At 39.5% G+C, this 72,089-nt stretch overlaps 2 protein-coding genes and 1 pseudogene across 2 annotated transcripts in view; all 3 read right to left on the reverse strand.

Moving 5' to 3' along the window:
- LOC119738475 (plexin-A4-like) overlaps positions 1-1,543 on the reverse strand; it is a 17,499-nt gene extending 15,956 nt beyond the window's left edge. Inside the window, exon 1 of the mRNA XM_038213380.1 lies at positions 398-1,543. Coding sequence (XP_038069308.1) covers positions 398-1,543 — 1,146 coding nt within the window. The remainder of the gene's footprint in view (positions 1-397) is intronic.
- Positions 1,544-8,110: 6,567 nt separating this feature from the next.
- On the reverse strand, positions 8,111-31,683 carry LOC119738477 (plexin-B-like). The gene is made up of 27 exons (XM_038213382.1): positions 30,541-31,683; positions 28,735-28,941; positions 28,237-28,362; positions 27,766-27,881; positions 26,186-26,318; positions 25,437-25,590; positions 25,007-25,106; positions 24,749-24,866; positions 24,292-24,426; positions 23,571-23,666; positions 23,304-23,412; positions 22,741-22,931; positions 17,405-17,559; positions 16,884-16,998; positions 16,252-16,388; positions 15,285-15,452; positions 14,650-14,746; positions 13,794-14,021; positions 13,084-13,260; positions 12,172-12,379; positions 11,395-11,562; positions 11,031-11,111; positions 10,207-10,388; positions 9,846-9,955; positions 9,440-9,602; positions 8,837-8,973; positions 8,111-8,426 (listed from the first exon to the last, which is right to left on the reverse strand). The coding sequence occupies exons 1-27, from the start codon at positions 31,681-31,683 to the stop codon at positions 8,111-8,113; spliced, it is 5,070 nt and encodes a 1,689-aa protein (XP_038069310.1).
- A 5,120-nt stretch (positions 31,684-36,803) lies between these two features.
- LOC119738481 lies at positions 36,804-60,139 on the reverse strand (annotated as a pseudogene).
- Between the last annotated feature and the right edge of the window lie 11,950 nt (positions 60,140-72,089).

Genomic DNA, 72,089 nt, shown 5'->3' on the forward strand with positions numbered 1-72,089 from the left:
GCGTTGGGTTGAGTTGAGTTGGGTTGGATTTACGTCACAAAAGTACAGGTAATCCACCTTTTGATTCGTAGACGTGCAATTTACACTGCATACCTTATGCTCTTCAAAAAGTGGATTTTATTTACTTTGTATATTTTTTTTTCGGATTTTATCATTTTTGACACAAATAACCCGCTCCGTGAGAGTCGACTTTTTGTCTACTAGCAGCCAATAATTCAAAATTTAGAAAGAAATACTTCAATGTCTCATTTTATTGCTAAAAATTCTCATTTTATTAAAAAAAAGAAATTGAAAACAAAACCTGTTAGAGGTGTAACTCGAAAACAGCACAGGAAATTCATTTTTGAATCTTATTAGAGAAATGGCAGCATCTTTCTTAATATGCTTCTGTACTCACCCCGAACGTACTGCAAAAAAAATTATTCAAATAGTCAACAGAGTACGTATTTCCATTCTGAATACATCCCCGCACTGCCTCTCTGAAGGCAGCCAAGATATCCGTTATCCTGTACACACACAATGCTGAGTGATCGATGGGTACATGACTGGTACCCGCAGCTCCTTGGTTCTTTGCAAACACAGCATACAGCACCTGCTCGTCTGCATGGAGACCCAATGATGCCGCTAGATCAGGTCCTGCTGGTCCAAAGTGAGCTGCTTGCACCAAGCTGTACACACTGCCATCTGATCCACTGCATTGTAGGGTAATTTCTGTGTATGCATCTAGGTTAGAATGGTCTTGGCAGACTCTGCTTATCTTAGAAACAAATCGGGCAGAATTCAAATCCTCCTTCTGAGAGGCAACAAAGTATGTGAATCCACTCTTGTCAAATGCCGCAACATACTTTACGTGAAACTGTACCTGTTGGGCATAGCTTCTTAAAAGTACGTCATCCGTACGTTCCACGTTCGATAAAAATCCATCGTGTTCCATCAGGGTTCTTCTTGCAATTACTGGAAAGCTTCCGCGTTGGTTAATATTTTCACCAGTATAAGTGACGGCAACAAAAAGCTCTGATCCATGGTTTTGCCCCGGAGCAATAAGACTTACGGTTGATGCATCCTCAAATCCTGCAACGTAAGAAACAGACTCCATTATCACGTTACTAATATCCTGTAACTGTCGTAACTGACAAATACCATCATACACACCACCACAGGTTATCAAACTGTTTGGCCGGGTACTGTAAACTACCAGTATCTTGTTGTAGTTATTTGTAAGGTGACAGGGCATCACACTATCTGGCCTGCTGGCATCACAGGTTGAAACATTTTGTATCTCTTTCAAACTACTGTCCAACCTGTACAACCAATTGACAGCTCCCACATACACATCGCCATGGTCACTCAAGGCAAAATGATTGAACTTTGATGCACGTCTTCTGGGTTCATCCAAAATGTCAGGATTGTCAAAGCTGGCCAACTCATAGTCTGACACGTCTCCGAGCCACTCAGCTGATGTGGATAACACATTTACGCAGATGACTCTCCAAGACAGAACAATTGCCCACAAGATGGCGGAGTGTCTCCTACAAGACTCCATGATCTTCAGTCCACGGGGGATGTTTGAGACGGCAATGCACCCTTTTATATCATGCAGTGGGTCATAGAGAAACGTCTATAGCCACAGGCTGTTAAAAGAAGGAAAAAATTACCAAAGTTTACAGTACAAAAAGGGACACCATACAATGACAAGATGTACAGATAAAGGATTATTCTTCTTATTCTTAAAGGAATTGTTTTTAACAAACTTTCTAACTATTGGTTTTGCGAAAAGTCAATTTCTGGTTATGAAACGAATGTTCAAATCGGTTCTTCGATTCTTTCTGACCCTTGTCCAAAGCCTAGAAATTTCATGAAAAAAATCTTGTTCGATAGCTGAAAAATATACAAAAAGGGTGCAAATAAAATACTTTTATGATTGAAGAGACAAAAAAGATGCAAAAATAGGACTGGACTGTCGATTACAATGTTTGTATCTTTCTGAGAAAAAAACACAACTTTTTCCCTTTCGTGGAAAAGAGAATGAGAAATGTTTTTGGTGTGATACCCAAAGGTAGCTGGCTGTTACTCGTCTTTAAGAAATATTGGTTCGGAATTTACAATGACTTCTGGTTAACACCGATGAAATGGAAGTGTCATTCTCGGTTCTCCGAGTGTTCAGAAACCCGGATCTACTACTGCATGGGCCTTACCAAAAGCTATCAAGCTGCAACAATATTTAATGGTGGAGAACCATTAACAAGGGTAGCAACACCTTTGAGACTTGGATTTTGTTCGAATGGGGCTTTTTAAGAATAATTGGCCTGTGAAAAACCAAGGAATATCTTTATCAAAATTTAATGTTAAACATAAAAAAGTTTAGTGTCACGTTACTTTCATGAACATTTTTACAATGCTGGCAAGCAAAAAATTAAACGTGAAAATTGAGAATTATTCTGAAGAATTTGGAAATTCCAGTCTAAAAAAATGTCTTGAAGGCTTGAGATGATGAATGTCTTTAAAGCTGGATATTAAACCGAAATGTTGTCGTCCTTTTTGTAAATTAAGCGTGACCTCTTTTCGTTGATGTTCTATACAGTTTAAATCTTAAATGTAACCCTTAGGGCCGATCGATATCTTTTGACTGAAAGCAGGTTCGTACAGTCCATCTATTTACCGCTGGTAATTTATATTCTACTAGACTGTCGAATAACCAATGACTGTATGACAAAGCTGTGGGGAAAAGTTATTAATTCAAGATATCAAACGTACCTGATAGTGTGGGTTGAATCGCTAGCACTCAGGAAATCGTCTGTGACAGTTAGAAATATTGGATTGTACGAGAGCAGTCACATCTATAACAGAGCTTGACGTGTGACAATTGCGTTAACCAGCACTAGTATCTGTGCTAAATTGGCTAGACGCAGAACAGCTAGTTGTAGAGAGTTTAGGCGGTCTCAGGAGTGCGACATGATTCTCCTCAACATATAAATCCCTCAGCTTAGTCTAAAGAGCAAAAGTTGAGTGACTGATGCTGTTGTCGGCACTCCAATGAAGGTTCTTCGTGTTTGTTAAAGCAGTACCGCCCAGCCCATATATAGCCACAGCAACATGAACACACCACGAGTGGCAACAATCTAATGTCGATAGGGTGCGCAGTGCAGTACTGTATACACATATTGATAGAAAAACATGTTAAATAGAAAGGTTTCTTCATGGGCCAACGATCATCATTTGTTAAGTTGCCGTAGCTGAGTTTCTACATAGGCCTGGTTCAAATTTTGGGCTTCGTTTCCGGGTGTTGAAACTCAAGGTCTTTTTAACAGTTCCCTGAACGGTTGGTGAACTCGCTCATTTGACGGTACACTCAGTGTAAGTTGTTACAGTGATGAACAAAATTTTTTTTTTTTTTTAATTACTGACTGGTTTCTATAGTTCTTGAGACTGACAAGAAATCTAGTTGTGACGAAATCAAATCCAATTCACAGTGAATTTTCCCTTTTATTGTTGACTATTATTTCAAAGAACTTTCTGTTTTCCTTTGATAAATTTAAATGTCTGGTAGACTTGTACTGTTTTCCATTTATATCTGAATACAATTCCTTTATAAAGGGAGTGTAGTCCTAGTCTTTCTCACCTTTAAATTTCCGTAAAACAACTTATGAAACCATAGAAATTCAGTATTTCGTCATGACACGCAATAACCTCTCTGTTTAGTTTTCAGTTATGCTCCGGTTCTGTTGTTTTTATAATGCCAGCATTACGAGATAGCAAAAACGTTTTCTGGCAATAAACCCAGCATGTCTGGATAAATCACGAAGCTAAGGATCGAGTTGTCTACTCGACTGACAAGATGTGTGTAGGAATAACTGGAGACAACCAACAGAAGCGTGGACGTTGATGAACGGTTGAGCCTACACTCGCAAAACCCAAAATGTTCAACTCCACATGCAGTAGAAAGAGAAGTGTATCTGAGTGTACAATTCTTCAAAACATGACTTATTATGTACAGGTGAAGCCACGGTTGTTTAGCTCGAAGCATATAAAATTGCTAAGGTATGTCATCATTACGGGAGCGACTCCACCTACGAGTTTCCACAAGTGGTTTCCGTGAGTAAACTGACGCTATTAACATTACGTATATTCAACTGCTGGACAAATACTAACCTACATTGGTTTCGATGAAGTAAACCCTGACTGTATTATAGAAGCACTACAAATACGGTGTAAAGTTTTACAAAGGTTTGGTTGAATTACTTCCTTGAGAGGTACTTTGACACGATGGGAACCGACTTTAGTTTCCTGGTGCATACGTTAGAGTTTATCCCATCCACAGGTGATACTGGTCAAATTGGCAATGATAGATTGTTTTGTTTCACATGTCATTTGCATGGATTTTACTCACTTTTGTGTCCTGATAAATTTCCGTCTCACACTTATTCAAACGTATAGTTAGTCTAGTTAGGCCTGACTGCAAAATACTCCAGCTTGTATTTAGCAGACGGTGCGACACGGTGTATGGCTTTATTATTGTGCGCATGACTAGCAGAGAGCGCAGGCTGAAAAGGCATCCTCCTTTTTCAGATATAGCTTTGGATTTTGGTCAAGTCTTTTTACAATATTGTGTTCTAGAACTGATAAGGAATCGGGATACGTCACTTAATCAAAAGCACAAAAAAACGAGTGTCCACAAACTCGCCATTTTGTGTAACTAAAGCGTAGTTAACAAACGGCGAATGTATTTGTCTTGATTTTTAGCAGATCTTCATGAAGACAATCATAAATATGTTAGAATATTTAACAATACTAAATTGTTTGTAAGATTGGTTCTGGACAGATTCGTCAGTTTGTCAAACTCTGACGATTTATCTGAAATATTGTTCGATAAAGAATCGAATCGAATTTGAACGAACATTGTATATGCAACAGGAGAGAAGACGAGAAACATTGGATCCTCATCAAATCAATTATTTTTTAAACTGATGAACAATTCTAGACGTCAACGTGCATACAAACGAATATATTTGTCATCCTCCGTTTTCAAATTTATCCCACAGGGAATCTGAGGCGTCTTTTCTGAGTGCCCCGCCCACTTTGTTAAAAACTCCAATCCACCGCTGCTAGGAGGAACGCTTTCATTGCCATGCAGTCTCAACACTGATGAGAAGGAAGGCGAGCATGAGGTACATCTTGCAAACCTTGAACTACCTTAGCTACAGTTCCCCTGCATCGTTAGAAGTATCATACAAGCGACACTTCTAATGTAATACTTGAAATACATTGGGAAGTATTCGTGTATAATCCTGAGCCAACCGGCGGTGTTTACAGGTCAATATCCACTGGACGGTTTTATCTGGTTGTTGCATTGTTTAGATTCGTTTTCACCTTCATTTACTGTCTTTGGAATCAGTGTTGTGACTACAACCTATTTTATTTGAGTCTCCCATACTTTCCCCAAATCTCATTATACAAAAGTCAATAATAGTGTAGTTTGCTATTACTCGATGCATTTTCAGGTGTTTAAGGTGGGATGAACTTAGTCATACAAACCAATTAACACTGCATGAAAATCAGACTGGCGCTGGCCTTTTCCAAAGATGTGAGTTGTATTCTATGCTTTACTCACAGTTCTGTAATACTGAGTCAAAACACTGCAGTGTATTTCATTTCTCTTTATCCGGTGTGTAAGTGTGACGTCATTTCAACTTAACCATGCTTCTGCACATGGTGTGGCATTGGAACCAATGGAACCGGAAGTAAGGGCATCTGGAGTGCTTTAGCCAATGGGCGCTATTGATCAGTGGTGCACGCGCGTGTATATGACGCAGTCACTTACGAACCGGATAGTATCACTCCTGCCCAAATATGGTGAGGACATGCTTTCAAATCACTTTCATTTCTTCTAATACAGTACAAAAAAATCATGTAAGGCCTACCAATACAACTCCGATTCGAATGCCTTGAATATGCAAAATTGCGCAGTATGATATTATATTCAGATATACGTAGTCAACTAAGCGTACAGAATTATATCGAATATATTGTTTATAAAAGTTGCAATTAAGTCATGTTGTGTTTCTGCATTATCGAGGCACCAAGTGAGCGGCTATTCTCACCTTACATTAAGAAGTACTTTTACAAAGGTGTGTTTATTTCTCGCAACAGCTTTGATAGATGACTCTCCTTTCACACATAAAAGAACACGACGCAAATTATGTAAATACAGCAATTTTACATAAGGAAGAACGCATATTAATTTGGCAAAATAATGCATAATATGCAGGTGGCATCTGTCTTCACAGACTTGTTTGTAGGAATAGATGAATCTCCACTGAATATCAATTCAAAGGGATTCAATTTTTTCATGAGAGTCTAACGGTACAGTTGTGTTGACAATGGAATATCCCTCAATCAATGTCTGTACTAAGGCGAAAACCTGTGCACACGCGATTACGTTAGAACAGATATTTAGTCAGCTAGCAGGCCTGCGTGTACATGTATTGAAAATATAACAGTAATGTCAATTATGTAATAGAATATATGCAGGTGGAGCATTCAAATTAAAAATGCCGATTTTAGTCGTTTTTGTATTGATTTAAACCAGGATTTAGATTAATGATTAAAATAAAATAATTCAAATCAAACAACCCTGCTCCCCCAAAATACTCTACAAAATGCATATCAAGTATAAGAAGAAAGTCATCGGATAAATCGATCTGTCTGTGAAATGTATGTGATTCAACACATCTGAACTAAAATTTGTCTTAAAATTTTAAACAGAAATTCAATGTTGGCTATAAGTTAGCAATATACCATTGCAGTGCTAATAATCTGAATAAAAAGAAGTGATTAAATATGTATCTGTGTATCCAAAAGCAAGATTAAATCAAATCAAATGAATAGCGAATACATGTATGAGCATTTATACAGCACTCGGTGCTAACTACAATCATTGTTAGATCTCCAACTCTGCAACTTTTAAAAATAAATCTTTCGAAGGCATTTACCAACTTATTCTGGTATTTTGTTAACCTGTTAAGTCAGTTTGTTTTTCTACATTAACTGGCAACCATTGAGCAGCTTCCGTTACCTTGCTTAAAGAACTTCTGTACAAAATTCCTAATTGTTCGCACCTTCGACAGAACACTCTCCTTTCAGCATTTTTTAAACACTTTTAAAGGTAAACAAGATATCATCTCAATGAAATAAGCTACATTTAATATTTATTTCGCAGAAGAATGCATATGCACGTGTCATCTGTCTTTAAGTATATAGGCCTTTACTGGTGTTCCAAATGTACAAATTATGTCAATTATGTAATACACTATTTATCTTAGTAATTAAATGCTGAAAAACAACTGTGTACAATACGTTAAATAAAATAACATTGCTATTAGTGTTTGCTCCAAATTTTAGTTTTATAGCGATACCGACAGTCGATAATTTATTGATAACTTCACCCATTTTTATATAAATGTTTTGTGCAACTTGCAGGAATCTGTAAGGAAATTTCCCAGTCGGCAAGTTATTAATTGCAAATAAACATTGTATGGCTTATTATTGTTTCACTGTTTGTACAGGAATGTACTGTACGAAGCTAATAGTTATATAATACAATACTGGAAAATCACTGTGTATTTTAGAATAAACGGTTCAAGTATTATTATAAAATGTGAAAAATGTTTATATTTAAAAACAATCATGCACTCATTTGTGGGAAATCCGAATATTATGAAGTTCAACAAAATATTTATCTGTGAACGTTTCATTCAATGATGGTGAACAACAGTAATACCTAAGATTAATATACCACTGTCAATAAACAAAAATGTCAATCGCTGAAAAAAATGGCATTGGGCACTGGTTTAAGACGCTTAAAAAGCCATGTTTTAGCTATTAGTTTAGCCTGCCACCTTCTATATATTGTAAACGATTTCATTCCAATACACGGAGAGAAAAACCTAGAAAGGTCAAATCTTTTTTCTTAGGAATGAAAGTGAGCAAGGAGTGTGTCCTATAGATCCATCTTGATCAATAATGATTTTAATATATTGGCCACTTGAAACAGACTTTTTTCTTTAAACCATTTTCTTTTCGGATACTTCTTATCTGGGAATTTGCACGTCACTTATCTAATGACAATTTTATTGACATAATCCAAGGGATCATGGGCGGCGGTCGCATGGCTCCCGCTGGTTTCTCCGTCACTACACGGGCCGTCAGCACCAAAGGCGGTCTCCTGCTGCATCGGGACCAGAAAGCTGTCGTCTGTGACACCAGGTTCTTCGCGATGTTTGATGGGTCGCTTACCAAACAAACCCGCACTAGGAGCTGCTACGTAGTCATTGTCTCCCTCCAACAGTTCTTCCAACTCGTTGGCAACTTGGACGAAGGTGCAACGTGACTTGGGGTTGTCCTGCCAGCAACGTACCATTATGCCGTAGCTGTATCAGTCAGCAAATGTAACAAGAATCATTAGATGCTGCATGCTTGATCGTATATCAAATTGTGTTTGCACTTTTACTTGAAACCCCTGACAATACACTTTCCATTATTACTGATTACTCAAGCACATTGACCCTACATTTTTGAGAAAAATGTTTGAGAATTGAGTTTCCCTTTTTTCATTTGAAACCCCAAACAAAATACTCTACACTGTTTCTCACAACTAGAGAGTGTTATACCTACTTTCAATTATGTAAAACCTTTGGGGTAAAAAAAATGCATTAAGATCCCTTCACCTTCAGAAAAATTTGACTAAAATATAATAGAATCGTGCATACCTTTACAGAAGTTAAAACGGCATTATATGTGTTATTATTTAAAGGTAATGGTGACCGCTGTTTGAACATACATTTCTGGCGGGCAGTTCTTGGGAGCATCCATGCGTTGACCACTCTTCAAGAAAATATACACATCTTGGAGGGGTATTCCTGGATACGGTCTTGCACCCTTACTGAAAATCTCCCACAGGAGCACACCGTATGACCACTGTAGAAAACCAAAGAAGACAAATATTTTTCAATGTAAGAGACCATTCTTATGATGCCTGTTCAATTGAGCTACCGAACACTTTACATGAGCTAGCTGGAAAGGGTAGCCAAGATTAACGAAGATTGACCGAACTATACATTTGTATTTGAGTCTTTATTGAACTGTTTAATGAGATCTTGTGTCAAATGGAAAAGACAACGTTCATAAGTAATTTAACTCAGAAATCAGTTCGAGATGGGCGTCTTAAGACCAAATACTCCAGATGAGGGTCAGGCGCCTTGAAAACATATCCGATGTAAATGATCAATAAATTGAAGTGTCATGACCGGACATCGAAGTTCATGTAGTTTCTCTGATGGATAGTTCCACACAACGCAAAGAGATGTGCGCCACTTTCTTTCCCTTCAGATCTTTATCTAAACATCACCTAACATTCCAATCAAAGATGGACCTAATTGCATACCACGTCAGTCCTGGCGTTGTACACTCGACGTTCCATGGACTCGGGAGCCAGCCATCTGATAGGCAGCTTAGCCTGGGCATCGCCGCTTGTGTAGTAATCCGATTCGTGCATGTCACGGGATAGTCCAAAATCCGCTATCTTCACCAGAAGATCACTATCCACCCTAAAGAGGTTGTTAAACGTTGATCTTACTTTGGGGTCACATCATTAAGAATTGCAATACCATTAATTCGAACTCTGGAGTTAATTCAATGAATGCATGACCCTTGGTATCTCTTGTGCATTAAAATTATTTTTGATGAAACAGCTGACCGATTTCTCGTATCATTCATTTTGCTTTACTCAAACACACATATAAAGACATGTGTAAAAGCCCCAGATGATATAGAAGAGAGCATACACTTACATGCAATTTCTGGCCGCAAGATCTCTGTGGACAAACTTGTGCTGAGCCAAGTAACTCATACCGAGTGCAGCATGTGAGGCAAATCTCATCAGCAGAGATGTCGCCAAGGTCTAAATTAAAAGTAAAAACCTCCAATGAATAAATAAATACCACACTCAGAACAAAACACATGACATACTGTTTACTAAATGGGACAGCATTTTGTTTAATAAATCTCGTGAGTGAACTATTAATTATTAAACGTAACAACATCTACCAAAATCACCATTAAGTGAGTTCCAAACGCATGCCACTCATTACCAATTCTTTTATCAAACCTTCCACCACTTATTATCGACATTGATCACTCTTGACTACATACCTGTTTCTTCTTGACCAGATATGTCTTGAGGTCACCGTTTGCCATGAAGGGTATCACCATCAAGGGTTTTTTGTCAGCGTCAAAGGTCAACCCCAGAAGCCCCAGCACGTTGATATGGTCGAAGGTTTTCATGATCAGGCTTTCCTCCAGGAACTTCACCACATTTTTCGTGTCCGAGGTGTCTATATACATTTGTAGAAGCAAAATTAAGGCATTTATATGTGATAACTGGCACGCCCAGCTAACATGTGGCCAAGCTAGTACACAAAAACAGGAATATGTATTTTTAAACTTATTTTCATCATCACAGAAATGCAATAACCCAGTGACACCAGAGAACAATGTAATTCATTTCAGTTCAAGAACATTTTACAAGTGTCTCCTGACGACAGATAGAGCATACTGTTCGAAACGTCGAAATAAACCAATGGTTCTTCTCATACACACAACTCACAAAAAGATATCGTTCACATGGTGTTACCGCAAACCTCACATTCATTGATCATGTCCACCTGCAATGCCTCAAGTCTCATCTAACATTTTACAACCCACAATTCGCAATTTTTTAATAAAAAGACTCTTTCGCTTCTTTCATTCAAGACGCAAATTGATTAATGTTGTTAGAAGTTCCTCTTTCTCGGAATAAGGTCATCCAACACCCCTTCTGCAAATCTAATCAGCAACAAGTATACTCAAGACTAGAATGCATACCATTTTAAAATGGGCCCTTTTTTAACCGAGGAACAACTTTTCAATGCTCCGTTTCGAATCTACACTGTCATTGCAAACATCTCTTACAAATGGCCGACATTCTCATCACCAACCTTGCACTGTCTTCACTGCCACAATCTGATCTTCCCCTGACGTGTCGTGTAGAACAGCTTTCAGTACACGTCCAAATGCACCTGTAAAATTTGGTCAAGTGTATTATACTCATCTATACTGATTATCTTTTGCTGGTACCGAAGAACTAGCCAGATGGCAGACCAACCGACCTACCGACTTACTGACAGACCGAGCGACTGAGTCTAAATAATCTCGTAAAGGTCGAAACGTGAAAATGCGTTTCAATAACAGTTTGCACACATAGCCCCTGTACTTTATGTAGGCCTCTCCTTCTCAGGTAGAATAACAGCTTACACTTGGAACTCATGAAACGTTCATTGTTTCCTCGTACAAAGTCACTACCTCGTCCGAGAGTTTCTCCCAATTCCAGTTGGCTGAAGTCGATATGAATGTCGTCGGGAACGAAGCTGACCTTCTTGCTCAGGACAATGCGCTTTTGTTTTCGCTGAGCAGATTCCGACTGTTTCTGTGATCTATACCTCCTGCGTCTTTTGACATGGGAGTCAATTTCTGAAGAAAAGAGATACAATGTCGCATTAACAGTAAATAACGTAATATAGTGGTAAGTTTACGAGCACATTCAGGCTTACAAATCAACAGACAAAACAACCTTTGCATGCTACACAAGATTCACGTGTTGTCTAAAATGACTAGCACCATCTTGACAAAAGAGTTCCATATTTATTTTTGTTGAGGAGGAATTTGTTTCATTCTGTCCACGAATTTACAATTTACAGTCAATTGAGGAGGTTGCCATTGGAATTCTTTTGCCATGTATTTTACCATCCAAACCGGCTGCCCGTTAGCAGCCATCTTGAGATGATTTTTTTTTAGAAGTAGATCATAATTTAATATGGAGATGTGCAGCTACGTCCTGTTTAATTTTTTTTTCTAAACTATCATAATTATGTTTGAAAATAAAGAATTGATAAGTAGCCAGAATAAATGGATATTAAGTTTTTAAGGGTTTCAGGATATTTACCATTTCGCTATCTTGAGATCGAGTGATTTTAAGAGCACATTCCTAGGTAGAGTGAGATTATCCCTTTGCCGCAGTTTTGTGCACCTTTTTTGGCATTCAGGAGTTAACTCAAGTCACCTCTTGCCACCAGCACTTACCGAGATGAATCGCCACTATCCTGCCCAACAGTCTTCGGTCGTGGGTGCGCTTCCTTCGCAATTGTCTGCAGTACATGAAGGTAGCAGGGAGAAGTATCGCCATGGAGAGTAGGATGGTCAAACTCGGTACAAGTATGGCGACAAGTGGCACCGTGTCTACTTGATAGACCAAGTAGCCCAACTTGCATTTTAAATTATTGTGACGAACCTATGGAATAACGCAAAATGAAATGATAAACTTTTCAACAAATGACATGGACTTAACCAACTAGTTAATGTCAACGTCATAAAAATTACTTTTGAAGAAACAATCAACAGTGATGGAAAAGTATAGAGTAATTACGGTTTGGGGAGAACTGATTGAAATTGGGTGATGTTGTTGATTTCGGATTGAGTAAACTGATGTTCACACAATCTGAGGAACAATGTATAAACCTTAATAATATTCAATCCTAGATGAGCCGGTTTTCTTGGTCATTTTACAGCCAGGCGGTCTTCTCTTCAGATTTCGGGAATGTAATGACCGCATAATTATTATAAAATTCTGCCATGCTATAAGGCATATTAATATGATTCAATTTTGTTTAATTGGTTATCCATTCATAATGTCGAAACAATTGAACACAACCTGAGAAAGAATATTACATGTACAAAGTTGTACTTAAAATGTATTGGAAAAAATGCAGAAAAACTTCATTTCTTTGAGATTTTTTAAGGACAATATCAAATTAGCACAATTAAAATTAGCACAATTAAAAATTACCTGCCATTTTGTACTCACAACAATGAAAAGGAAACGGATAAGCTTCCCCCCCCCCCGGGGCCGCAAAAGAAGGAAAAATCTTGCAAGAAAAGAGCACTTGACAGCTACCCCCCCCCCTCAATTCAAAAATGGATCCGCCCCTTACTTACCCATACCACAGGCAGACCTTTTCCGGTATCTCCTCCCATGTAGTCACCGGCTGCTGGTGCCTCATCGGGCAATTCACATACGAGTGTTGTCCCAGTGAACAGGCTAATGGGACAGCTCTCTACTCCGATCGTCACGATGATTTCTCCCTCTGTGATGGCGCTGTCAATCCGCTCGCCCTGTTAAAGCGTCCACAGGTAGTTCAAGTTCAATTGATTTTAAAGGAAAATAAGAGGTATCTGGATTGGTATATTTTGGACAGATTTAATCATTTCGGTAGTAACAAATGTTTTATTTCTAAAAAAAAAGGTTATAACCTGTATCACACGTAAGACTTTCTTCTTTTTCTTCTCATGTTCATGTACCACTATACATATATCCGTATGGGGACTGATGTAAAAAAAAAAAAAAGAACCTTAACTGCTATTTCACATCACATCTAGATTTGCGCTTGCAATGACTGATCTGAGCTTATGAAGTTTTGTAGCTTAGCAAGAGTTACCAAGATAGGCCTACTGCATTTTTGGAAGATCCACTTGATTCAGAAGGAAGAGATATCAACTTAAATTTATCTTGAGTCCATATGAGAGGTGACATGCAAAGCACTGTATGTGTGCTTCGTGCAGTTTTACCGACAGGCCCCATATCTACTGATAGAAAAGAACACAACAATGAAAAGGATAGGCACAAAGAATAAGACACGCATACCAACCGTGATTTTTAAGGTTTCTCCTTCCTTGTCCTTCATACTATCTTCAAATGTGTTATACACTGGATCCTCAAAGTACTCCAAGTCGACATCGTTATCCTGAAACCATGTCAACAGTTGAGTGACCCCATCCATGATGAAGCCAAAGGTCAAGTTTTCATTGCTTATGTCGAGGTCTCTTATGTTAGGAGATGGGCACCGCATCTCTGTTGCAGATTCACCTTGACATTCCTGCAAAATAAAGACCCACATCAGTCAGATGACAATTCTGTTCAGTATTAGCTCCGGTTGACAATGGCACCTCTCTTTGTTTCTACTTCTACTAGAAGTTTTAAAAAGTTTCCTTTTTAGGATCACTGGATCCTCAAAGTACTCCAGGTGGACCTCGTTATCCTCAGACCATGCCAACAGTTGAGTGACCCCATCCATGATGAAGCCAAATGTTTCATTGATCTCCGACAAGGTCTGTTATGTTAGGAGACAAGCACAACATCTCTGTTGCAGATTTAACTTCACATTCCTGCAAAATAAAGACGTCATCAGTTGACAATTCTGGTCAGCATTAGCTCTGGTTGACAATATGGCACCTCTCTTTGTTTCTACTTCAAAACAGAAATGTGAGTGTTTCATGATGTAATGGCTGTCACACTTTACATAGTACAATTATTGCCATTTTCACATTAAAAGTGGTCGTTCGCGGTAACTGAACAAAATTTTTAAAAAAGGATTTAAAAAGCTTCCTAATTATATATGTTGCAATAGTGGAGCAAGTAGATAGAGATCGGTGGTTAAGGGGAGGTTGAGCAGGGATAGGGCAGATATAAAGTCATTTATACAGAGATCAAAACACATTTCTCACCTCCACTTTACGATTACCGTTTCCATTAGTGACAACGATTTGACGGTTTCTACTTGTGGTTAGAAAAGTCCCAGTAACCGTCAAATTTCGACCACCCCTGACAATTAAAACACCGATAACAAATACTGGAAATACATTCTACACTGAAAGATATTGGCTGGTGTAACATCAATTTAAACAATTTAGAAATGCACGCACGTGTTCACCTTCAGAAATTTTCAGCATATGACAATTTAAAGCTTAGAAAACAGCCATAACATTTCACTGTTCATTCAAATAACAGTAGTCTTCAGTAATAAAGATTTGTATTAGTTCGCTTCTGAAAACAGCCATGCATAAACTTGGCTGCAAGCTTGCTACTTGACAGCGTATCGCGTATCTAACAACAGAAACATAACATTTCACTAATACCAGGACCAAAATTCCCTTTTTTTACCCTCATTTTGTTGTTTGTGTTTAAAAATATTTAAAACACAGATGTTTTCATTGGACAATACAGGCTGTAATTCAAATTAGGTAGAAATAATGTGGTCGATACAAATTGAAGTATATACCAAAAAAGCTATACCAAAAAGCTATACAAAATAGCCCATCATGGTACAATAGATGAAGGCGGAAAAATCATGTAGACTCACGAAACGATGCTTTTCAGAGGAGACACCGTAGTAACGGTAGGATTCTCAGCGTACGTGTACATATCTGATGAGGTTCTCATGGCCCCATCGAAGGAGAGTTTCACAACATCTTTATATCCAACTTGGCCAGCAGTAGTTGTGCATTCTAGCATGGACTCCACTGGTTGGCTGAGTAATTTGGGAAAGAAAAACAATTACTTGAGACAGAGCCATGTTTACTAAAATCCATTGTAAGTTTGTTTTTGAAGAAATGTGAAAGTGAGATTCATCTAAGTGAATAAAAGTCCTTGTCACTGTATGGAATTTTTCCAAGATATATGGAGTTTCTTTAGGAAAGTCAATTTTTTAATAACATCCTGAAAAAAAACAATTAAAATGATATTTCTTAATGTTGACCATTACAAAAATAACATGAAATAAAAATCAGCACCAAAGAATATCCATTTTGCGGAATACACAGTGTCATGAATAGGGAATAAGATTTTCTAATAAATTCAAAGAAATGAAAATTGTTAAAATACAAACAATTGTTTGGAGTCACTGATAAAAGCGATGTTGGCGAGATCCCTCTTTTTCCTGAAGTAATAACTATTCAACCAAAAAGTGGTATTGTTTCCAACGAATGTTACAATTAATATCATTCAAGAGTTAATCCTGGGGAAAAACTAGACAATACTTTGATATTTGCCGTATGTGCAACAATTTGTGTATGATACTCCTTAATACTGAAAAGATGTAGCAATGTCTTAAGGTAAATATTGGTGGAACTTAGAGCAATTCTACAGAACAGGATAAAGTAGATTTGTATATATAATAAAATATCATACACAAGAATGCTGATTGTTTCTAATCAAAGCTTGAATTAATATTCTGGAAATAAACCAGAGGAGAGAGTTAGACAATGCTCCGATTTTTGCCGTATGCGCAACAATTTGGAAAATGATGTGTAACGAAAGAGACATAATACCCTGTTATGTGGCAAGGATTGTCGCCGATGAACGCTTCAATATTGCGTCCTGTGTTGAGGGCCGCTCCATTCACACTAACTATCGTCCCACCGGCTTCTGGGCCGAGACTGGGTTGGAAATCTGTAATCGTTGGGTTCTGTTAACGAAAATCATTTTGTGAAAATATTCCAAGAACTGTGTCTGTTTATCACACATTTTTCCACACCAATTATATTATTGTTACAGTTGGAATAAGTATTTGCTAGTTATTCGTGCATCGAATCCTTGAGTATCATTGTTTATAAAATGTTTTGACATTTCAAAAGTAAACTTGACCTACGTTTAGGAAATTCACTTAAATGCCTGGGATTTTCCCAAATATCCTCAACCAAAACATAAAATATTTGGTGTGTAATTATCAACTAATTCAGCTATAATATATCTAATTATTGCTCCAGCTGACATAATGCGGTGCCGAACTGCTAAGAAAAGAACATTCGTGAACAGACCTCATTCGTGATCATACATTCCGTGCTTAGTATTTCCACAACAGTGTAAAAACATTTCCTTGGACGCTTGTTTCTTTTCCAAGCAGGTAGGCTACCTCAGTGGCTGAGTCAGTGTAAACGAGTGCGTGCAGGACGTGACTTACTTTGAAGTTGAAGTTGACCGTTCCTGAGCTGTACTGCATTGTACCATCTGCACCCGTGACTGTCAAAGTAACCAACTCAACTCCTTCACTTTCTGCTCTCGTTATGCAGCTGACACTGAAACATAACGTAAAACGTGACGTTCAAATAGAAGGTTGGGCAAATCCTCATCCACTCTGGAACTATACTTTTAAGATTTTACAATTATGTACACTTTTAAGATTTTACATTGTTCCACAACATGGCACACACTCCGCTGTTGACTACATTGTGAATTAGAAATTGTGAGATGAGAAATTGAAATATTTTTGTTAGCAAGACATACCGACATTGCCTACAAATACTGAGAAAAGACAATATTATAACCGACAGAAGACAATTTATAAATAACATTTTTCGATTAGGACGGTTAAAAAAATGTTAACAAAACGTCGAAAAACTGAATAGGAGAACATTAGTCAAAACTTGAATAAAAAGTGGAAGAACTGGTAATGTCCTTGCATGAAGAATGATTTGACCCTACCTTGCTCCGAGTTGGTAGTCTGAGCTTAACCCAGCCAGATCACATGGTTGATCGCCAACCATCACACTCACAACATCACTAAATCTCCGACCGATATCAGTTCCCATCACAACTATGATTGTGTTGCCTTCAATAGGCCCAGTCAAAGGAAATACCTAATGCGTGATTTTAGAAGCAATAATAACATAACACACCAAAGCAAGTAGGCCTACATGTAACATAAAATAATGCATTTCAATACAACACGTTATAAAAATGCATTGGTAAATGCTCTTGAAAGACAAATTGTTCAACATACACTGTAACGGAGGTACCGGGCTGCCGGCAGAGGGCGCCAGCACGGACCCACGGTGCAACCGCGAATATTTTGTATACATAATAGTACAGGGTGACCATTTTTCAGGCGACTTGAATCAAGGCTACAATCCTGTAACAATTTACCTACGCACGCGCGCGCGCGTATACTCTCTCCACCACGTATGTTTCAGCCCCATAGACCGTGCGTGCATTTAGTTGTCTTCTCACGCATGCGCAATGGTTTCCTCCGCGTCGTCGGCTTGCAAACTGCGGTAGCAGACGACGCACTGAACGATCGTCTGGTTTTCATGTCTTAAAATGTATCCTTCTCAAACGTACTTAAAAGATGATTCAAACCAAAAATTATCAGTAGACCAAGTGAACAAAGATATAAATTGTCTCTACAGTGTGGTAACGGCGCTAAAAACCTTTTCAAATATTTAAAAAAAAACCAATAATTATGGACAAAAAACGTACAAAATGAAAAGGAAAAACATCGTTCGATTTTGAGTTTGGTTTACACATTTTGATAATTTGCCGGGTTTACCTTAGATCAGCCGTAGTACCATCGGAAAGGATGATAGATTATTATCATTTTACAGGTGATTTGATGTAAGAAGGAAACCTGTAGCTTATAAAAATCGTCATTTTTCGAGTAAACCCATTTTGAAAGCTTCGTGCACAAATACACTGGTCCCAGTACCCTCTGACAGTGTTGTAGGTCTCGAGACCGGTCTCGGTCTCGAGACCGGTCTCGAGACCACTTTTTGCTGGTCTCGGTCTCGGTCTCGGTCTCGGAAGCTGTGGTCTCGGTCTTGGTCTCGGTCTCGGTCCCCTTTGGTCTCGATATTTTGGCTGGTCTCGGGTCGAGACCGGCAATATGTAGCTTTTACAGCTCGATCGATTACTTTGTGTTCACTTCGTTCAGTACCGTTGTTAGTTAAAACATTTGCTAGCCCGTAGATCGATCAAGCTTGTTATATATCGTGGTCGGTTTGCCGGACTCGACTGCACGTTGGAAAGTCCCCAAAGTACATGTAAAGCTGCAGCAGTATACCAGTCACTGAACGATTTGGAGCAAGTTCGGCATTTATCTGTTGAGTCGGACACATAAAGCAAAGTATGAACTTGGACAATTTATGCAATAAGGGTCAACCATTTCCGGGGATTGTGTAGTTTAGCCCACCCCTGTGGGCGTAATCACTTGCATTTTGTATTCTAATAATAAATGAGGTGCTTCAAATTAGTTATATTTTCGACCCCACACAATGTTCTCTTTAATTTGGGACAGTATTTTGAAGAAAAAGTAAATTTTTCTACCTGATTTTCCGGCATTGAACTCACACACACTTACCAGTTACCACTCACTGTTGCCATGAGAGTGTATGATGAGACCCCATTTTCTGGCTGCTCATTTTGAAGTACCCCATTATTCCTCAAAAATTAAAATCCCGTTCAGAAAAAAAAAAATCCATATCTGGCACATTCTGGCTACCACCTCGCAACTTGTGGGTCTACATGTACAAGTCCACATTCTATGACAGAAATTTTGAAAATTAATTCAACATTTTCTAGCTCCCATTTTTTAAAATCAAGTACACAAGTCTTGTTAGAAGTTACATGTAAGTCCTATATTTATTTTAGGAAAACAGAGGCACAATGTAAAATTAAAATTGCATCTTTAAATATCCGTTAGAAGTCATAGCTGAAACCAAGGGGTGACTGTGGAGTTTAGGATCCGAGTTCCTATAACAGATGAAACATCTACCTTTAACTTTTTACTTTTGTCACGATTGGGCGCAGACAACATGTCAAAGCCCATATTTCTTAAGTGTAACTACTTTTTGCTCAAGTAAGGTGTCATGTATCAATTTGTCAACACTGCCACTGGTCAACATTTTGGTCTGTATTCTTTGTGAATAGAAGGGTTACATTTTTCAACTATAATAACGTGTCTTGTTTTTTTTATTTCGACTATTGTTATTTATTATCAGCGGTCTCGGTCTCGGTCTCGGTCTCGGACCACATTGGTCTCGGTCTCGGTCCGCCTTGAGGGGGCTGGTCTCGGTCTCGGTCTCGGTCTCGAATCTTCAGGTCTCGGTCTTGGTCTCGGTCTCGGACTATCCGGTCTCGACTACAACACTGCCCTCTGACCCTCTGTGATCGTACTTAACTGCATCTCAGGGCCGGGAACCAGTCAGTTGTAAATCGTTTCAGTTAAATGTATACATTTATTTGCCAACGCGTCGAAAGATTACAAATGGAGCGCCGCGGCGCGTGGCGCGTGGCTAGCCATGTTTACGGGCCAGATTCCCGTAGGGTCTGTGTACAGGTACGTGCACACTAACGTTACATTCAACGAAAAAACGTATAACGTGAGACCTTACTTTTCTCACTGAAACGGTTTCCGACTTAAATGATATTTATACATCGCACTTTCCGTGGCATCTTTTACCATTTTTCAGTGAAGACAAGTTTACAATTACTCGGCAAAACTGAAAAATTATCCCCTAAACTTTTTTGTCGCCTGTTTTGAATTTGTGACACAATATTTTCGTACTACACGACACGGAAAAACAAAAAAAAATGCATCAAATACTCTCTCTTTTTTGCGCTAAGGTTTGCAAAAGTGACTTTGATTGCCTTAAATTCCTGTCCACGTGGAAAGAAAAATTTATCAAAGTTCTTCGAGCGTGATGTTGACCGATACTTCAGTGGGTCAAACTGCGACCGCAGGCATCCATGTTTGCTGATTATCAGTATTTCATATTTTGAGTGCGCATGCGCGCAAACTAAATGAGCGGCTGAAACATACGTGCCACATGTGCGAAAGTATATAATTTAGGAATTGCGGGATTTTGCCGAGCAGCGCAGCGCCGTTGCCTAGTTGTAATGCAGGCTAGTTACTGATCAGTCTCGAGATCGAATCCTGACCCTGCCCTGTCAGATTTTGTTCTTTTTTTCAACAAGTCAAAGCTTTATCTTAGAAACGTTATTTTCCAGTCAGATACTACTTGTAAAGCAGCAATTTTCTTTTTCTTTTCTGATCCGAGGCTCTGGAGGATTTTTTTTTTAAAAGGGAAATAAAGTCCGAAATCTGATGGAGTTGCTCCGCACGGAATTCAATGGAGCGGAGCCGGTGTGGACGGTAATTCTGTTCCCCGGTAAAAGTGTCCGGGGGGACAGAATTCCCTAGGTAAAAGTGTCCCCCCTGTCCCGTTAATTCTGTCCCTCTCCAGGTAATTCTGTCCCCTCCAGTTAATTCTGTCCCCCCTGGTTTTGCACGCATAAGTTGTTATATTGATGTTATTATAATGAATTCAGCGCACAGGGTATACATTTTTAGATTTGTCCACCCTTCATCAATGATTATCAAAATGAAATTAACGTTTAGATGTTATTCAACCGATCTATGTTTCTGCAAGAAAGCAGAAAAGGCAAGCGTAGTAATACTCAACCTATACGGCTAGCGCGCACGCCCTCCGTAGGATTCGGCGGACAGTTGAGCACGTTACAGTGCACGTTACATGAGCACGATACATGCTGATAAGATATGTCCGCTGAGCTTACTTTTCCTGGGGCTGTATTACCAAGCCTATTAATAACGCAGTGAGGGACATCCAAGAATGTGTTATGTAACACGCCCCGCATGGTCTTGCAAGCATTCTGATTTGTGTTCCCAGCGTCATGCATGTGTGTGTGTGTTCATGGAGGAATAATTAAGAACGAACTGCTTGGTCCGTGTTCCTTGCTCGTTCGAGTTCCATTTTGTCTTTGTTTTTGCAACCATGCGGCTTAAAGTAAATGTGCATTTCAAGTCTTTTTTGCCTACCATGCCAATCGCTCGCTCCCGAAGTCGTCATTAAAACGGGAGTTGTGCTTTGACGTAAGCACCATTCCCGAATTTAGCAAGGCACCGCGCAAAAACAGTTAATAACTTTACTAATATACAGTCTGGGTGCTACACTTGTGACGTTGCACGGGGACACATTTACCAGGGGGGACACATTTAACGTCGTGCAGGGGGACAGATTTACCTAGAGGGGGACAGGTTTACCTAGGTAAAAGTGTCCCCCCGGACAGATTTACCGGGTCACGACCCGGTAAATCTGTCCGGGGGGACACATTTACCAGGGGGGACAGAATTACCTGCCACACCGGCGAGGTTGCTCCGCACGGGAGTCTATGGAGCGAAGCCGATGGAGTTGCTCCGCACTGGAGTCAATGGAGCGGAGCCGGCGAGGTTGCTCCGCATTGGAGTCTATGGGGCGGAGCCGATTGAGTTGCTCCGCACGGGAGTCAATGGAGTGGAGCCGATGGAGTTGCTCCGCACGGGAGTCAATGGAGTGGAGCCGACAGAGTGGCTCCGCACGGAAGTTAATCGAGCGGAACCGTGAGGTTGCTCCGCACGGGAGTCTATTAAGGAGAGGAGACCCCGGGGAGGGCCCAGAGGTGATCCCAGAGGTTATCCCAACGGAGAACCCAGAGGAAAGCCCAGAGGAGACCCCAGGAGACCCCAGCAGAGGCGCCGCCTTGTTCGGAGACGAACCGTTAGGGTCGTCGGAGAGGGCTGTTTAATGGCGGTGCCGGGCCGCCGGCAGAGCGCCAGCACGGATCCCCGGTGCAACCGTAGCGTTGGGACCCCTGCTGCTGGGCCAGGGAGACCCGTTGTCAGACTGCGCCGACTCAGTAGTGTGACTTTTGTATAGCGTTCCTTTTTGTTGTGAGTTGTATAAAGAGAGAGCCTCGTGTAAAGAAAGTGGAAAAAATAAATGGCCGTTGAGCCCCGAAACCCTAAAGAATAGTGTCTGTGGTTTCCTTCGTCTGGCGTGTGACAACCCAGGATTTGGTCGACGTTACAATACCAAATAAAACATAATATTTCACTAATATGAAATCATACAATTTGGTACCTTATATACAGTCATCCCTAAATATAAGCCTACTTTATATAATAGGCCCTACACCTCTGCTTTTGCAGTCATACAATAAAGAATATTCTAGCGAATAATATTCAACTGGAGAGTTGTATAACGTACCTCACTCAGAACTGGATCAGGGCAGTTCAATCTGTTATCCAAAGTCACCCTATTTTCACTGCAAATTTCATTCAGTTTGCACACACCAGACTCGCTCGGCTTGGCACCACACCAAACACATTCGAGCGCTGGGCGGGCTGTAACACAACGGCTGCAGTCTGGCTTCTGGACCTCACACTTGTACAATGTTACTGTTTGATATGAACAGAATACTAGATAATCTCATGTCTTTCAACTCAATATTAAAGAACAACCTCCAACACAAAACTGTTGATAACAAACGATGAAAAACATATAAAGAGTATATTTTAAAACGCGATGTACCCATTTCAAAAAAAAGGAAAAAGTTTGCACGTTTCTGAACTTTAAAGAATATTAAACAAACATCATTTTCGTTTTATTGTATTCTTAAATTCGATACTGACTTTGGGCAGCCATGAGTGGGTGTGACTCTTAAAGGTAACACAATGACGTTTTATCATGTTTTGGAAATAAATTCTTCATATATAACCATTTTAGACTGACGAAAGTGTTAATCTCCTTAATCAGTCCTTATTCCTTACCATCAAATCCATGTATGTCATCTAGGATGTGCACCACACCGCTTGTGTCAGTCCATGAAACAGACAGTTTCACCTCCAGCTCTGGTTCATCATTGGAGAAGTAAGTGTACTGTTGAAGGCAAGCAAACAACCTCACCTTTTAATACCTGAAGCTCAAAACATCAACATTGTGTCCAGCCAGTATGCAAAATAGAGTATTACTTTCATTCGTATCAAAGAGATTAGCAATTCAAGGATACAATAAATATAAGTTTAGGTATAACCTACAGCCTTATCTCGGCATGTGATTCTGTCTCCATTGCGGTCTGCATCTACAAACTGAGGTGACCTCTCAACATCTAAGCTGCACTGATAGCTAGAAATCTGCACATGGAAGAAACAAAGGGTGTAACGACCAATGTTTTCTTGCAAAGTTAAGTGAGTCTAGAAAGAGTGTTAAAAACTAAGATTTACTTGACATTATTTCCTTTCAAAGGTCTTTGAAAGTAAACAGCTTTCTTTGAAAGTTCAATACATGACAATGCGACGCAATGTTTATATCGCATGCCAGCAAAGGGCGATTCAAGAGCAGCTTATCATTCAAATATTAACCTTTATCTAAGCACACGCAATGTTAATGCTTATGATATTATATAGGGTGCATAAACCATTTGAAACTGCACCGACTACACTGGCCTCAAGTTTACATATTCGGTCAATGTTAACTTTGCAATTCGCTTTGCATTTAATTCAATGTCATAAAGAAGGTCAGATATGACCCATAGCATTTAGCCAACTATATCGGACAGTATTCCAATGGGGGGAATTGTATTTTCTTCTAGGGGATGAATTAAGCAAGGTGATAACTGGACTCAGAGAAATCTGGAAAACTGTTACTATCAGGCACTGACATGGGAATGTTCTGATAGACGGAGGTTATCGTGGACATCAGTTACAAACTGACATTGTTTTTGTTTGTTGTGTTATTTGCAGGCATTAATAAACAAACCTCAGCTTCGTCTGGCAGGTTTGTAGTCATGACAGTGATGTTCCTCATAATGTCATTAGGAAGCAGAATTTCAGCAGTCTGGTTCAGCAGTTGAGGGCAAAACTCAGGTCCTTTGACTGCAGAGGCGGTCGGATTCTGTAGGTTGAATGCCAACAACCAACAAAACTATGTCATGACCTCCCCAAAAATATACATCTGCTTCATTCTAAAACTAATGATCAAGAGAAATCTGATAGGAATTATCTATTGCCAAAGTAAAAGTATAATTTCAGATACTTCCACGTGTGCTTAATGGAAGGAGTACATGACAATTAGTGTCATTTTCAATAACTAATGCGCAAAATACGTGTTTACTGAATAGTCAACACATAGGATTCTACAATCAAGAGATTTCAGCAAAATAATTTTTTTTTCTTCAAAATTTGTATCGGCTTAGTTCTTATATGTTTGTTCTCACGTTATCTCCAGTAATGATGATTTCATTAGCACGTGTGCACGTGGAGCTTTCATGGGTACATCTGTTCTCAAACACGCACCAATCACAGGCCCAGCGACTACCAACGCAGGATACACAGCTACGTAAACAACCAAAGAGAATTGCATTATTTAAACATTTTGTTTAAGCATCAGGCAAACGTAATAGGGGAGAAAGTATGCATTTAAACAACCTAAAGGAAAACAAATTGAATTTCAAATACAACTGATTAATACTCACGAGGTGTGCGTTGAACACTCGTAGAAGTAGAAGTCGGTGTCTATAAATTGAACTGAAGTTTCAGATGACTCGACACCCAAATATACATGTACTGCATCATCTAAGCAATAAAATAAGAACACAATCACCTTGTTTATGAGTTGAAACAGACAATTCGAAAAAGAGTGTGTATTTTTAAATTACTACGAGTTCAAATCGATTTTTGTGGGTACCAAATGTAGACATTATTTTCATGCTAACAGTAAGCACGTCAGTGTACCATATTGTACTGCCTACGGTCACATTCCTCTGTTGATATAATGCGATTGATTTACAAGCATTATTTCATTCTAGAATGGACAAGAAGGAAACTACAAGTCGACTTTTTGAATGCTTGCTCTGTATATTTTGCCATAAATGACATCCTATGGATGTCTCTTATTGCACTTGCCTCCTTGTGGAATGGCAGGTATTCCATCACTAGGAGGTGACGTACACTCTAGTACTTCACCATTCTTCGTAGCTGGAGATTCGAATGACCCGAAATGACATCCATAACTCTGGCCGGTCCCCAGATCGGGGAACTTTTGCACAGTCAGGTTGATCTAAAAAGTGAAAGAAAAAAAATTATAGTTAAATACTAATATGTATTTTATTAATATTGAATAAACTCCAAGAGTTAGCTCCACTGGTCAGGGATACAATAGACAGAGTTAAAATAACATTTGGTGAGCTCAAATGACTCCGACGCACGATAAATATTTTCTTTGAGATTCACGAAATTCAAAACATAATAAAGATGGCGTGACATCCAATATACAGGTCTCTGTACAAAGCCAAGATTCATTAGGAGTAGGCCTACATAAAATAAAATGCATGCAATTGTTACTCCTAAAAATTAAGAAGGGAAAGTGCGTGAAACAATTTGTGTAATTATACACGGATAAAAAAAATTATTTAAAGGATGGAGATCCAAGGGAAGCAAAATTAAAGTGATTAGACCTTATATGTCGTCTGTACGATAGACGTCGCATTGACGCTAACTTCTTCATATCATATTTATATATGGTAAATATATCTGGATCAATCCATAACAAATCTGCACTTTTGAAGTGAGTGTTTAATTTTTTAAAGCAAATTTCATTGCTTTTTACTCTAAGGATACAACTAAGATGTGATTTAAATGCATCCGTATCTCACCAGTTGCTCAGTGACTGTGATTGGCAGGTTATTATAGGGAGCTACCGTGGTAATACTAATGCAGTGATCAGCATTGTAGGCCAACCATCGAGTGGATACATCAGGTGATGGACAGTCTGAATATCTCGTACATCTAGGCAAGAATTCAATGTTATCATATGATCAGGATAGATTGGTAGTCGACAGTCATCCAAAGCAAAAACCAAAACGGAAGAACATGACATGCTCTACCTTCTAGATTTCATTGGAGAACATCGTTACGTCACCACTGAATTTGAATGTTCTTTTACGTACAAATGACATCGGACAAATACAATGAACGAGCTCCTTGAACTCTGTATTAATCATATAAATAGAAAAGAAGTTTTTTCACTGACACAATCAACTAAACTGACCAGCTGTAGGAAGTTTCCCAATAAATTACTTCTATTCCAGAGTGCACACCCTATGTTTTACCTACATCAGATGCAGTGCAATACATGTTGCACCCTGTATGAGTGGTGATAGACTACCGTTCTATAAAACTTCTGAAATTACCCATCAATGTACTCGGGTGGCATCCCGTGTGACTTGCCCAGTCATGTGGTTGCTAAGGCAAAGCGTCTGCCGTTGTTGGGCAAAGCTAATCCGATTACGTACTTAGACACTATAGCAGAGCAGTGAAATTCAAGCACCACAAAAAACATGGCCTTTTCTCAGAAAATATGTACAGTATGATTGAACAGTTAAATTTTAACGGAAGAAGAAATTCTTAGCCTCATGTCAGTGTAAAAATCGCCGTCATCGCTGCCGAAACGCCAATACTGGTTACCGGTATAGCTGACCTTTAAATCTGGAAGAAATCGTTCGAAAACTTCCCCAAATCTCTGTATTTATATCTATTTCTAGGAATTTCTCAAAATGTGTTATTTCACGAGTAATTGAACACTTATATCATCTAAGTATATTCCGAATTTCAGCTTAATATGTTGTTGCAAACGCTAGTGCTACAATTTGAATCATCTCCATGGAATATTTCGACGATGATTTCTGCCAACCCAAGTCACATGCATTGTTTAGCAAAGCGCCTTAGACGCTACGGTTGACCGATTTCGGCCAAGCCACACAATATCGTACGTATTGTAGATCAGCATATTCATTAGCGTCACTCGGCGTGTTTTGGCGTGGGTCCCGGTATCGACCAATGGAAGCCGGCAAAAAGGATGATATTGATCAATTAATAACTGGTGAAGGAGGCTTTTCTCAAAATTTTTACTGCACACCATAAAGAATAGGAACCTTATTAATATTCGTGAGGCTTGAAAAGATTGACATCTATTGCAAACGTCAATGATGCACGTAACCAGGCCTATTTTTCCAATTTCAATGAAGGTAAGGAACACATCACAACGATTTTTAGCATATACTTGGATCATTATGAGGAAAGTAAATTATGGGAAGATACGGTCTCCCAAACGGGAGAAATTATTTTTCAAAGATTTCGCCCGCCAACGGTGAACATGTGTGTGCCCATGTAGTTTATTCAAAATGAAGTATTACGTAACCTTTAGAAATCGCCCTTCGCAACCAAATGACTGTACCTTCGTTCCAGAGTGCACCATCCACAATATGGGTCTCCATCATTCCCTGCATCAGTCCCAATACACGTTTCGCATGTAATGTATTGGCCACAATTCTCAACGCGAAGCTTCACCAACTAAAAGGTAAAATATATTGTAACTTTCTTACAATTTTATTGTACACTATTATCTTAATGTTGAAAAAAAGTATTTGATTTCAGCAAAAAGTTGGGGGGTTTTCTTGATGATCGTATGTTCATTTGGTCAAATTGCTAAGCTCTTTGTTGTTATGGTAATATTCAAAGTACCTTATGTTTTCTCTGGCTTTCCATAAATAACTGATAATCTAGTTGCTCTAAAAAAAAAACCACATCAGTTTAGCTTTTGATTTTTTTTCACTGCCAAATCTGTAACCTTTTCTGCTAATGTGCCATGGGTGAAGTTAAATGGAGTGGAGAAAGTCATTATTTAGCAGGTGAGGTATGTGCTTACCTTTTGTTCCGTCAAGAGAAAAAGTACTCGTGTTGTGTCATTAACCTTGACATCTGGCAGAACTAGACTGGTATCAACGCTTATGCGTTCATAAAGTCGGCTGGCAGTATTACTTTCCATATGAACCTAATGACAAGATGACGCATAGGACCTTAATACATCTGTTTACACCTACATTGTACATAGAGAGTTAAGAAATTTCACATGGATTTATGGATAATTAAGGTCAACCCGGCATGCACTGCTTGCCTTGAGTGTATGCTTAAGCAGCGTCGCTCTTGCAAGCCAATTTATTAAGAGAGACCAAAAATATAGCTGATTATTTCTCATTTTTAAAAATTAATAACTTTCCAGAATCAATGCGTCGTCCTAAAAACTAAAGTCTCGCGTGCAAGGGGTGTAAACTAAATGGTTTGAAATAAAACTGCCTCTAAACTGTCCAATTTAGGCTCTACGACGCCTTCAGTCATACATTTCAACCGATTAGGGATTATTTACCTTGAGTAGATCTCCACTCGATGTTCCGATTAAAGCGATGGTGTAGTTGACTTCAGTAGTGGTTATGATGGATGACATGAGAGTACCAGGCAGCTCTAGAATTGCCGTGGATGGAACAGGGGCTATGCCATTGGCGTACTTGAATAATGGCGTTTGATTTGAATCATCGGTCACTGTTATGCAGAAATAGCGATCCAGAATGGGAATCTATAACGAATTTAGTAGATACAAGAAAAAATGATTAACCAGTAAAAGCAATATCTTGGTTCGTCAATGGAAATTATCAATTAGACACATGAATCCAGTCAGTTCAAGGAGAGTCGTTGATGAAACGAGAATTCTAATTCAATTCAATAAATTAAAGGGTTTTATTATCGATTCGTCGCAGCCCAAAGGCTGAATTGTGAGTGATTTACAATAAAGTACAAATATAACAAAACATTTGAATTACTTCATACAAAAATGAATCGTCATCAATTCATAGCTATCAAATAAGAATAAATGAATAAGATGTCAAATAGAATAGCAATATAATGACACACATAAAGAATTTATATTTTATCTTCTAAGTAAACAACAAAGCAACATTCGTGCTGATGAAATTACGGTTGTTAATAAAATAAGCTCAGTTGAAAATAAATATTTCGATTTCTATGTTATCATAACAAATTCTCATACCCAAAGTATCAGAAAAAAAGGATGAATGCTATAGCGTGTTTATGCAACCACATTGATGCATCAGCCAGGGACTACAAAGAAAGTTGCCTTATTTTTACCATCATCTATGGTTCAATTAACTAAAGTTTGCACCATTATTGCAGAAAGAAACAATTGGAACCGTTCAGCCCTGAAATGAAGTGGAGAAGCGGGACAGAGGGCTTGACTTTACACGACAGGTTTGCTATTCATTTAGGGGGGGGGCATATTTAGGGCCTACAGAGTAACAGACATCAAGAACAGAAAAGCAATGGCAAAGAGACGCACACTGGACCTGGTCCCCATCTGGAAAGATGGAGGCGTCGATATATTGTCAAAATGTTACATTTTATCCTTTTAACCATCATTTTGCAGTTTCTCCTCTTCGCTATTCAATATATTCCCGCTCGTTGTTGTGAAATAGCAGCGTATTTTGCATGTAGGCTATAGTGCTTGTTTTACGATGACTAAGATGACACATTTAATTTAGGTAAGGCAACCTGTGCATTAGGGTTGAGTTGGGTAATTGGGTTGGATTGGGTTTACGCCACAAAAGTACAGGTAACGCACCTTTTGATTCGCAAGCGTTCAATTTACAGATGTATACCTTTTGCTCTTCAAAATGTGGATTTTGTTTAGTTTGAATATTTTTTTCATTTCATTTTATGCATTTTAGGTTAGGCAACCTGTGCATTTGGGTTGGGTTGGTGTAAGTCGGGTTGGACTTACGCCACAAAAGTACAGGTAATCTGTTTTTTTATTCGAAGACGTGCAATTTACAGATTCATACCTTGCTCTTCAGGAAGTGGATTTGTTTAGTTTTTATATTTTTTTCGTTTCATTTTTATGCACAAATAACTCGCTCTGCGAGAGACAGAATTGTTGTCTGGCAGCCGATAATTCGAAATTTGTAAAGATATAATTCAATAACTAAACACTGGTGGATTTTTGAGTAAATTGTCTCATTTAAAAGTGAATAGATTTTATATTGCTGGGCAAATAGAAATTTAAAAAAAAATCGAGGTGTAACTCGAAAACGGCACGGGGAATTCATCTTTGAATCTCATTAGAGAAATGACAACATCATTCTAAATACGCTTCTGTACTCACCCTGAAACTTTTGCAAAAAGAACCCTCCAAATAGTCAACGGAGTACGTATTTCCATCCTGAATACATCCCCGCACTGCTTCTTTGAAGGCAGCCAAGATATCCGTCATCCTGTACACACACAATGCTGAGTGATCGATGGGTACATCACTGGTACCCGGAGCTCCTTGGTTCCTGGCAAACACAGCATACAGCACCTGCTCGTCTGCATGGAGACCCAATGATGCCGCTAGATCAGGTCCTGCTGGTCCAAAGTGAGCTGCTTGCACCAAGCTGTACACACTGCCATCTGATCCACTGCACTCTAGGGTAATTTCTGTGTAAGCGTCTAGGTTTGGACCGCCTTGACAGACTCTGTTGATCTTGGAAACAAACTGCGCAGAATTCAAATCCTCTTTCTGAGAGGCAACAAAGTATGTGAAACCTTCATCTTCAAATGCTGCAACATACTTTATGGTATAAGAGTTCGTTATTGCCAAGTAATTGAAAAAGACCATATCCGCTTCCTCTGATACTGATAAAAAGAAATTGCTTTCCAGGCTTCTTCCCGTAATTGGTGGAAAACGTCCTCGAATAACAACGTTTTCCCCAGTATAAGTAACAGCCGCATAAAGCATGTTTTGCCCACCTCTTCCTGGAGCCATCAGACTAACAGTAGATGCATCCTCAAACCCTGCAACGTTGGGAACCGATTCCACCAACACGTTACTTATATCTTGTAACTGTCGTAACTGACAAATACCATCATACACACCACCACAGGTTATCAAACTGTTTGGCCGAGTACTGTCAACTACCAGTATCTTGTTGTAGTTGTTTGTAAGGTGACAGGGCATCACACTATCTGGCCTGCTGTCATCACAGGTTGAAACAATCTGTATCTCTTCCAATATACTGTCCAACCTGTACAACCAATTGACAGCTCCAACATACACATCGCCATGGTCACTCAAGGTTAAATGGTTGAACTTTGATGCGCGTCTTTTGAGTTCATCCAAAATATCAGGATTGCCAAAGCTGGCCAACTCATAGTCTGACAGGTCTCCCTGCCGCTCAGCTGATGTGGCAAAAACGCTTACGCAGATGATACTCCAAGACAGAGCGATTGCCCACAAGAGTGCGGAGTGTCTCCGACAAAACTCCATGATCTTCAGTTCACGGAGGATGTATGAGATGGAAATGCAGCCCTTTAGGAAAAGTCTATAGTCACAGGCTGTAAAAAAATTCATACAATAAAAAGTTTTACAGATGAAGTATTATTAATTTTTTTCCTAAAGGAATTGTTTTTAACAAACTTTCTAAATATTGCTTTTGCACAAAGTCAATTTCTGGTTATGGAATAAAAAACTTACCACTGCACGCCACTATCGGATCTTCGATTCTTTGGGGCACGTGCCTAAAGCACAGAATGTTCTAGAAAAAAAATCTTGTTCAATTACCTGAAAAACATACAAAGAGTGTGAAAATATAATACTTTTGTGATCTGTTCTGAATTTACTGTTTCATGTCTCAGAGAGACAAAACAAAATTGCAAAAAACTGGGACTGGACCGTCGATTTCATTGCTTTTATCTTTTTTGAAAAATACCCTTTCCACTTACGCAGAAAAGGGACAAATGTTCGGTAGGACACACAAATGCAGTTGACTGTTGCTCGTCTATAAGAAATATTGGTTGGGAATTCGCAATGATTTCTGGTTAACACCGATGACATGGAAGCGGGTAGCCGATGTCATACTCGGTTCTCCAATTCTTCGGAAACCCGAAGAAAGGTGAGTTAAAACGAAAGTGACCTAATCGGAACAAAATATTTTTAAAATATGTGGCTCGCTCCATTTCACAACAATAGCAAAAAATAAAGTAGGCCTACATGCTATTGACTAGTAACTGTGAAAATTTTACGTAATTTGCATATTCCATTCCCAAGTTATGACAAAAATCGCCATCAATATTTCAGAGAAAAAAAGTTCACTTGTTCCTCATATTCAAAATACAAAATCTGACGGTTAAAATAGTGTTTCAGGTTTAACTCAATGATTAAAATCTCATTTTGTATTTGAATGCCTGCGTGTAATCTGTAATGCCCACTCAACCCAACGTTCAATGCCATTCCATTGAAATATATCACAAATAGGCTATTTCTGTAAAACATCCAGAACTTCTGATAGCATGGATGAATTTCTAGTAGGCCGTTTTTCCTTTTTTGTTCAGATGAGTGGAAAAACATGTTCTTTTAAGACATACTTACTTGGTGTGTCAAATTTGATTCCTTTTTAAGAACAAAAATGTCATTGATCAAGGTCACTTTTTTTTTGGCTCACCCTATACTACACAGTATATATTAATGGTGAAGACCATAAAACGGAAGCAGCACTTTTAAGGATTGGATTTTGTTGTTTACATGTATGCGTGAAAATATGAAGAATTTTCCCAAAGTATTTGGAAATTCCAGTTAAAAACTAAAACACACAATATCTTGCAGACTTGAGATGATATCCGGAAATTTAATCGAAATTTTGCCGTCCTTTTTTTTTACCTCTTTTCATGGATATCCCACACAGATTAACGATTAGATGTAACCCTTATGGACATCTCTTCGACTGGAAGCAGTTTCGTACCAGTACATCTGTTTACCGCTGGCCCTCTTCAGTGCTAAACGTTATAGTATTTCACAATTAGTCTACGCCTGCGATTCCCAATTCATTCTTGCTCAAAATTATAACTTGTATTCTACCAATGTGGAAAAACCGACGACTAACAACTGTTCGAAAGTCCGGGGAAACGTTATTAATTCAAGATATTAAACATACCTGATAATGTAGGCTGAATCACTAGCACTCAGGAAATAGTCTGTGGCACTTGGAATTATTGGACTGTCCGATAGCAGTCACATCTATAACAGAGCTTGACGTGAGACAATTGCGTTAACCGCCACAAGTAATCATGCCAAATGGGCTAGACGCAGAGCAGTTAGTTGTAGAGAGTTTAGGCGGTCTCAGGTGTGCGACGTGATTCTCCTCAACATATCAATCCCTCTGCTTAGTGAAAAGAGCAAATAGTTCAGTGACTGATGCTGGGGTCGGTACTGCAATGAGTTAACTTCATACGGTTTGGACATTCGCTTTAAATCCATCTACCACTCAGCACATTGAACACAGCCACGACCACACGAACACACACGTAGAGCTGCAAAAATCCCATGTCGATACTAGGTACACAATGCAGCAAAGAACATATTGCACAAGTAGAAAATAAAAAAAGGTTTCCTCAAGGGCCAACAATCGTCAATTGTTTAGTTGCGGTAGCGGAGTTTTTACCAAGAACTTGTTCAAGTTTGTGGGGTTTCGTTTCCAGGTGTTAAGACTCAAGGTCTTTTTGAAAAAGGCTCGCTCACTTGAAAGTGTCACTCAACGTTACTGTGGTTGTTACTGTGGCGAACAAAATATAACAAAAAATACCGACTGGTTTATATAGTTCTTGAGACTCACAAGAAATGTAGTTGTGAAGAAAAAAATCCAATTCACATTCATTTTTCCCGTACACAGTGTTGACTATTATTAAAAAAACAAAATATCAGTTTTGCCTTTTACTGTTTTCCTTTTATATCCGAATCCAATTCCTTCACAGGGGGTGTAGTCATATCTTTTCCCACCGTCAAAATTCCATGACACAACTTATGGAACCACAGAAATTCAGTATTTCAAGGCTTCGTCGTGACACGCAATACCCTCTCATTTTACTTGTTACACCTCAGCCTAGAGGCTCAGTGAAGGGGCATTGTCATCGCCTACGGCGTCCTCCCGTCCGTCCGGGCAGCTTAGTTTGCGGATGATAACTTGAGTTAGAATTGAGACTTTGGTGTTTAACTTCGGTATAAGTTGGGATTAGTTTGGGGTTCAAAAGTGAGGGGTTTCAACAGCAACGCCGTTCATTTTCAGTTATGCCTCGGTTCTGTTTTTTTTTTTCCTTTTTTTTTTTTTTTTATAATGCCAACATTACAAGACAGCTAAAAAGTTTCCTGGCAATAAACTCAGCATGTCTAGATAAGTCATGATACTACGAGTTGCCTACTCGGCCAAAAAGAGGTGGGCAGGAATAACTGGAGACAACCAACTGAGGAGTGGCCGTGATGAACGGCTGAGCCTACACTCGCAAAACCCAAAATGTTTAACTCCACATGCAGTAGCAAGAGAAGTCTATCGGAGTGTACAATTCTACAAAACATGACTTATTATGTACAGGTGAAGTCACGGTTGTTTAGCTCGACCCATTATTGCTAAGGTATGTCATCATTACGGGAGCGACTCCAGCTACGAATTACCACAAGTCGTTTCCGTAATTAAACTGACGCTATTAACATATTGTTAACTATTAACATACATTGGTTTCGATGAAGTAAACACTGACTGTATTACAGAAGCACTACAAAGACGGTGTCAAGTTTTACAAAGGTTTGGTTGAACTACTTCCCTGAGAGGTTCTTTGAAACGATGGGAACCGACTTAGTTTCCTGGTGCATACGTTAGGGTTTATCCCATCCACAGGTGATACTGGTCAAATTGGCAATGATAGATTGTTTCGTTTCACCTGTCATTTTCATGGAAGTTACATATTTTTTTGTACTTGTAAATTTCCGTCTCACACTTATTCAAACGTATAGTTAGTCTAGTTAGGTCTGACTGCAAAATACTCCAGCTTGTAATTAGCAGACGGTGCGACACGGTGTATGGCGTTATTATTGTGCGCATGACTAGCAGAGAGCGCAGGCTGGAAAGGCATCCTCCTTTTTCAGATATAGCTTTGGATTTTGGTCAACTCTTTTTGAAATATTGTGCTCTATAATTGTTAAGGAATCTGTGTATCAAATGAATAAATGATCTAACAGCAAGATTATATAAAGTCAATTGAATATCGAATATGAGCATTTATACAGCACTCAGTGCTAACTACAATTATCGTTCGATCTCCTCACTGTGCGACTTTTAAAATACATTTTCGCACGCATTTACCAACTGCTTCTGGGTTTTTTTTTTACCTGTTAAGTCGGGGTATTTTTCTACATTCTCTAGGCAATCATTGAGCAGCTTTTTATACCTTGCATAAAAAACTTCTTTACAAAATTTCTAGCAACAACTTCGACAGAAGACTCCTATAACACACAAAAATGTATATATTTTAGGTGAACAAGATATCATTTTCTTTTAAAATAAAATGAGCTACATTTCATATTTAGTTTCGAGAACAATACATATGCACGTAGCATCTGTCTCCACAGACTAGTTGGTAAGAATGTACGAATCTCCATTGAATACCAATCCAAAGGGATTGCATTTTTCATGCGACTCGACTGTACACCCCTCGGTTTAACACATGCGATCAATGTCGTTACCATAAGGAGAAAACCTGTGCACACGCGACTAAGTTAGAGAACAAATACCCAGTCAGCTAAGAATATAGGCCTTTACATGTATTCAAAATATAAAATGTCAATTATGTAATACACTATTTATCTTAATAATTTAATGCTGGAAAAGCTGTGTATAATACGTTGAATAAAATTACATTGCTGCTATTTTTTTGTTCCTTTAACGATACCTATATGGTCGTTAATTTCCTGATAACTTCAACCATTTTTATATAAATGTATTGTCCATTGTGTAGGAATCTGTGCAAAAATTCCCAATCGGCAACTTATCACTTGCAGATAACGTAGGATCATGTTTTAAAATGTTGCAATTTGCCTAGCTAAGCACTGTCAATTATTACAATACTGGAAAAATCATATGTATATGTAATAGATTAAATGACGCAGGTATTATTATAACATGTATGTAATTAAAAATAAACCCGATCTTACACTCATTTGCGGGAAATCCGAATATTACTACAGCAATAAAAAATGATGAATCTATGAACGTTTGATTCAATGATGGTGAACGACAGTAATACCTCAGATTACTAAATACCACAAAAATTTCAATCGAAAAACAAAAACGGCTTTTGGCACTGGTTGAGACGCTTGAAAAGACAGATGATTTAGCTATTAGTCTAGCTTGCCACCTTCTATATATTGTAAATGATTTTATTCTAACACACAGAGACAAAAAGCTAGAAAGGTTAAATCTTGTTTCTTATGAATGAAAGTGAGCAAGGAGTGTGTCCTGTAGATCCATCTTAATAAGCTAAGATTTTAAAATATTGGCCACTTGAAACAGACTTTTTCTTCAAACCATTTTCTTTTCGGATATTTCCTATCTGGGAATTTGCAGGACACTTTATCTAATGACAATTTTATTGACATAATCCAAGGGATCATGGGTGGCGGTCGCATGGCTCCCGCTGGTTTCTCCGTCACTACACGGGCCGTCAGCACCAAAGGCGGTCTCCTGCTGCATCGGGACCAGAAAGCTGTCGTCTGTGACACCAGGTTCTTCGCGATGTTTGATGGGTCCCATGCCAACCACATCCGCACTAGGAGCTTCTACGTAGTCGCGGTCTCCCTCCAACAGTTCTTCCAGCTCGTTGGCAACTTGGACGAAGGTGCAACGTGATTTGGGGTTGTCCTGCCAGCAACGTACCATTATGCCGTAGCTGTATCAGTCAGCAAATGTAACAAGAATCATTAGAAGCTGCATGCTTGATCGTATATCAAATTCTGTTTGCATTTTTACTTGAAACCCCCGACAATACACTTTCCATTATTACTGATTACTCGAGCACATTTACCCTACATTTTTGAGAAAAATGTTCGAGAATTGAGTTTCCCTTTTTTCATTTGAAACCCCAAACAAAACACTCTTCACTGTTTCTCACAACTAGAGAGTGTTATACCTACTTTCAATTATGTAAAACCTTTGAGAGGAAAAAAGATGCATTAAGATCCCTTCACCTTCAGAAAAATTTGAGTAAAATATACAAGAATCATGCATACTTTTACAGAAGTTAAAACGGCATTACATAGATGTTTTATTATTTAAAGGTAATGGTGACCGCTGTTTAAACATACATTTCTGGCGGGCAGTTCTTGGGAGCATCCATGCGTTGACCTCTCTTCAAGAAATCATACACATCTTGGTTGCGTATTCCTGGATACGGTGTTGCACCCTTACTGAAAATCTCCCACAGGAGCACACCGTATGACCACTGTAGAAAACCAAAGAAGACAATTATCTATCTTCTAAGAGACCATTCTATGGAGCTACCGAACAGTTGACATAAGCAAGCTGGAAAGGGTAGCCAAGATTAACGAATGTTGACCAAACTACGTTGTATTTGAGTCTTTATTGAAGTGTTTAATGATATCTTGTGTCAAATGGAAATAAAAACGTTTATTAGTAAGTTAGAAAACAGCTCGAGGTGGGCGTCTTAAGACGAAATACTTCAGCTGAGGGTCAGGCGCCTTGAAAACATATTCGATGTAAATTAACAATAAATTGACGTTTCGTGACCGCGGACATTGAAGTTCATGTAGTTTCTCTTTAATGGATAAATCCACATAACGCAAAGAGATGTCTTTCGCTTTGTTTGCCTTCAGATCTTCACATAGACATCATCTTACTTTCCAATCAAAGATGGATTTAATTGCGTACCACGTCAGTCCTGGCGTTGTACACTCGACGTTCCATGGACTCGGGAGCCATCCATTTGATAGGCAGCTTAGCCTGGGCATCGCCGCTTGTGTAGTAATCCGAGTCGTGCATGTCACGGGACAGTCCAAAATCGGCTATCTTCACCAGAAGATCACTATCCACCCTAAAAAGGTCCAAGTGTTGAACGTTGATCTTACTTTTGGGTCACATCATTTAAGAATGGCAATACCATTAATTCGAACTCTGGAGTTAATTCAATGAATGCATGTCCCCTGGTATCTCTGGTGCATTAAACATTATTTTCGATAATACAGCCAACCAATTTCTTGTAAAAGATTACCTAAATATTTGAACTTAAATTTTGTTTTATACAAACGCTTATACAAAGACATGTGCAAAAGCACAGAGTGACATAGAAGAGAGGATACACTTACATGCAATTTCTGGCTGCAAGATCTCTGTGGACAAACTTGTGCTGAGCCAAGTAACTCATACCGAGTGCGGCATGTGAGGCAAACCTCATCAGCAGAAATGTCGCCAAGGTCTAAATTGAAAGTAAAAACCTCCAATGAATAAGTAAATACCACACTCAGAACAAAACATATGACATACTGTTTACGAAATGGGACAGCATTTTGTTTAATAAATCTCGTGGGTGAACTATTAATTATTAAACGTAACAACATGTACCAAAATCACCATTAAGTGAGTTCCAAACTCATGCCACTCATCACCTATTCTTTTATCAAACCTTCCACCACTTTTTATCGACATTGATCGCTCTTGACTACACACCTGTTTCTTCTTGACCAGATATGTCTTGAGGTCACCGTTTGCCATGAAGGGTATCACCACCAAGGGGTTTTTGTCCGCGTCAAAGGTCAACCCCAGAAGCCCCAGCACGTTGACATGGTCGAAGGTTTTCATGATTAGGCCTTCCTCCAGGAACTTCACGACATTTTGCGGGTCCGAGGTGTCTATACATACAAAAATAAGGCATTTATATGTGATAACTGGCACGCCCTACTTACATTTGGCCAAGCTACTACACAAAAACAGGAACTTGTATTTCAACTTATTTTTATCACCACAGAAATGCAATAACCCAGTGACACCGGAGATCATTCAATTCATTTCAAGCACATTTTACAATCAACAATTCGCAATTCTGAATGAAAAGACTCTTTCGCTTCTTTCATTCAAGACGCACATTGATTAATGAAGTTAGAAGTTCCTCTTTCTCGGAATAAGGTCATCCAACACCTCTTCTGCGAATCTAATCAGCAACAAGTATACTCAAGACTAAAATGTATACCATTTTGAAATGGGCCTTTTTTAACCGAGGGACCACTTTTCAATGCTCTATTTCGATTCTATACTGTCATATCAAACATCTCTCACAAATGGCCGACATTTTCGTCACCAACCTTGCACTGTCTTCACTGCTACAATTTGATCTTCCCCTGACGTGTCGTGTAGAACAGCTTTCAGTACACGTCCAAATGCACCTGTAAAATTTGGTCAAGTGTAAAAATATATTCATCTATACTGATTATATTTGCTGTTTCCGAAGAACTAGCCAGATGGCAGACCAACCGTCCTACCGACCTACCGACTTACTGACAGACCCAGCGACTGAGTCTAAATAATCTCCAAAAGGTCGAAACGTGAAAATGCGTTTCAAAACAGTTTGCACACACAGCCCCTGAACTTTATGTAGGCCTCTCCTTCGCAGGTAAAATAACATCTTACACCTTGAACTCTTGAAATGTTCATTGTTTCCTCGTACAAAGTCGCTACCTTGTCCGAGAGTCTCTCCCAATTCCAGTTGGCTGAAGTCGATATGAATGTCGTCGGGAACGAAGCTGACCTTGTTGTTCAGAACAATGCGCTTTTGTTTTGGCTGAGCAGATTCCGACTGTTTCTGGGATCTATACCACCTGCGTCTTTTGACGTGGGAGTCAATTTCTGAAGAAAAGAGATACAATGTCGCATTAACAGTAAATAACGTAATATAGTGGTAAGTTTACGAGCACGTTCAGGCTTACAAATCAACAGACAAAACAACCTTTGCATGCTACACAAGATTCACAAGTTGTCTAAAATGACAATCAGAATCTAACCTTCTTCTCGACAAAAGAGCTCTTTATTTATTTTTGTTGAAGAGGAATTTGTTTTATCCTGTCTGCAACTTTACAATTCACAGTCAATTGAGGAGGTTGCCATTGGAATTCCTTTTGCCATGTATTTTAGCATCAAACCAGGCTGCCCGTTAGCAACCATCTTGAGGGGTTTGTTGTGGAACATAATTTAATACGGAGATGTGCAGCTACGCACTGTTTAAATTTTTTCTAAGCTATGATAATTATGTTTTAAAATGAAGAATTGACAAGAAGCCGTTAGGCACAACTGATGAAGAATAATTGGCTATTAAGTTTTAAAGGGTTTCGAGATGTTTACCATTTCGCCGTCTTGAGATTGAGTGATTTTAAGAGCATATTCCTAGGTAGACTGAAATGATCCCTTTACCGCAGTTCTGTGCACCTGTTTTTTGACACTCAGGAGTGTAATATTCGAGTTTACTCAAGTCACCTCCTGCCACCAGCACTTACCGAGATGAATCGCCACTATCCTGCCCAATAGTCTTCGGTCGTGGGTGCGCTTCCTTCGCAATTGTCTGCGATACACGAAGGTAGCAGCGAGCAGTATCGCCATGGAGAGTAGGATGCTCAAACTCGGTACAAGTATAACGACAAGTGGCACCGGGGGATAGACCAAATAGCCCAACCTAACTTGTAAGTTATTGTGGCGAACCTATGGAATAACAAAAATGAAATGATAAACTATTCAACAACTGACATATAGACGTAACCAATTCGTTAATGTCGACGTTGTAATAATCACTTTTGAAGAAACAATCAACAATGACAAAGTAGTGTAATTACGTTTTTGGGAGAACTGGCCGAATGTTGGGTGTTTTTGAACCTTTCGGATTGAGTATAACAGATGTTCAATCCATCTGAGGAACAATGTTTAAACCTAGCTTAATAATATTCAATCCTAGATGAGCCGGTTTTCTTGGTCATTTTACAGCCAGAGGGGTCTTCTCTTCAGATTTCGGGAGTGTAATGACCGAATATTATGAAATTCTTTGACCGGAGAAATACTGATTCCAATTTTCTAATTGGTTTACTATTCATGATGTCGAAACAATTGAACAAAAAGTGAGAAGGAACTTCACATTTACAAAGTTGTACTTAAAATGTTGTTTCAGAAAAACTGTATTTCTTTGAGATGTTTTTACGGACAATATCAGAAAAATGACCCACAATTTTGTACTCACAACAATGAAAAGAAAAAGGATAAACTTGACTTCCCCCTGGGACCGCAAAAGAAGGAAAAATCTTGAAAGAAAAACACTTGACAGCTAACCCCCACCCCCACCCTCTGATTCATACATGGATCGGCCCCTAACTTACCCATACCACAGGCAGACCTTTCCCGGTATCTTTTCCCATGAAGTCCCCGGCTGCTGGTGCCTCATCGGGCAATTTACATACGAGTGATTCCTCACTGATCAAACTGACGTCACAGCTCTCTACGCCGATCGTCACATTGATTTCTTCCTATGTGATGGCCCGGTTAATCCGCTCGCCCTGTCAAAGCATCCATAGGTAATTTCAGCTAAATTGTTGGAAAACTATTGGTATCTGGATTGGTATATTTCGGAAGAGTTTAGTCTTTTCGGTTGTGACAAAATGTGCAACACTTGTTTTACTTCTAAATAGAAAGGTCATAAACTATGTCACACGTAAGACTTTCTGTCGTTGTTCATGTACTCCTATACACACCGAGTGAGGACTGAGGTAAAAAAAAAAAAAGAAGAACCTTAATTTTTATTTCACATCACATCTAGATTTGCTTTGCAATGACTGATCTGAGTTTGATATGAAGTTTTGTAACTCAGCAAGAGTTACCAAATTAGGCCTACTGTTTTTTGGGGAATATCCACTTAATTCAGGAGGAAGAGATATCAACTTGAATTTATCTTAAGTCACATATGAGAGGTGATGTCACTTTACAAAGCACTGTGTAAGTGTGCTTCGTGCACTTTGACCGACAGGCCCCATATCTACACATAGAAAAACACAACAATGAAAAGGATAAACACATAGAATAAAACACGCATATACCAACCATGATTGTCAGGGTTTCTCCTTCTTTGTTCTTCGTACCACCTTCAAATTCGTAATAAACTGGATCCTCAAAGTACTCCAAGCTGGCATCGTTATCCTGAGACCATGTCAACAGTTGAGTGACCCCATCCATGATGAAGCCAAAGGTCAAGTTGTCATTCCTCATGTTGAGGTCTGTTACGTTCGGAGACGGGCACTGCATCTCTGTTGCAGATTTAACTTCACATTCCTGCAAAATAAAGACCCACATCAGTCAGTTGCCAATTCTGGTCAGCATTAGCTCCGGTTGACAATGGCACCTCTCTTTGTTTCTACTTTAAAACAGAAATGGTTTTTAATGATGTAATGGCTGCCACACTTAACATAGTACCCTTTTTGCCATTTTCACATTTAAAGTGGTCGTTCGCGGTAGCTCAGCAATATAGAAGTTTTCAAAAGTTTCCTTTTTAGGATCACTGGATCCTCAAAGTACTCCAGGTGGACATCGTTATCCTCAGACCATGCCAACAGTTGAGTGACCCCATCCATGATGAAGCCAAATGTTTCATTGATCTCTGACAAGGTCTGTTATGTTAGGAGACAAGCATAACATCTCTGTTGCAGATTTAACTTCACATTCCTGCAAAATAAAGACGTCATCAGTTGACAATTCTGGTCAGCATTAGCTCTGGTTGACAATATGGCACCTCTCTTTGTTTCTACTTCAAAACAGAAATGTGTTTCATGATGTAATGGCTGTCACACTTTACATAGTACACTTATTGCCATTTTCACATTAAAAGTGGTCGTTCGCGGTAACTGAACAAAATTTAAAAAATAAAGGATTTAAAAAGCTTCCTAATTATATATGTTGCAATAGTTGAGCAAGTAGATAGAGATCGGTGGTTAAGGGGAGGTTGAGCAGGGATAGGGCAGATATAAAATCATTTATGCAGAGATCAAAACACATTTCTCACCTCCACTTTACGATCACCGTTTCCATTAGTGACAACGATTTGACGGTTTCCACTTGTGTTTAGAAAAGTGCCAGTAACGTTCAAAATTCGACCACCCCTGACAATCAGAAACACCGATAGAAAATACTGAAAATAAGGTCTACACTGAAAGATACTGGTTGATGTATAGAATCAATTTAAATAATTTAGAAATGTATACGCACATGTTCACTTTCGATATAATAATAATGACATTTTGAAGTTTAGAATAAAGCATAATATTTCACTGTTCACTCAGTTATCAGTATCTTCGGTGATAAGATGATTTGTAGTAACCTGCTTCTTAAAACAATCAAGCACAAATTTGGCTGCAAGCTTGCTGTCTTGAAAGCGTGCCTTACAATAGAAACATAACATTTCACAAAATTAATACCTAGACAAACATTAATTTTTACTCCATTTTTTGTTTGCATTTAAAAAGTATTAAAACACCGAAATTCTCTTTGGACAATACAGTCTGTAATGATTTACTAATAATGTGGATGATGCCAATTGAAGTATATACCCCATGGTAAAACAGATGAAGACAAAAAATCATGTAGACTCACGAATTGATGCTTTTCAGAGGAGACACCTTAGTAATGGTGGGATTCTCAGTGTACGTGTACATATCTGATGAGGTTCTCATGGCCCCATCAAAGGAGACTTCACAACACCTTGATATCCAACTTGGCCAACAGGGGTTGTGCATTCTAGCATGAATTCAACTGGTTGGCTGGATAATTTTGGAAAGAAATAAAAATCACAGTTAAGTTTTCTGCAGAGATTTTTTATCAGGCGCGGTTCTACAGGAGGCTGGGGGTGTCTTTAGGCCCCCAAATGTTGTCTAGCCCCCCCCCCCCCCCACCTCCAAAAAAAAAAATTCTATTGAAAAAAATGCCAGTAGCCAATTTAGGAATTTGACGTCACATGCGACTTGTCTCCCCCCCCCCCCCCTAAAAAAAAATAAAATTGAAGGGGGCATTTGTTCACCGTTTGGTAATACAGTGTGCACGATTGTAAGACTTTATCAGCGCTCCTCATAGAAAATATGGTACGAGGCCCACTCCCCCCCCCCCCTCCCCCCCCCCCCCCTCGGAGGCCTGATAAAAACCGGTCTAAATTTCAGCACGCCTCCAGGCAAAAATTTCAGAATCCACACATGCTAGCCCCCAACAAATATAGGCTCTAGAACCGCGCCTGGCGTAAACTTAAATTCACCTTTGTGTATGATGCTCCTTAATACTGAATGGATGTATAGCAATGTCTCAAGGTTATTCGAAATTGGACGAATTTAGAGCAATTCTACAGAATAAGATAAAGTAGATTTTTATAAAAGAATTTATAACTAACAAAATCCCTTAAAGGTGGGAAAGGGAAGGCGATCGTGAAGTGAAGGGCCCGGTTCCTATATAGGGAACAAAATCCACTTTGAAAGTATTGGATCTACCAAACTAGTTTACGACATTCTCAATAAACAGGTATGTCATAGACAGAGGGCAAGGTTTTGATTTTTTGAGGGAAATTTGGGGGTAAAATGACGGTGACAGCGCGGAGACAACACGCGACCCGAAAATAAAGATGGCGATCACCGCGCGATGTACCGTGAGCACGCACGGCGCGCCGAATCGCAAGGCACAAACCGCGCAGGAAAATCGTGAATTCTACCCTAAGAATCTGTTCAAAATTGCAAAACGGGTGTTTGATTGTAAAGGTGAATTTTGAGCAATGAAAAATATTTTTGACTCTAATTTGATCAAAACAACAGGGGCCCTTCACTTCACGATCGCCAATGTTGTACCAATAGTGTACCAATGTTGGGGAGATCCCTTTTTTTCCCTGAATTAATATTATTAATAATAATTATCGTAAAAAGCACTGTTATTTGTTTTCAATGAATGCTTCAATAAATGTCATTCCAGAGGAAAAAATTAGACAATACTCCGATTTTTGCCGTATGCGCAACAATTTGAATAATGATGTGTAACGAAAGAGACATAATACCCTGTTATGTTGCAAGGATTGTCGCCGATGAACGCTTCAATATGGCGTCCTGTGTTGAGGGCCGCACCATTCACACTAACTGTCGTCCCACCGGCTTCTGGGCCGAGGAGGGGTTGGAAATCTGTAAACATTGGGTCCTGTTAAGAAAAGCATTTCTAGAACTGTGTTTGTCTATCACACAATTTCCACAACAATTATATTATTTTTATATTATATTATTGTTGAAGTAAGTATTTGCTAGATATTCGTGCATAGAATCCTCGAGTATACTTGATTTTAAGTATGTTTGCGTTTCAAACGTAAATCTGAGATATGTTTTAGGAAATTCACTCAAATGCCTTGGATTTCCCCAAATATCCTCAATTCAAACATAAAATTCTTGGCGTGAAATTATCAACTAATTCAGCTCAAATATATCTTATCATTGCTCCAGCTGACATAATGCGGTGCCGAACTGTTAAGAAAAGAACATTCGTGAACAGACCTCATTCGTGATCATACATTCCGTGATTACTATTTCAGTGTAAAAAACATTTTCTTGGAAGCAGGATCCTCAGTGGCTGAGTCAGTGTAAACGAGTGCGTGCAGGACATGACTTACTTTGAAGTTAAAGTTGACTGTTCCTGAGCTGTGTTGCATTGTACCATCTGCACCCGTGACTGTTAAAGTAACCAACTCAGCTCCTTCCCTTTCTGGTCTCGTTCTGCAGCTGACACTGAAACGTAATGTGATACGTGACGTTAAAATAGAAGGTTGAGCAAACCCGCATCCACTCTGGAACTATACTTTTAAGATTTTACAATGATGTACACTTTTAAGCTTTTACAATGTTCCACAACATGGCACACACTTTGCTGTTGACTACATTGTGAATTAGAAATTGTGAGGGAAAAAATTAACATTTGAATAGAAATTGAAATATTTTTGTTGGCAAGACATACCGACATTGCCTACAAATACTGAGAAAAAAGACAATATTATAACTGACAGAGGACAATTTATAGATAACATTTTTCGATTAGGACGGTTAACAATATGTTAACAAAACGTCGAAAAACGGAATAGGAGAACATTAGTTAAAGTTTTGAATAAAAAGGACTGGTAATGTCCTTGCATGAAGTATGATTTGACCCTACCTTGCTCCAATTTGGTAGTCTGAGTTTAATCCAGCCAGGTCACAAGGCTGATTGCCAACCATCACCCTCACAACATCACTCACTCTCCGACCGATATCAGTTCCCATCACATCTATGACTGTGTTGCCTTCAATGGGCCCAGTCAAGAGAAATACCTAATGCGTGATTTTGGAAACAATAATAACATAACACACAAAAGTACAAATATCACGGAATAATGTATTTCATTACAACTCATTATTAGTAAAGATGCATTGGTAAATGCTCTTGAAAGATAATTTGTTCAACTTAGCGGCTTATATGCAGTCATCCATATCGACCTACTTTATATAGTGGGTATTACGCCTTTGTTTATGCAGTCATAAAAATGGTTGTTGTTTTTTCATCTTGCACAGGAACGAAATTCCTTTTTTTCATTTCGTCAAAAAGGCACGTCAAATGGATACCAGATGTGCTTCATTTTGTGACAGTAATCTTTGATACTTTGTGAGAACTATGGATGATTACAAACATGTTGACAAGTATCCTCGCCTGGAATATTAATAAAAGTAATGTAAGTTTCATTGTGTTTTGTTTTGTTCCTTCTTTTTATCGTTTTATACCATGTACTAATCAAACTGTTCTCTCCACTCTACAGGTACCCACAATTTTGTTTTGCTCTGTCCCTTCAAAAGGCATGAGCAACTCCATTTGACTTGTACTTTTTGTCTTCGTGTTCCTCCACTGATTTATTGTATTAACCATTTATTCTCTCCCTTTCTACAGATATGAGTGACACCATTTGCACTTTCCAACAGCTCAGAAAGGCAAAGGAAAAGGCCTTACGCTTCTCCTACCATCAGGATAACTACAGTTTTTACTCCCTCTCTCGATTTATCCCCAAAGGTTTGCAACTGTCTCACACTCCCTGCTTAGGAAACCTCCCACCACACCTTCAAAGGAGATGGAATCAAGTTATGCATGGTGCCTCTATTAAACTCATCAATATTCTCTCTCAGCAGTGTCAATTTACACGTGAGGACCTCAATCAGAACATTTCCCACCTTGACTCCCAACTCAAATCCAGTTGTTCTGATTCCACGTACAGGAATTTCCAGGATGAGATTGAAAGGGGTTTGTCTAACCTTGACTCTGTCCTACTCAACAGGAGAAACAAGAAGATTGGTGGCTTGCTTGCCAAGCAACAACAACGCAGACACAGACGTTTCAGACGTCCTAGGTCCCCATCTACCACGCCACCGCCAGAACCCCCTGTCAACACTGTAGTTAATCTTTCTTCCTCATCTATATCTGACGCAGAGCACAAACTTCTCTCCAAGGGTCTCAATTTTTGTCCCGCTCCCCGTTCTGTGAACCAGGTTCAGCTCAGCCAAGATCTCACGGAATACTACCGTAGAATCCGTCTGCGTGAGTTTTTCCTGGACAGTGAACCGTGTGAGCCAGAGCCTTTTCGAGTCAAGAGTTCATGGGTACCCCCCAAGAATCGTGTGCCAGCCATAGAGACATACGTTCAAGTTATAAATTCCCAAGTCACTAACCCGGGCAACTTCCCCCACAGGACTCATGATAATCTCCCCAGAGAGGAGCGCCTGGCTCTCAACTCCTTGCGCTCTCGCACCGACATCATCATCAAGCCAGCAGATAAAGGTTCAGCTGTGGTCATCATGGATCGTCAGCAGTACATTGATGAGGCCCACCGTCAGTTGGATAATCGCACTAACTATACCCGCCTTGACTCTGACCCCACAGGCACTTTCTGTCGAGATATACAACAGGTACTTGACGATATGCGATCACGTGACCAGTTGTCCAAGAAAGCTCACAAATTTCTTTCTCCCTGTGATTGTAGGACTGCCAGATTTTACCTTCTACCCAAGATTCACAAGGCTGGCAACCCCGGTAGACCCATCATCTCCGGTAATGGCTCACCCACGGAACGCATCTCCCTGTTCATTGACAGTTTTCTCAAACCCCTTGTCCCACAGATTTCGTCATACATTCACGACACCCCAGACTTCCTACGCAAGCTTGAAGGAATCAAGGACCAGATTCCCAGCACGGCCATCATTGGGAATTTCGACGTTTCATCTCTGTACACCAACATCCCACATGAGGAGGGTGTTCGTGCTTGCTCCTTGGCTCTGGCCAAGGCAGGACACACGACTCCTCCCATCAGTGATGTTGGCACCCTCATGAGACTTATACTAACGAAGAACAATTTTTCCTTCCTTGGTGAACACTATCTACAGGTACACGGCACTGCAATGGGCACTCGCATGGCCCCATCCATGGCTTGCCTCTTCATGGGTGACCTCGAAGAACGCATTCTTGCCTCGGCCCCATGTCGCCCTTGGATTTGGTGGAGATATATTGATGATGTTTTTTTCATCTGGACCAGCGATGAGGACAGTCTCTTGACCTTCACTAACCACATCAATTCCTTCCACAGAACCATCAAATTCACATCAGAGTTCTCGGCTCACCAAACCCACTTTCTGGATGTCACCGTCCGCAAGCAAGGCAACTCACTAACCACTGACCTGTATTCCAAACCCACAGACACCCACCAGTACCTCCACTCCTCCAGCTGTCACCCCAGGCACTGCAAAACTGGCATAGCGTTTAGCCAGGCACTCAGACTCAGAAGAATTTGTTCTAATGATTCCGATTTCTCCCGCCATACACAGATACTGAGGAACAACTTGGTGGCCAGGGGTCACAGCTCTCGCCAAGTTCATCGTGCCATTGCCAGAGCTAAAGCTATCCCCAGAAACCTAGCTCTCACGGGAAAGGCCCCTGATGCCAGGGCTAAACCCATGATTCCCTTGGTTACCACGTTTCACCCCAATCTCCCTCCCCTTCGCAAAATCACTAATGACAATCATCATATCCTCCATACTTCAGATCGCCTTGCCCGCGCCATCCCCAACGGCCCCACATTGGCTTACAGGCGTCCTCGAAATCTACGGGACTTGATTGTTCGAGCTGAAGTCCCATCCTTGGATGCATCCCCTCCCACCCAGCATGGCACTTTCAAGTGCAGTTCCAGATGTGTTGTCTGCCAGATTCATATCCAGGAGTCTGACTCCTTTTCTGGCCACTCTTCTGTCACTACCCACAGAACCATTGGTAACATCACTTGTAACACCCCTAATGTCATATATCTCATTTCTTGCAGGGTCTGTGGAGTGCAGTATGTAGGTGAGACTAAGAATACGCTCAAGAAGCGTTTCTATGCCCACCGGTCAACGGTCAACACCAAGAAACTAAACACCCCTGTTGGTCATCACTTCAACCTGCCTAACCACTCCATTTCTGATATGATTTTGCAGGGCATTGAATCTCTTGGCCATCGCAAGGACTCAGTCCGCCTCAGCAGAGAGAAAGTGTGGATGAATCGTCTTCGAACTATTCAACCACATGGTCTCAACATCCAACTTGGAAATGATTAATCTTTTTCTTCCTCCATTGTCTTCTGTTACAGATAATCCACCTGGTCTTCATTGTTTGTGTTTACCCATCTTCCCCCATCTTTCATCCCTTTCCACCTCCATACTGTTCCCCCCCCCCGCATAATCCCCCTTCACTCCCACACTCTTTTGTCCGTTCCCACTCCCTGTGACCTTTGATCCTTCCCCTTTCTGGTCCCTCCCCTGTTCATACCAGACCCCTTGTGGTTTGCCATCTCCCTTTGTTTCTTTGTTCTCTCATGCACCCTCCCCTGCATCTTTCCACACCTTTCCCACCTAATCCTCCTTTTGTGTTTCTTCTTTCATCCCTGCATGTTTGTGTGCACCCCCATGTTAATGTATGTAACTCTGTCATTTCTGTTTTAGCCTCTGAAGAAGAACTTGCTAAGTTCGCAACGTCAGGCCACATTAATTTTTAGATTTAAAAAAATATTCAAGATACTTCAAAGCGAATAATATTCAACTGGAGAGTTATAGCTTACCTCACTCAGAACCGGATCAGGGCAGTTCAATCCATTATCCAAAGTCACCCTATTTCCACTGCAAACTTCATTTAGTTTGCAAACACCAGACTCGCTCGGCATGGCACCACACCAAACACAATCGAGGGCTGAGCGGGCTGTAACACAACGGCTGCAGTCTGGCTTCTGGACTTCACACTTGTACAATGTTACTGTTTGATATGAGCAGAATACAAGATAATCTCATGGCTTTCAACTCGACATTTTCAAGAACAAACTCCAATGCAAAACTGTTGATAACAAACAATGAAAAGCATATGAAGAGTTTATTTTAAAACGCGATATACCCATTTCAAAAAAAGGTAATTTGCACGGTTCTGAACTTTAAAGAATATTAAACCAACATCATTTCCGCTTTATTGTATTCTTAAATTCGATACTGACTTTGGGCAGCCAGGAGTGGGTGTGATTCTAAAAGGTAACAAACTGACGTTTATCACGTTTTGGAAATAATCTCATATTATATATAATAATATAATTATGCTAAAAAATCCGAATACGAGCTAATCAAACTTTGTCAGATCTCTCTTCTGGACAGACTGTTTTGTAACATAAGGCACTCATCAGCAGAATTGTGAATTGAATTATGACAGAAGACGATTTCACTGGATAATAATATAATTATGTATAAACATTTTAGACTGACGAAATCGTAAATCTCAAATTATTATCAATCAGTCCTTATTCCTTACCATTAAATCCATGTATGTCATCTAGGATGTGCGCAACACCGCTTGTGTCAGTCCATGAAACAGACAGTTTCACTTCCATCTCTGGTTCATCATTCGAGAAGTAAGTGTACTGTTGAAGGCAAGCAAACAATCTCACCTTTTAATACCTGAAGCTCAAAACATCAACATTGTGTCCGGCCAGTATGCAAAATAGAGGATTACTTTCATTCGTATCAAAGAGATTAGCAATTCAAGGATAAAATAAATATAAGTTTAGGTATAACCTACAGCCTTATCTCGGCATGTAATTCTGTCTCCATTGCGGTCTGCATCTACAAACTGAGGTAACCTCTCAACATCTAAGCTGCACTGATAGCTAGAAATCTGCACATGGAAAAAAACAAAGGGGGTAACGACTAATATTGAGACTTCAGTGAAGGAATTATAAAGTAAACAGCGTTCTTTAAAAGCTCAATACTTGACAATGCAACGCCAAATTTTTTAATGCAGTTATTCAGCAAATCCAACAAAGGTTAACCGATATAATGTAGACATGCATAATGATTTGCATGCCACCAAAGGAAAATTGCAGCTTATCCTTCAAACAACATTAACCTATTTCTAAGCACATGCAATGTTTACGATGATAACAGTATATATGATTATATAGGATGCATGGAGCATTTGCAAACTGCACCGGGCCCACCTCAAGTGCATACGGTCCAAAAGGTCTTGTTATCAAACAATTAATGATAACTTCGCAAATCACTTTGCACTGAATCTCATAAAGAAGGTCAGATATCTAGACCAATAGCATTTAGCAAACTATTTCATAAAGTATTTTAAGGGGAAATTGTAATTTTCTTCGAGAAAAAAAATAAGCAAAGTGGTAACTGGACTCAGAGAAATTATGAAAAATTTCACTACCAGGCATTGACATGGGAATGTTCTGATAGACGGGGCTTAACGTAGACATCAGTTACAGACTGACATTGTTTTCCCCCAGCCATTAATAAACTAACCTCTGCTTCGTCTGGCAGGTTTGTAGTCATGACAGTGATGCTCCTCATAATGTTATTAGGAAGCAGAACTTCAGCAGTCTGGTTCAGCAGCTGAGGGCAAAACTCAGGTCCTTTGACTGCAGAGGCGGTTGGATTCTGTAGGTAAACGCCAACAAACAACAAACTAAGTCATTGCCTGAACCCCAAAATATACATCTGCTTCGATTTGAAATGATCAACAGACATCCGATAGACATTAGCTAAATTCTGAAATAAAAATATAATTTCAGATACTTCCACGGGTTTTTAATGGGAAGAGTACATGACAATTAGTGTCGTTTTCAATAACTAATGCACAAAATACGTATTTACCGAATAGTCGACATATAGGATTCTACAATCAAGAGATTTAAGCAAAATATTTTTTTTTTTCCAAAATTTGTATCGGCTTAGCTCTTATACGTTTGCTCTCACGTTATCTCCAGTAATGATGATTTCATTAGCACGTGTGCATGTGGAGCTTTCATGAGTACATCTGTTGTCAAACACGCACCAATCGCAGGCCCAGCGACTACCAACGCAGGATACACAGCTACGTAAACAACCAAAGAGAATTGCGTATATTCAAAGATTAAACAATTAACATCAGGCAGACGTTCCTAAAGGAAAACACATCGAATTTCAAATACAACTGATTAGTAGGGTATATAAACTCGAATACTCACGAAGAGTGAGCTGAACACTCATAGAAGTAGAAGTCGGTGTCTATGAATTGAACTGAAGTTTCAGATGACTCAACACTCAAATCCACTCTTACTGCATCATCTAAGCAATAAATAAGAACAAATCTCTGCATTTATTAGTTAAAACAGACAGTTACAAAAATAAGCGTGTATTTAAAATTGAGTTTTGTGGGTACCAAATGCAGAAATCATTTTCATGCTGACAGTAAGCAAGTCGGTGTACCACATTGTACTGCCTATGAACACATTCTCTAAGTTGATATCCTTATGATTAGCCCAATAATGCGATTGAATGAAAAACGACACGCTGGTTCACAAGCATCATTTCATTCTAGTTTGGACCCCGACTTTTTGAGTGTTTGCTCTGTATATTTTTGCCATTAATAAATTCATATGGGTGTCTCTTATTGCACTTGCCTCCTTGTGGAATGGCAAGTATCCCATCACTAGGAGGTGACGTACACACTAGTACTTCACCATTCTTCGTAGCTGGAGATGCAAATGACCCGAAATGACATGCATAACTCTGGCCGGTCCCTAGATCAGGTAACTGCTGCACAGTCAGGATAATCTAAAAGTGACGGTAAAAAAATATATATTTAAATACTAATATTTATTTTATTAATACTCAATGAACTCCAAGAGTTAGCTCCATTGGTCAGGGGTACTAAAGACAGAGTTGAAATAACATTTGGTGAGCTCAAATGACTGAGAATGAGCGACAGGTAAAGTACATGAAGCACGACATTCTTTATCATTCTGACGCGCGATAAAATATTTTCTTAGAGAGTCACAAATTTCAGAACATAATAAAGATGGTGTGACATTAAATATACCGTTCACTGCACGAAGCCTAAATTCATTCAAAGTACAGCAAATAAATTGCGCACAATTTTTACTCATCACAATTAAGAAGGCAAAGTGCATGGAACAATATGTGAAATTATATACAGGTGAAAACCTATTTAAATTCTGGAGATCCCTGAAAAGCAAAACTAAAATTATTAGGCCCTATACATGTACGTCGTTTGTACGATAGGCGTCGCATTGAGGTAATATATTTCCACATACCTATCCGCCTATATGGATAGGTCCATAACAAATCTGCACTTTGAAGTAGACCTAAGTGTTTAATTTCTAGAGCAGGTTTCATTTTTGTTCCTATAACGGATGCAATAAAGATCTAATTTAAAAACGTCTGTCTCTCACCTGTTGCTCAGTGACTGTTATTGGTAGGTTATCATAGGGAGCTACATCGGTAATATTAATGCACTGAACAGCATTGTAGGCCAGCCATCGAGTAGATACATCAGGTGATGGACAGTCTGGATATCTCGTACATCTGGGGAAGAATTCAATGTTATCACATGACCAGGGTAGCTTGGTAGTCGACAGTGACCAGAAGCCAAAAACCAAAATTGAAATACATGAAATGTCCTACAGACAACCATAGCTCATCGAACTCTGTATTAGTCATGTGAATAAAATGGAAGTTATTTCAGGGACACGATCAACAACTAAACTGACCAACTATAGGAGCTCGCCCGATAAATGACTTCCCTTCCAGAGTGCACAAAAGCTTATTTTTTACCTATACAGGGTGACCCAAAAATGCAACCCTAATTCATTTGCCTTTAAAAAAAAAAGATCGGTGGATTTTTATGTTTTGGGTATCAGATTAAAGCTGAAAGGTCATTTTTCATCCTGTACACAAAAAATTACCACAGTAAGGGATTTTCACTGTACCTATTTGTGCATGTCCTAATCCTTACAAACAACACGGCACATAATATGACAAGAGTACAAATGAATTTGATGGAAATTCCTTTTATTTTCCACCTGCACAGGTATCACATCCTTTTCAGCATCATAAATATGCCCAAATATTAAAGACAATATTGCACAAATGAAGGATAATTGCACAGTAGGCTTACAGTAAAATGTTTCACTGTTTGAAGTATTATGAAAAATGACTTCTTTTACATAATTGGCATTTTGCCAGCAACCCAAAGTGCTATTGTCATGATTTTTTTTCCTTCAGTATTTGAAAGAAAACGCTCTTAGCTTTAATCTGATACCCAAAGCATAAACATCCACTGATCCTTTTTTTAAGGCAAAGTTTTAGGGTTGTATTTTTGGGGGTCACCCTGTACAACATTAATATAGAACGGAAAGTTTGCGGTAACACCATGTACATGTCTTTTGGGTTGTGTGGTTCTGACTCCGGCGACGTTTCGAACAGTGTGCTCTGTTCGTCGTCAGGAGACTGCCGGACTCTTACTGGTGTAGTTGTTTTAGTAGTGGAGGCTTGGATTCAGCATTAGGAAGATTCTTCAGGTAAACATTACAATGATACACCATGAATGATACATTTTCATACATGATGCACCCCATCTGAGTGGTGATAGACTACCGCTCTTACACCCCTCAACTCACTCACACACTTTGGAGACATCCCGTGTGACTTACCGTCGTTTCAGAGTGCACCATCCACAATATGGGTCTCCATCATTCCCTGCATCAGTCCCAATACACGTTTCGCATGTCGCGTATTGGCCACAATTCTCCACGCGAAGCTTCACCAACTAAAGTGAAAAACATATTGTACCTTTTTAAAAATCTAAATGTTGAGAAAGAAAAGTATTTGATTTCAGCAGATTTTTTTTTCTTTCAAATTTGAATCTTGTTTTCAGTTTACAAAGCAGAACAGTTCATGTTCATTATGTTCATTTGACAAAAAAAAAACCTTTTTCTTGTCAGCTTAGCTTTTGACTTTTTTCCCTGCCAAATCTGTCTTCTTTTCTGCTTATGCGAAGCCCACGGGTGACACTAAATGGAGCAGAGAAAGTAATTATTCAGTTAATAGTAGTACTCCTCAACAGGTATGTATGCATGTGCTTACCTTTTGTTCCGTCAAAAGAAATAGTACACGTGTTGTGTCATTAACCTTGATATCTGGCAGAACTGGACTGGTATCAACGCTAATGCGTTCATAAAGTCGGCTGGCAGTGTTACTTTCCATATGAACCTAATGACAAGATGACACATAGGACCCTAATACATTTGTTTACAACTACATTGTACATAGAGAGTTAAGAAGTTTCACATGGATTTATGGATAATTAAGGTCAACCCGGCGTGCACTGCTTGCCTTGAGTGTATGCTTAAGCAGCGTCGTTCATTCAAGCCAATTTATTAAGAGAGACCAAAAATATAGCTTATTATTTCTCATTTTTAAAAAATCAATAACTTTCGAGAATCAATGCGTCGTGCTAAAAAAACTAAAGTCTCGAGTGCAAGGGGTGTAAACGAAATGGTTTGAAATAAAACTGTTTCTAAACTGTCCAATTTAGTCTCTACGACGCCTTCAGTCATACATTTCAACCGATTAGGGATAATTTACCTTGAGTAGATCTCCCCTTGATGTCCCGATTAAAGCGATGGTGTGGTTGACATCAGTAGCGGTTATGATGGATGACATGAGAGTACCAGGCAGCTCTAGAATTGCCGTGGAAGGAACGGGGTCTATGCCCTTGGCGTACTTGAATAATGGCGTGTCAGCACCATCACCGGTCATGGGTATGCAGAAATAGCGATCCAGAATGGCAATCTATAACGAAAGTAGAAAGAAGAAGAATAATTAAACAGATGATCTCTACTCGATGTCTAAGTTCAAGCAATAGCTTGGTTCAACGGGGGTAATTTGCAATTATCAACGACACACAAATCCGGGGAGTTCAAGGAGAGTCGTTGATGAAACGAGAATGAGTGCTTTAGTGTATTTATATCACATTGATGTATATCAGCCAGAAGATTGCAAACAAGGTTTTCTTGTTCAACCTAACACACAACTTTAAACCCATTTAAATTGTTATAGTTTGCATATATACTGCAAAAAGAAACAATTTTAAAGGTTCAGCCTTAAAATGAGGTGGAGTTTCGGGACGAAGGGGGCTTGACTTGTTTGAACACATTTAGGGGCCTCCAAAGTAACACCGATTGGAAAGCTGTGACTTTTATAACATTCTGCAACTCGTTGAGAATAAGGGTCAGATTATCCGGACCTTTCTTTCAATTACTAACACACTGCATGCGGTCAATACAATTATGAATGGTATATAAGTCACAAAAAGTGTAAAATCCCCAACAAAACCATTCTGTCTGGACGCGCTATTTTGGTTAATAATGAAGGCCCATTCCCTACACGAATGATGAGCAAAATGTGGCATTTAGTGATTCACATTTTTCTATTTCACAGAAATTATCGAAGTTTGAATTTGGGCATTCCAATGCACGCATATATGCAATTTTCACTTGCACGGTCACGTTTTGGACAAGTAAAATGGAAATTCTCCATCAACTTTTTCAACCTGACGTGTTTTTAAATTTTAAATTTCATAGGTCTTCGTCTTCCGAATCGTTGGTTTAAAAATATATCTGTGAAAACTATTCTAAAAATCTGGACTCAATTTTACTTTAATTTCAGAATGTGCAGCTTAGAGTACGTGAAAATACAAAATAAAGTAATATTGTCAAATTGCAATAACGGCTTATTTGTAATACATACAGGGCGAATCAAAAAGAACGTGACCGAATTAGAATTTTTTTTATAAAACATATGTTGCTCGCTCCATTTCAAAATATCGCTCGCTGCATATAGGCCTACTGTATATAGCGAGGCTACGTACTACAGGGTGGTGCAAAAAGAAGGAAACCCACTTTTGACAGCAATTTTCACCTACTTGTTGAGCAGATTTCAAAAATTCAATTTAATGGCATTAAAATGTTGATCTGTAAACGTAAGTGCGCAAAAAAAATTATTGCCCATGCATATTTTGTCTCTGAGATAGGGTAGTTTAAAAATTGTATGTGCAAAACCTGTTTGTCTACGGACGGCTTTATTCCAATGCATCCGCCTGACTGAGTTCCGAAACTTGATCAAAGACCAAAAAACCCACTACACTAGACCTTCACGTGACAACGGTGATTTTGGTGACTTGTATTCAATTTAGCATAATAACACTATTCTTGCGATTTTTAAAAGATTGTTTTCACCATGTATGGTTGAAGAGCTATACTTTATGCTACATTATAAAAAAAAAACAGTTCAAATAAGTTTAGGTTAACATTCCTGTCAAAATTGGGTTTCCTTCTTTTTGCACCACCATGAATTTTGGACCCCCATGCAGTTGAGTCTCAAGTGTCCATAGAAAAATCGACATAACTCCCCTTTCCCCAATAAAAGTCAAGAAATTGATCTGTTTTATTATTATTGATCCTCAGTTGAAAAGTAAATCAGTTTGATAATTGCTCTGAAACTTAATTAGCCTACTGCGATGGCGTGCAGAGCTTACATTGAAAAACCGACAAACACACCCGTTACCGGCAATGATCAGACCAGGGCCCTCGATTAGCTACAATTCTGTTTTGTTGATGTGCCTTTACAAGCTTTTCAGCCATCATACCCAAAAGTGAACAATTTCTACATATGAGCATAGAGCATTGTAGTTGAAGTATTTGGGCTTTCGTTTCCTGGTAGAAAAGGTATATTTCTGTTATAACATCCTCACTATTCATAGTCATAATGCTTCTCAGTGCTTTTGTCATTCTTTAGAACTGCTGATTGGACCAATTATTTTCCTCAGTATGATAATTGCTCCATACTTTGTGGTATGTTTAAACTTATTTAAAGGGGTTTTGGGTCTCGTGCTGGAATGACTTACCAGCCAAATCACTGCTTTTTATTTTTTAACCCGAGGCATATTCAATAAATCACGTTCCTTTATTTTCCATGATTTGAGCTCTTTTACCATATCTTCAAGGATATGAACGATTTAACATTTCCTTATTTTATCACGTGTAATTAAGCTACTCATCGTGTTTCATCTCCAGTTGTTCCCATAAAGTGTACAATAAGTATAAAGGATGTTACATGAAAATAGAATCATGTGAGAACAAAAAGGAGCATCTAAACGTTGGTGGATCTTTAAGTTAAAATGTGTCATTTAAAAGTGAAACACATTATATTGTTAGGAAAATAAAAATTGGGAAAACAATCTACTTTTCGAGGTGAAACTCGAAAAAGCTCGGGGAATTCATCTTTGAATCTCATTACAGAAATGCCAACATCATTTCAAATACGCTTCTGTACTTACCATGAAACTACTGCAAAAAGAGCCATCCAAATAGTCAACAGAGTAGGCATTTCCATTCCTGATACAGCCTGTGACTGCTGCTATGAAGGCATCCAAGATATCCCTCATCTTGTACACACACAATGCTGAGTGATCGATGGGTACATCGCTGGTACCCGGAGCTCCTTGGTTCTTGGCAAACACAGCATACAGCACCTGCTCGTCTGCAGTGAGACCGAATGATGCCGCTAGATCAGGTCCTGCTGGTCCAAAGTGGGCTGCTTGCACCAAGCTGTACACACCGCCATCTGATCCACTGCACTGTAGGGTAATTTCTGTGTAAGCGTCTAGGTTTGGACCGCCTTGACAGACTCTGCTTATCTTAGAAACAAATCGGTTGGAATTCATATCCTCGCTTTGGGAGGCAACAAAATAGGTAAATATACCATGGACTAATCCTAAAACGTACCTAATTCGAAACGATGCTGTTTCTGCAGTTGAACTAAAAGAGACGGAATCCCTTTCAAAAGATGCCGACAACAATGGGATTTTTCTAAGGTCTCTTCTTGAAATTGCTGGAAAGGGAAAACTGGAAAAAGTATTTTCACCAGTATAAGTAACAACCACATAAAGCATTTTTTGCCCATTTTCTCCTGGAGCTACCAGACCAACAGTAGTTGCACCCTCAAACCCAGCAACGTAAGGAACCGACTCCATCATCACGTTCCTGATATCCTGTAACTGCCGTAACTGACAAATACCATCATACACACCGCCACAGGTTATCAAACTGTTTGGCCGGGTACTGTCAACTACCAGTATCTTGTTGTAGTTATTTGTAAGCTGGCAGGGCATCACACTATCCGACCTGCTGTCATTACAGGTTGAAACATTCTGTATCTCTTCCAAACTACCGTCCAACCTGTACAACCAATTGACAGCCCCAACATACACATCGCCATGGTCACTCAAGGTCAAATGGTTGAACTTTGATGCACGTCTTTGAGTTTTATCCAAAATATCAGGATTGTCAAAGCTGGCCAACTCATAGTCTGACAGGTCTCCGTGCCACTCAGCTGATGTGATAAAAACATTTATGCAGATGACGCTCCAAGACAGAGCAATTGCCCACAGGAGGGTGGAGTGTCTCCTACAAGACTCCATAATATTTAGTTCACGGGGATGTTTGAGATGGCAATGCACCGCTTTGTACAATGCAGTGGGTCATAGAGAAAAGTCTATAGCCACAGACTGTAAAAAAAAAATAGATAAATAAAAATTACCAAGGTTTACAGTACAGTAAGGGAATCCATACAATGAAAAGATTTACAGATAAAGGATGGTTCTCCTTATTTCTAAATGACTTTTTTTCACAAACGTTCTGACTGTTGGTTTTGCACAAAGTCAATTTCTGGTTATGAAACGAATGTCCAGATCTGATCTTTCGGACCCTTGTTCAGAGCCTAGAAATGTCAAGAAAAAAAATTTCTCGTTCGTTTACCTGAAAAATATAGGAAAGGGTGAAAATTAAATACTTTTATGATTGAAGAGACAAAACAAAATCCAAAAATAGGAATGGATGTCGATTTCATTGTTTGTATCGTTCTTAAAAAAAAACACCACACAACTATTTCCACCTTCGTGGAAAGGAAAATGGAAAATGTTTTGTTGTGATATCCAAAAGCAGTTGGCTGTTGCTCGTCTTTAAGAAATATTAGTTCGGAATTCACAATGATATCTGGTTAACATCGATGAACTGGATAGTTAATGTCATACTCGGTTCTTCGATTATTCAGCACCCGGATATACTACTGCATGGGCCTTACCAAAAACTATCGAGCTGCAACAATATTAATGGTGGAGAACCGTTAACAAGGGTAGCAACACCTTTAAAACTTGGATTTTGTTCAAACGGGGCTTTTGTTTCTTTTTAAGAAAAATTGGCCTGTGAAAACACAAACCAAGGAATACCTTTATCAAATATAAAATGTTATACATGTGCATACAAAGTTTAATGTCACGTGACTTTCATGAACATTTTTACAATGCTGGCAAAATTGAGGAGAATTATTCTGAAGAAACTGGAAATTCCAGTCTAAAAAAAATATCTCGAAGGCTTGAGATGTTGAATGTCTTTAAAGCTGGATATTAAACCGAAATGTTGTCGTCCTTTTTGTCAATTAATCGTGACCTCTTTTCGTTGATGTTCTATACAGATTAAATCTTAAATGTAACCCTTAGGGCCTATCGATATATTTTGACTGAAAGCAGGTTCGTACAGTCCATCTGTTTACCGCTGGCCCTCTTAAGTGCAAAACGGTGTAGAATTCCACATTTAGTCTACGCCCGTAATTCCCCATTCATTCTTCCTCGTTAATAATTTATATTCTACTAGACTGTGGAATAACCAACGACTGACGACTGTTTGAAGCTGTGGGGAAAAGTTATTAATTCAATATATCAAACGTACCTGATAGTGTAGATTGAATCACTAGCACTCAGAAAATAGTTTGTGACACTTCAAAATATTGGATTGTACGAAAGCAGTCACATCTTTAACAGAGCTTGATGTGACAATTGCGTTATCCGCAACAAGTAACCGTGCTAATGGGCTAGACGCAGAGCAGTTAGTTGCAGATATAGTTAAGGCTGTCTCAGGAGTGCGACGTGATTCTCCTCACGATCCCTCTGCTTAGTCTAAAGAGCAAAAGTTGAGTGACTGATGCTGCGGTCGGTACTCCAATGAAAGTTCTTCATGTTTGTTAAATGATCATTCTACCACTCAGCCCATAGCCACAGCAACATGACCGCAGTGCAGTACTGTATACACATATTGATAGAAAAACATGTTAAATAGAAAGGTTTCTTCATGGGCCAACGATCATCATTTGTTAAGTTGCCGAAGCTGAGTTTGTACAAATTTTGGGGTTTCGTTTCCGGGTGTTGAAACTCAAGGTCTTTTTAACAGTTCCCTGAACGGTTGGTGAACTCGCTCAGTTGACGGTACACTCAGTGTAAGTTGTTACTGTGATGAACAAAATATTTTTTTTTAATTACTGACTGGTTTCTATAGTTCTTGAGACCGACAAGAAATCTAGTTGTGACGAAAACAAATCCAATTCACAGTGAATTTTCCCTTTTATTGTTGACTATTATTTTAAAGAACTTTCTGTTTTACTTTGATAAATTTAAATGTCTGGTAGACTTGTACTGTTTTCCATTTATATCCGAATACAATTCCTTTATAAAGAGAGTGTAGTCCTAATCTTTCTCACCGTTAAATTTCCGTAAAACAACTTATGAATCCATAGAAATTCAGTATTTCGTCATGACACGCCGTAATCTCTCTGTCTAGTTTTCAGTTATGCTCCGGTTCTGTTGTTTTTATAATGCCAGCATTACGAGATAGCAAAAACGTTTTCTGGCAATAAACCCAGCATGTCTGGATAAATCACGAAGCTAAGGATCGAGTTGTCTACCCGACTGACAAGAGGTGTGTAGAAATAACTGGAGACAACCAACAGAGGAGTGTCCGTGATGAACGGCTGAGCCTACACTCGCAAAACCCAAAATGTTCAACTCCACATGCAGTAGAAAGAGAAGTCTATCGGAGTGTACACATTTACAAAACATGACTTATTATGTACAGGTGAAGTCACTGTTGTTTAGCTCGAAGCAAATATAATTGCTAAGGTATGTCATCATTATGGGAGCGACTCCAGCTACGAATTACCACAAGTTGTTTCCGTGAGTAAACTCACGCTATTAACATTACGCATATTCAACTGCAGGGCAAATAAATATCGCTTCCGGGAGCAAACTGGCGATATTAACAATACGTGTATTCAACTGCTGGAGTGCTGGACAAATACTAATCTACATTGGTTTCGATGAAGTAAACACTGACTGTATTATAGAAGCACTACAAAGACGGTGTCAAGTTTAACAAAGGTTTGGTTGAACTACTTCCTTGAGAGGTACTTTGACACGATGGGAACCGACTTTAGTTTCCTGGTGCATACGTTAGGGTTTATCCCATCCACAGGTGATACTGGTCAAATTGGCAAGGATAGATTGTTTCGTTTCACCTGTCATTTTCATGGATTTTACTCACTTTTGTGTCATGATAAATTTCCGTCTCACACTTATTAAAACGTGTAGTTAGTCTAGTTAGGTCTGACTGCGAAATACTCCAGCTTGTACTTAGCAGACAGTGCGACACGGTGTATGGCGTTATTATTGTGCGCATGACTAGCAGAGAGCGCAGGCTGGAAAGGCATCCTCCTTTTTCAGATATAACTTAGGATTTTGGTCAAGTCTTTTTAAAATATTGTGTTCTAGAACTGATAAGGAATCGGGATACGTCACTTAATCAAAAGCACACAAAAACGAGTATCCACAAACTCGCCATTTTGTGTAACTATAGCGTAGTTAAAGAGGTTGTGGAATGCTCGAAGACATTTCCGTCATTTTTTGGGTATATGTAGCCTAAGGTGTGATGAAATAAAAACGACTATTGTTCCTGTCATGAAATGAGTACAAATGGTACTTTTGAGAGCTATTTTTCAGGTCCTGTGTCGACCAAACGTGCAATTTGTGTAAAAGTCGTCGTTGCGGGCAGCAAACAAAACACAGTAAATTGTGACGTAATAAACAGGACTCGTTTATGCTACTCTGCATCGGGAGTCCTGTTTATTACGTCACGATTTACTGTGTTTTGTTTGCTGCCCGCAACGACGACTTTTACACAAATTGCACGTTCGGGTCGAAACAGGCATGACAGGACTTGAAAAACAGCTCTCAAAAGTACCTTTTGTACTCATTTTATCACAGAAACAATAGTCGTTTTTATTTCATCACACTTTAGGCTACATATACCCGAAAATGACGGAAATGTCTTCGAGCATTCCACAACCTCCTTAACAAACGGCGAATGTATTTGTCTTAATTTTTAGCAGATCATCATGAAAACAATCATAAATATGTTAGAATATTTAACAATACTAAATTGTTTGTAAGATCGGTTCTGGACAGATTCGTCAGTTCGTCAAACTCTGACGATTTATCTGAAATATTGTTCGATAATGAATCGAATCGAATTTGAACGAACATTGTATATGCAACAGGAGAGAGGACGAGAAACATTGGATCCTCATCAAATCAATTTTTTAAACTGATGAACAATTCTAGACGTCAACGTGCATACAAACGAATATATTTGTCATCCTCCGTTTTCAAATTTATCCCACAGGGAATCTGAGGCGTCTTTTCTGAGTGCCCCGCCCACTTTGTTAACAACTCCAATCCACCGCTGCTAGGAGGAACGCTTTCATTGCTATGCAGTCTCAACACTGATGAGAAGGAAGGCGAGCATGAGGTACATCTTGCAAACCTTAAAGTACCTTAGCTACAGTTCCCCTGCATCGTTAGAAGTATCATACAAGCGACACTTCTAATGTAATACTTGAAATACATTGGGAAGTATTCGTGTATAATCCTGAGCCAACCGGCGGTGTTTACAGGTCAATATCCGCTGGACGGTTTTATCTGGTTGTTGCATTGTTTAGATTCGTTTTCACCCGCATTTGCTGTCTTTGGTATCAATGTTGTGACTACAACCTATTTTATTTGAGTCTCTCGGATTTTCCCCAAATCTCATTATACAAAAGTCAATAATAGTGTAGTTTGCTATTACTCGATGCATTTTCAGGTGTTTACGGTGGGATGAACTTAGTCGTACAAACCAATTAACACTGCATGAAAATCAGACTGGCGCTGGCCTTTTCCAAAGATGTGAGTTGTATTCTTTGCTTTACTCACAGTTCCGTAATACTGAGTCAAAACACTGCAGTGTAATTCACTGCAGTGTATTTCATTTCTCTTTACCCGGTGTGTAAGTGTGACGTCATTTCAACTTGACCATGCTTCTGCACATAGTGTAGCATTGGAACCAATGGAACCGGAAGTAAGTGCATCTGGAGTGCTTAGCCAATGGGCGCTAGTGATCAGTGGGGCGCGCGCGTGTATATGACGCAGTCACTTACGAACCGGATAGTATCACTCCTGCCAAAATATGGTGAGGACATGCTTTCACATAACTTTCATTTTTTCTAATACAGTACAAAAAAATCATGTAAGGCCTACAAATGGGTCATTCCATGTCAGACCAACGCACTTTTTTACCTCATGTCTTCCGATTTTGATAAAAATTGCTGTGCTTGTAGGTCCTAATGAGCAATGAATACACACCAATTTTTAGCCCGATCCGACCTACCATGTGGTCAGGGCAGAAGCCACAAAAAAATGGCATTTTTAGAGTAAAATACCACCCTTTTGGTATAAATATGTCAAAACTATGGCAATTTTCATCCAATATATGTGAATTTGTTATTAAAATAATCAGGATTGCATGCTCAAAGCACTTCTTTTGTCAAAATTAAATTTTGTGAAAAGTAGGTCACATGACCTTTAATGTGCTATCGTGACCTTTGACCCATTTTTTGTAATAATGTATCATTCCAAAAATCAACGAAATAAAAATAACTTGCTAGAGCATGTCTTCCTCTATCAGAATCTACTAAAAATCAGTTGGGGTCTTCCAAATTTACAACTTTATGACTATTTTTGTACAGTTGGTAGGTTACAAATGAGTCAATTTATAGACTTTACATAAGAAATTCACCAACACAACTTACTATTCTGTTTCTAAAGTTACTAAAATATATCTTGGTTTGTGAATTTCTCATTCTGAGGGCTGATGAGGTCTAACCAGACTCATAGTGTAAATTATCAGCAGTGGCGCACTCAGGATTTGGCTTTTGGTGGGGGGGGGGGGGCGGGGGGTCATAAATCGTTTTTTGTTCAAATTTCTGTAAAAGATTGGACCAACAAAAACTAGAATAAAATCAAACAAACAAATTGACAATGTTGGGGGTGGGTTCAAGGCCCCCCCCCTCCTGGGTGCCACTGATAATTAGTTATCCCACGAGCGCGCTTGCAATATGAAATAATGCAATGCTGCTGTGACCCATATGCCACTCGATGCACTACATAATTCCGTGTTCCACGAGCGCAAGTGGGATTTATAACCAATTTATCTTCAAGCAAACTTGATATCAAATACGTACACGCAGTGAAGATGTACGTGCATACATGTAGTGTTTTTGGTCCGTTCTGCAGGAAATAACACAACATATGTACACGTACATTTTTAATATCTGGGGTGCAATATAGCTGTGCAATATTATATAAAATCACACAGTTGTTGCTATAGATGGACTAATCAGGGTCTAGGATTCAAGTTTGCTTGAAGATAATACTTAATATTACAATCGAAGTTACCTTTACTCATTCATCACTGTGCTTCTTGAACTTTAATGACTCTCACAGACTTGGCATTTTGTTCCTTTGAGGTGAATTTCACCTGGACGTGAGTCCGCTGTACTGGGTGAAGGCCTGGTTACTGTTAGTGGTTAGCACACTCCGAGTCCAGATATTCTGATTAGACAGTTTCTTTGGAATCAGAAGGTGGAATTTTGTTTTTCCTGGCTTTGTACTTTATACATAAAAATCTAGATTAATTTTAGTAACTTTAGAAACAGAATAGTAAGTTGTGTTGGTGAATTTCTTATGTAAAGTCTATAAATTGACTCATTTGTAACCTACTAACTGTACAAAAGTAGTCATAAAGTTGTAAATTTTGAAGACCCCAACTGATTTTTAGTAGATTCTGAAAGAGGAAGACATGCTCTAGCAAGTTATTTTTATTTCGTTGATTTTCGGAATGATACATTATTACAAAAATTGGGTCAAAGGTCACGATAGCATATTAAAGGTCACGTGACCTACTTTTCACAAAATTTAATTTTGACAAAAGAAGTGATTTGAGCATGCAATCCTCATTATTTTAAAACCAAATTCACATATATTGGATGAAAATTGCCATAGTTTTGACATATTTATACCAAAAGGGTGGTATTTTACTCTAAAAATGCCATTTTTTTGTGGCTTCTGCCCTGACCACATGGTAGGTCGGATCGGGCTAAAAATTGGTGTGTATTCATTGCTCATTAGGACCTACAAGCACAGCAATTTTTATTAAAATCGGAAGACATGAGGTAAAAAAGTGCGTTGGTCTGACATGGAATGACCCAAATACAACTCCGATTCGAATGCCTTGAATATGCAAAATTACGCAGTGTGATATTATATTCAGATATAAGTAGTCAACTTAGTGTACAGAATTATATCGAATATATTGCATATAAAAGTTGCAATGAAGTCATGTTGTGTTTCTGCATTATCGAGGCACCAGGTGAGCGGCTATTCTTACCTTACATTAAGAAGTACTTTTACAAAGGTGTGTTTATTTCTCGCAACAGCTTTGATAGATGACTCTCCTTTCACACATAAAAAACACGACGCGAATTATGTAAATACAGCAATTTTACATGTAGTGTTATTTTGCCGTGAAGCAAAGGGGTATAGGCTTCAATAAAACTGGAACGAAAACATACACACTGACTCTTCTATGTGATTTACTTGTCGAGCTGATTTATTTTGCTTCTGTCCACCGAAAATCATGCCGAAACTTCCCTCATGTTTCCACATATCATTCTGCCACTCATTTTTCCTGTTGCGCGTACTCTTTTCCCGCGCCTCCAAATGTATACATTGTAATCATTTATTGTCTAGCGTATGACCCTGGCGACCTCGGCGGGTCTGCCCAGATACGGATACTTTTTATAGGTCTTGTCTGACGCCCTCTCTTGATCGCAATAATAACACAAAAATGCATGGCCTGACAAAAGATTATTTCGCTACAAACTCCCCTACTTGGGTGATCTACTCCTGGAGATCAAGGTTAAAAGTAATGCTTTCACAGGATCAAACAAAATCAAAATGTCGTTTCTTTACAGCATACATTATTTGCCTTACTACACATACTTATTATAAACAAGTATCGGGGTATACGTCCCACTTATGAAGAGCAGACACCATATTACAAAGTGAGGTGTGAACCTGGCTAGGGGTTCACTCAACCGAACACAGGTCGTTTGTTCCCAAATCAATAATTAATACTGTGGGTTGCAATTTCTGTAACTGTCGGAAATAACGGCCTTGGTTACACAGGACCCGGTCAAAAGTCAACCCACCTTCGCCAATACATGCGATAGGGATTTTGCTTCTCTGCAGTTCGACCTCATATGCAAAACCATGTCTGTTCCTCATTCTCTTTACGAAACTGTGACCAAAAAGTACAAAACCTCCCATAATTACTGGAGATGTTGGCTAGCCAAGTTGTCACTACAGGAAACTGGATTCCCCAAACCTTCCTTCGAAGTAGCAACAAGGCTTTCCACACACCTGAAAGAAAGTTATCAAAACAGGTTACTATTATACATACAGGTACTTACAAAATACTACATAACTCTGTAAAATTCTTGTATTTCCTGTCAAACACATGTTGATGCTGACAGATGGGTGATCACCAGGCGGAAACTGGATACCCCAGCCTTTCCTTTAGTAACTTCCCAACGTACAGCACGCAACAAGCGTTCAAACAAAGTAGATAGACATTACTTTATAACTGACTTGGGCAGTCGAAATGGGTTGCTGTTCATGCCCCGATTAATTCTCTGAGACCGTCTAGGCAGCTTAGAGCCACCTGGCTCCCCTACTTTATCACTGCCAACACCATGTTGTTTTTGACCCAACACTTGTTCTACGGGTTGCTCTATTACATCCCAATCTGAATCTGAACTGGATTCCTCACTACCCTCAGAATCAATTTCCGCCATAGGGTCAAGTCGTAAATATTTCCTATTTACGATTCGCTCTGGTCCACCTCTAATAGGACGGATTCGGAAAACATCCCCATGTTCACTGGTCCAAATTACCTTATATGGGACCTTTTCATATTTATCTGCTAATTTGTGACGACCTTTAAATGCTAGTCTTCTCATAAGCACCTGTGAACCACAGTGTATGGGTTTGTCGACACGCTTACTATCGTGACGCTGCTTATTTTGGATATTTCGCTTAGTTACTCTCTCTTTTACAATCTCCCTAGCACGATCTAGCAATTCTCCCTGTTCAGCAACAAAGTCCTGCTCCCAATTACTATCATTCCTTCCTAGCATCTGATCCAAAGGGATCAGAGGTTCCCGCCCAAACATTAAAGTGTACGGAGGGACCCCAGTCGTACAATGAGGTGTTGCATTGTACACAAAAACTAAATGCGATAGTAAATCTGGCCATTTGCGCCTGTCACGCTCATCCAGAGAGCGAATCAACCCAAACAAGGTCCGATTAAAGCGTTCGGCTTGGCCGTTCCCTTCAGGGTGGTACGGGGTGGTTCTCGTCTTTTTAATTCAATACAAGGTGCAAAGCTCCCTTACAATATCCCCCTCAAAATTTCTCCCTTGATCGCTGTGGAGTCTATTCGGGATACCAAACTTTGTGAACCAATGGTCCCTTAACACTTTAGCAACTGTGACTGCGTGTTGATCCTTACAAGGTACTGCTTGCGAAAACTTTGTGTATACATCTGTCATTATAAGAACATCTTCAAATCCCCTGCAACCCTTGTCAAGTTTAACAAAGTCTACCGCTAGAACTTCCAAAGGCCGAAATGCCAGCAGATGACGCATGGGAACCTTTGTCTGCGGTTGAGCCACCTTGGAAGTAATACACCTCTGGCAATGGTCAATATAATGACGAACGGTTGCCGTCATTTGTGGCCAGTAAACCCGTCTCCTTAATAATGAACTTGTCCGGACAACTCCCTGGTGCCCCCATCCGTCATGGCAACCTTGCAATACTCTCTGTCGAAGACTTTTCGGCAAGAGTATCTGGAATAATTCTCCATGTATAGGATCAATTACCCGCCGGCAAAGAACCCCGTCACGATCAACAATACGTGACCACTGATCAAGCCATAATTTAATCTTAGGTGATTGGCCATGTTCATCAGACACTACCTCCCCTGGTGTCCACCTCCGGTTCCAACACTCCCAGACACAACCCAACTCTGTATCACGCTTTTGCAAGGAAGAAAGTTGCTCCGTCGACCAAGACGGAAACACACCAGGAGGTCCAGCCCCCTCTGTGGGTACTTCATTATGTGCCTGTTTAACCTTCACTTTATCAACTACTGCTGTCTTGGGAAGTAAAGTCGAGTGCAACTTATCCTGCATAAGACCTTCAACCTCTGACGAATCACTTGCATGCCCAGGATACCTACTAAGTGCATCTGCACATCTGTTGCTTCTCCCTGAACGGAACTGTACTTCAAAATTGAACGCGGCTAATTGCGAAACCCAACGCATCTAAGTAGCACCTAACTTTGCTGATTTGAGGTAAGCAAGCGGGTTATTGTCAGTAAGGACAATAAAGGTTGCCCCCAAAAGGTGATCTCTAAACTTATCAACTACCGCCCACTTGAGCGCCAAAGGTTCCAATTTAAAGGAACTATAATCCGGGTATTTAGCTTCAACACCCCTTAGACCGCGGCTGGCATACGCTACCGGATGCCTTCTACCATTCTCGTCATCCTGACACAGACAAGCTCCTAATGGGACAAATGGTTGGGCAAAATTGGGATAGGCCAAAACTGGTGCATGTGTTAAAGCATGCTTCAATGCATCGAATGCTAACTGCGCATCTGAGTCCCAGACAAAACTAGGTAACTTGCCTCTCGCATTGCCCTTAGCCTGTGAGGGTATAAGAGCATGCAGTGGCGCCGCTATTCTGGAGAAGTTTTGCACAAAGCGCCTATAATATCCAGCCAGGCCCAGGAATGATCTAAGCTGCGCGGCATTCTCCGGAATCGGCCAATCCTTAATTTTCTGTATTTTGTCTTCATCCACAGCCACACCCTCTGGCCCAACCACATGCCCCAGGTAGGACACATGTTCACTAAACAAGTGGCACTTTGAGCCCTTCACCTTTAATCCAAACTGAGCAAGCCTAGACAAAACCCTGTCCAACCTGTTGATATGTTCTTGAACAGTAGACGAAAACACCAAAATATCGTCAAGATAAATCAGTAACTCACACAGGTTCATGTCACCGAGACACATCTCCATGACCCTCTGAAAGGTTCCTGGTGCATTTACTAGACCGAAAGGCATTCTGGTGTATTCGTACAAGCCAAAGGGAACCCGAAACGCAGTTTTACTGACAGAGTCAGGGTCCATCGCTACCTGATGATATCCGTGTGCGAGATCCAAAGATGAAAAATACTTAGCCCCCCGGAGTGCCTCCAGTGACTCCTCAATTCGAGGCAAAGGAAAGGAGTCACGCACCGTTTTGGCATTCAGCCGCCTGTAATCGACACAAATTCTTAAGGACCCATCCTTCTTTTGTACAAGCACTATAGGGCTCGCATAGGGACTACTACTCTTTTGCACAATGCCCTGGTCCAGGAATTTTTCAATTAACTCCCTAACTTCTTTAAAGTGGTGTGGAGGGATACGCCGATATGGTTGGTTTATCGGATGGTCATCGGTTGTCTGAATCTTGTGAGGCACTTGGTCACAAAACCCAAGGTCCAGTGAATCTTTTGAAAACACTGAGTCATGTTTTTGAATCAAGTGCACTATCTGATCCCGATCCTCCCTGCTCAATTCTACACCCAAGTCAAGACTTAACCCAATGGGTAACTGGTACTCCGAACCATCCTCGAAAACGTACAACCCGCCGTTCGGCGACGACTCCCCATCACCTATTTCAATATCATGGTCCACGGGTTTGCCTAAATCAGTCTGGGGCAACTCCTGATACCCCAATGATTCACAAAGGATATTACTCACTGAAACATGAATCCCATCTGACCCTTCCTCAAGTTCAACATTGGGCCTGGTAGTGATCTTTGTGACGCTGGCAAGTTTAAAGTGTGAAGGTATTTCAAGTACATGGGCTCCCACATTTGCCACCAACACATTGACAATTCTACCCCTGGTTATCTCACATGAATCATAAACCTTAAAGTTGGCACCCAAAGTACATGTACCAGAGTCGGATTGTTCCCCTGTTCTATTACTGAGCCCCATTTCGTTCACTCCAGGCAGACCCTCAACCAAAACCGTACACCCCTCTAAGGTGTCAGTCG

This window comes from Patiria miniata, unplaced genomic scaffold, assembly GCF_015706575.1.
Source record: "Patiria miniata isolate m_02_andy unplaced genomic scaffold, ASM1570657v1 HiC_scaffold_3, whole genome shotgun sequence".
NCBI classification, from domain to species: domain Eukaryota; kingdom Metazoa; phylum Echinodermata; class Asteroidea; order Valvatida; family Asterinidae; genus Patiria; species Patiria miniata.

Excerpts from the sequence above, each read along its gene's own strand:
- LOC119738477 (XM_038213382.1), bottom strand. The coding sequence starts at position 31,683 with ATGGAGTTTTGTCGGAGACACTCCGCACTCTTGTGGGCAATCGCTCTG. Across the intron at positions 17,560-22,740 it reads CTGATCCAGTTCTGAGTGAG|GTATTTCCTTTGACTGGGCC; the intron begins GTACGTTATACA and ends ATCACGCATTAG. Across the intron at positions 14,022-14,649 it reads ACGGTAATCGTAAAGTGGAG|GAATGTCAAGGTGAATCTGC; the intron begins GTGAGAAATGTG and ends TTTATTTTGCAG.